Below are 72,089 nucleotides of genomic sequence, written 5' to 3'. Positions count from 1 at the left end.
ATGAATACTTTTCAAGGGTTCATTACTTGGTACATGGAACCACATTTCATCCTTACTTTCTTTATCTTGTCCCCTGTGGTTCTGTAGGTTTTACAGCAGCAAGAATGTAAACTCCTTTACCCCAGGAAAGAGGGGCAGAAACCAGAAAACAAAAACAAGAACAGATATAAGAACATACTACCATGTGAGTTACTCTCTTTTATGTACATTATTTTTCAGGTTTCTTAATGGACAGATCTGTTTCATTATTTAATGATAGAGCAACAGATATCTCCAGGGCTCTTGTTCCAGCTTTGATCATCATTTTCTCTGTTGCAGTTGACACCACTCGAGTGCAGATCAAGGAGGCGGATCCTGACGTGCCAGGCTCCGATTACATCAACGCTAACTATATCCGAGTAATCCCCCCGCTTCACTCATAACGCTTACATGTCAATCAAAATGTCAGGCTTTTGCTGGGTTACTGGAACTGTGATCAATAATTGTACACACTGTATGTTCTTTATAATCTGTATGTTCTGTATAGTCCTTATTGATTGTTTTTTCATTTAGAGCATGAATGAAGAAGGTCGTCATATGGGTGAAGGGAAAGTGTTCATCGCCACTCAGGGTTGCCTTCAGAACACTGTCGTAGACTTCTGGAAAATGGTGTACCAGGAAAACACTCATGTTATTGTCATGACAACCAAGGAGATGGAGAGAGGACGGGTGAGGTCCAGCCCTGGCTGAATCAATGTTGTTGTTTTTTTGTTTTTTTGTAGATTTGTTGGTTATGAAATTAAATTCACAAGATCTCACAATTTTCTCTGAAATGATCAAAAAATGCACAGCACATATAATTGCAAAATGTAAAAAATATAAATAAATAAAAATAATTTTATTGTCTTAATTTAACGTTTCATTTAACATTTTATTAGTTAATTTAACATTTTATTTTTATTAAATATAAAATAAAAAAACAGGTAAAAAATAAATGTAATTCAAAATTTGAAAACATTCTTAATGCTTCATTTGAGAAGTTTAGTACTCCGTTTTAAAAATATCTATAAAAGTATTTAAATTCAAAACATCACTATTTAACTAAATGTACAACACAAATCATTTTTTGTAACTGAAAACTAAAATTCTATCTATAGAATAAGTGTGTGCGGTACTGGCCGGACTTAAATTCAACAAAGGAGTTTGGGAAGGTGTGTGTGAAGAACATTGAGGAACACACAGCTCAGGACTACATACGGCGAGAGCTTGAAGTTACACGTCTAGACAGGGTAAGAGCACTCTGATGATGATACTGGAGGGCAGGCATGACCTTTGACCTTTTTGTTTACAGTAGCAGCTTGGAGAGAACCTTCTACATTACTTTAGTGACGTGTTATGTTACATTTTTGTACAAGTCCAGTTTAGATGCAGTCTTTTTTCTTAATTTTGTTTAATAATCTGATGAGGTTTTTTAGCACTCTGATGATGATACTGGAGGGCAGGCATGACCTTTGACCTTTTTGTTTACAGTAGCAGCTTGGAGAGAACCTTCTACATTACTTTAGTGACGTAGTAAAGTCCAGTTTAGATGCAGTCTTTTTTCTTAATTTTGTTTAATAATCTGATGAGGTTTTTATTTTCATCTGTAATAAAGAGAGAGCCTCCCAGGTGTATCTGGCACTATCAGTACCTGAGCTGGCCAGATCACGGTGTTCCCAATGAACCTGGAGGAGTCTTGAGCTTCCTGGAGCAAGTCAACAGAACCCAGAGTGCCATTCCAGAGAGTGGACCAATAGTGGTTCACTGCAGGTATAGCACACCTCACTTATCCCTTTGACTAATGTAGTTTTGAGAGGGCCATAACAAAAAAGAATTGCTGAACTGAGTTGATTATATCAGATGTCAACACAGTTGTTTAAAAATACAACATTTTCCCTCATTGTGTGCTCTATAATCTAAACTTCTATTTGTCATTCTAGTGCAGGGATTGGAAGAACAGGCACAATTATTGTAATTGACATCCTTATTGATATCATAAACAGACAAGGTAACTGTATTATACAAAATTATCTCTGTATTGAATTTTATGCCTCTGGATGATAAAAAAATAACACAACTGAACTGAATCTCTAAGGGTTGGATTGTGACATCGACATCCCAAAGACCATTCAGAGAGTGCGCCAGCAACGATCCGGTATGGTTCAGACCGAGGCCCAGTACAAGTTCATCTACATGGCTGTTCAGCAATACATTGACACCGCTCAGAAGAGACTGGAAGAGGAGCAGGTATTTACACACTTCATTTCACCTGATAATAATGCGACATATTCACTGATAGGACTGTCAAAGTTGATCAAAAATAATTATTTTATGAGTTTGATATTAAAACTTTTTTGCGCAACTGAGAAAAGTGAAGAGAACTTCTGCATAAATTTAGCTTTCTCCAGTGCCGTTTGTAGGATACAGTATGCATATACACTACCGTTTAACATTTTGGGGTCAGTAAAGGTTTTTCAGTGTTTTTGAATGTCTCTTATGCCCACCAAGCTGCATTTATTTGGTGAAGAATACAGTAAAAAACAACAACAATCTAAATCCAATCTGATTTTATTTTTTAAAAGACTGAATTGAATTGATTGAAATGGTTAACTGAATTGATTAACTTAAGTACAAAGGAATTTAAATATTTGACATCCCTTATTTATATAAATTAAAATGCATACGTTTGAGATTCCTTGTTTTTTTTTCTTTTTCAGAGGAATAAAACAAAGGAGAGAGAGTACTCTAACATCAAGTACCCACAGATGTCAAATGCCAGAGCCAAGCCAAACATGAGCTCGTCTCGCTCTTCATCTGTGTAAGTGCTGATTTCCTGTTGTGCACGCAAACACACACTTTGAAAAATGGCCCACACAGTGTTGTTACGGGAAAACAGTTAATGAGTTTCTTTTGGTAAACTGTACTATCTCCTACACTTCCTCAATTCTAAATGTATTTATTGCTAAGTGAATCATTTTCCATCAAAAGGGTTCTGATGCTGCTCTGAATCAGTTGCTCTAGAACAATAAACACAATATGCAACTTCATACAGTACATCAAGTCATACAATGTGTTTGTAACAGTGTCAGTTTCTATTTTGGAACATCCGTTTTGACCCCTATAATCGAATAGATGTCATTTCAGTCCTCTTTATTTCAGTAACGCTTCTTTTCAACTTCCACAGAATGAACGATGACTCTGGCGTTTATGAGAATTTGAACATCAAAAATCCAAAGGGCTCCACCAGCAGCAATACCAGGAGATAAGATACTGTATGTGGGATGTCGTCTCAGGAACTCTGCGAGTATGTTTTTCCACCCTCGCTCTCACAGTGCTTCACATTGCTGCAGCCATGCTAACATGCGCGCACACACACACACACACACACTTGCATCAAAGCTGTTGAAGTAGAGAGAAAGACAGTAAGGAACAGATGGGGGTAAGAGTTGTGTCTTTGTGGCAGCCCACCATCAGAAAAAGTATAATCTTACAGAACAGCACTGTATGCCAAATGGCCTTGAAAATAACACCATACTTCAAAGAATACTCACAACTACTGATGTTTTCAAAGGTTTAGTATGCTTTCTAAATACTTACTTTATAAACGAATAAATGCATAAAATACAATCTGTAAAATATAGCAAAATAATAGTAAAGCAGTGCATTTTATTATAAATAATAATCATTTCTTGTTTTTCTTTTTTTGTTTGTTTAAAAAGAATTCATAGATTTTCTGTTCTTTTGAACTTTCTATTCCTCAAACAAATCCTAATAATAATAAATGTTTCTTGAGCACTAAATCCGCATGTTAGAACGATTTCTGAAGCATCGTGTGACACTGAAGATTGGAATAATGGCTGCTGAAAATTTTGCATTGCCATCACAGGAATATGTGACATTTTAAAATATATATTTAAATAAAAATCAGTTCTTTTAAATTGTCATTTTTCACATTATTACTGTTTTCGCTGTATTTTTGATCAAATAAATGCAGCCATTACTTTTTAATGACTGATGATGACTATTATAAGTATTAATTTCATAGATTTTTACTTTGGTCTTTATAGTCCCATAATTCATAGGATTGGGAATTATGCATTATATTAAAGTTATCTGTGTAGGCATATCTGACTGAAATCTAGTTAGTTATTGGTAGACTGAATAGCAAAAACATTTCCAAATCATATCCATAGAGTATGTGGTTTGGATTTCAATTAAACCTTTTTTTTATTTTTCGGACCATAGTTAAAATATGCAATTTTGTCTTGCAGAATTTGTCGGAAGGCACGAAGGGATGTGTCCATAAAATGTAAATTTTTCCTCCTCTTTCTATACTGACAGCTTGATACTCAGCCTTTGTAAAAGAAAGTCATTTGGCATCTTGCTGACGCCTACATCATTACTATAGCAACAGTATAGTGTACAGTAGATACTCCAGATAATGACTCCACTGCCTGAACTAATGCATCAGATTTTACCATTTGCAAAAGAACCAAGAAGTATGTGTGAAAGTGGCACAATTGTTTAAAGAATGCATCCCTAAATGTTCTCTTCCTTTGCTTTGCAGTTCCAGAGGTGCTGTGTAGAAGCACCTGATCATGGAGCGACACTGGATTACAGCACTGGGGGGAGGGGGGCACCAGCAGCACCTACACTGAGGCGAAGCCGCCCAGCTGCTCGGCTTGAGATTCCACCGAAATCTCCAACAGCTCCTCTCTTCATTTCCTGACTGACTACGTCTAAGAAACTCACACTCCAAAACCAAGTGCCTAAGCAGCAGCTGAAATTGTTCCCGCAAAGGACGCGTGACTTGGTGCTTTCTCTCCCCACTTCTAGTCTAACAAGCCTCTCTACTCTGCACTAAGCTACATGATGGTTTGTATATGTGTGAAATATACATGAAATATGAATATTTACACTCAGTGACGTAACTTTGGATGAAGCTACGCTATTTCCATGCTGTCTACGGCTGTTTCCAGACCTTGCTTTGTCTACTGGATGTCATCTACTGTAACCAAAGACCTTTGATATATATCTCAGAAGCAGCGGTTATTTACGCTCCGCTGAGTGATGCTCATGGCACGGTGATATAAGAAGAGAAGTACAACGCCCAGCGTCAAGAATCCCCCCTTTTCTTTTCAGAGCATATGAGAGGTGATTGGTCAAAATAAAGTTCGACCAATGATTTGGATACCTTATGTAAGTAGGTGTTTTAAATGGGCTGATTTGGTACAGTGTGGTAGAATCTATACAGTATGTGCCAATTAGCAGCCTGTACATCATATTCATAAAAGCTTCTGCTTTGATGCCTTTTTATTGAGCATTACCTCCAGGCTAATGAACAGTCGGAGGGAGTCAAGTGCTACTGTCAATCAAAGGCTTATCAACCAATCAGGCTGCCTCTTCATCAACGTGCTCCTCCCTCTATGCGTCGGCTTTCTTGTTCTGAAAACATCAGGTGAGCCTTTATTAGGTAGGGTTTTGTTTGTTTGTTAATAGTAATTTTGTTTGCAACTATGATTCCTTTAGAGCAATTGTATCTTTTCTTGTGATATTTGTGAATGTGATTATGAAATCTAGGCCTGGCATTTTTTTATAAAATGCATTTCTCGTATTTTTGACTATTTTATTCCACATTTTCATCCTAAGAGACACATTAAGCTCCTTTATCACATATAAACAGGGTATGTGTGTATAAATGGCCCGATAAAGCTCTTTACGTAAATAGCGGGTTGTGATGATTGCACTGAGGAGGCCTTCAAATGAAAAAAAAAAACGTAAAATAAAAAAGTGGTGTTACTAAACCTCTACAAGGGAGGGGGTACGTCAGGATGCATTTCGGTGGAGACTTTAACTAAAAAGGAGGCAGGCCAGATGGCCTGCAGCTAAGATTAAAGAAATAGATTTGTGTAGGGCGAAAAAAGTAATTTAAAACATGGCCGTAAATTAATCCACACGTAGCTATTATTAGGAGAGGTCAGCAGTCATAAGATGTTATATATACATTACCAGGTCAGTAAGGGTTTGGGGTCAGTAAGATTTTTTATTTTTTTTTAAGAAACTAATACTTTTATTTAGCAAGGATCCATTCATTAAAATAAAGACTTTTATAATATTTAAAAAAAATTCTATTTTAAATAAATGCTTTTTTTTGGTATCCATCAAAGAACCTGGAAAAAAAGTATCATGTTTTCCACAAAAAAAATTAAGCAGCATAGCCTTTTTAACATTTGATGATAATAAAACAAAAATCATGTAATACTGAAAACTGGAGTAATGGCTGCTTTGCCTGCACATGAATAAATTATTAGAGACTTTATTAGAGACTTCTGTCAAAAACATTAAAAAATCTTACAGACAAAAAAAATTTGAATAATAGTGTACATCATGACTTGGATAAAGCGGGACATAATGTATGTGATTAATCAGCATGTGACTGTGAAAGACTGTGATGTCATGATCTGAAGGGCTACCGGACATGTTCAGAGGGAGGCCTGGGTCTGCTTCTTTTGCACTTAAATGGATTAAATGTTTGCGTTTTATACTAAAGTACCAGTTTGTTAGACGGTCCAGAAAGTAAAAGCAATGCCACTGCATATGATAATCATTATCCATGGAATGACTGACTGATTGAATTAATTTGTGATGTATGTACCTGATCGTGTGACAGCAATGTACTACTGGCATCTGAAAGCTGTCTGCTGTTTAAATTTTTATTTTAAACTCTGTGAAAATGGGTAAAGGGTCAAAAATGTAATGACATATTAAGACTTGAAATTCAGTTTGAACTGCTGCAAGGTAGCTGTCAGAATGTCCTTTTGTTCGGACTATTTTTTGTTCATATGCCATCAGTGTGGTGTTTTGCGTTACACATAATTCTTTTTATTTTTTTGGTCAGTTGATTTGTTGTAAATTGTACATTTTATTTGTTTGTTAATACAGTGATGGAAATATTCACAGCCGTTTTGCATATTATTTTAGGATGATGTTATTATTATTACTGCTATTATACAAAACATCAACAGTTACAAAGCTTTCTGCTTACATTATCACAATTTCAAAGACTTTGCTTTAAATTTACTTGAATACTATGTTGGTGGGGGTTTTTTTATCTCAGTTGGTGACCAGTAGGTTTGATCTGAATCGTGTCGTGCTGATTGTCCTTGTGTGATAAAGACTGTGTTCCCTCTTGCACTGGTTCAGCCTAAAATGCCTTCTGCCCTGAAAGATACAACTGATGTAAAGACTTGCATTTCAAATGACAGTACAGGACTAGTTATTGCATAATAAAGCATACACTGGGAACTTTCAACTAAATGTCTTTGACTCATTTCACCTTGCTCCAAACAAACAGTTGTTGACCCATATTTTATTTCCTTCCCGCTTCATAATTTCCTTCTCTCTTCAGGGTTTAATAATGAACATCTTAACATTAGTTTATTTTAATTAAAAAAAAAACACCTGGAAGTAGGAAACTGGTAATTCATCCCTACAAAACACACACACAGTGGATCAGTTTACGTGGGTGTGAGCGTATTCACAGGACCAGTCACCGCAGGGCTTATGTTTCAGACGGTTATTCTTTGAGGCGTGTTTGTTTAACCGTCCCAGAGCAGGAAGTGATCAATTAGGGCCATGTGAATCTGTTTATCACTATTGTACCTATTAAAACATTCCATGACACCATTCCTTGAACTTCCTTGTGTGGGTTACAGCAACAGTCCTTTATTTTTTGTAAACAAAATACACTTCATGGGATGTAATACGATCAAAAAAAATAAATATATACACACACACACGAATGTACAGGTAAAAAGAAAAACCCATTCTGCTTTCTTTGGATTAAGCTGCAGCCAAATGTACTGTGCTCAAGTCCAGTCATTTCAATAGAAATCTGTGCAATCATCTGGAAAAAGTTCTCAAAAACAGATTTCACTCATGTTCATGTTGGTAATACAGATTTGCCATGTTGACCAACAGAAAGCTGCTGTGACTTGCATTTCACATCATTACACTACTGACAATGGACCTTTTTTTGCCCGCAAAACTGCACCAAAAGTTTGTGACAATACTTTGTATTGTTTTTGCAAAAATTTTGTTTTGATCAAATGTAAGCAGACATTTAGCCATCAGTCAGTTTTGTCACACTTGTCCACGTGCTGTAAGGTGACAATGATTTTCATACAGCTCTTCAGTCTTTACCGCAGTCCTGCTGCTTGCCTTAACTCCTTGAGCACCCAGCAGGCTTTGCAAGGAGGTATGGATGTACTGTAAACTCACACCGGTCATCCTGATTTAGCAAGTCCAGTAACAATCTAGACATGTCTATCTTACTTATATGTTGACTGTGGTAGTAGAAGGTGTGGTAGTAGACATCTGCAAGTTCTGGGACGCACAACGCATTGAGCCCGTCGTGACGATACACTGCAGGGGCCACAGAACAATCCCCAACAGCAGCACCATGAGGAATATAAATAGCAGCAAACGCTTCCAATCCATCAGTCGTTCCAGAAGCCCAAGTCGCGGTCGAGTTTGAGAAGAAGATACAGCGCTTTGTCCACTGGCCCCAATATCGACACAGATGCAGAACGCTGGCACACCTGGAATGTCTATTTGCCGCTGGTAGCACAGCCTCTCCCCGTCCAGCCACACCTGCTCCTCTTGCTGCTGGTGGACGGGCAGACGACACAGCACCTCCTGGCTGGTGGTCAAAGCCGGAGGCCCCTTTTTTGGGATGGTAGTGGGCTGGCGGCAGAAGGGGCAGGAGATTTTAGAGTTTTGGGGGTCCATGGAGGTGGTCATAATGCGGGAAAGGCACTCGAGGCAGAAGGTGTGAGTGCAGTCCAACCGTTTTGGCGTTTTGAAGACGTTGTCATAGGTGTTGAAGCAGATGGAGCACTCGGGATGGGAGCTCACCCTCTCCAGGTCTGTTTCTAGCGGGACCACCTGGGTGTGCCACACCGCAGGGCTCGGCTCCATCTCACTGGAGTATGGTCTTCCACTCTCTTACTCGGGAGGATTCACTGGAACAAGCGAGACAAACCTCTCAAAATCACCTCTAGGTTCATTCCATATGCTCTAAACCAAAACTAGGGCACAGCTTAAATTTACCGCCATGCAGGTGATTTATGATGGTTTGCATGTGGACAGCACTGAGAATAAATACACATTTGTATGGACATTAAAGTGCAAACAGAAATGGTACACTGAACAAGAAACCCAAGCAAGAAGATGGATTCAAAGTAATCATCATGCCTTTGTATGATGCCCTTTAAACAAATTAACTGTGACTTTGAGTTGGTCATCAGTTCTACAAAGAACTTGTTTCTGTGCATTCGCTGTTACAAATTGTATTGCATTGTTTTATTTCAAACCATTTGCCCACCTGCGTTACCTTGCTTTAGATCAGGGGTGTCATACTCAGTTCCTGGAGGGCCGGAGCCCTGCAGAGTTTTGTTCCAAACCTGCTGCAACACATATGCCATGTCATATGTCAGCCTTCAAATAAAGCTGAAGGACTTGATTAGTTGGATCAGGTGTGTTTAATTAGGGTTGAATCTAAACTCTGCAGGGCTCCAGCCCTCCAGGAATTGAGTTTGACACCCCTGCTTTAGACCAGTGGTCCGCAACCCTGGTCCTGGAGGCACCCCAACACTGCACATTTTGCATGTCTCCTTTCTCTGACACACCCATTTCAGGTCTTGGAGTCTCTACTAATGAGCTGATGACCTGAATCAGGTGAGTTTGATTAAGGAGACATTCAAAACGTGCAGTGTTGGGTTGCCTCCAGGACCAGGGTTGGGAACCACTGCTTTAGACCATACACTATTAAAGTTTTTTTTTTTTTCAATGGTTCTTTGTAGCATTTAATTTTTTTTTTTTTTTTACTGCTTTGAAGATTACAGTTCTTTATAGTTTTTCAGATAAATATATTGGTTTCTGGGTTGATGCGCCAGTACATGGTGCTTTCTAAAGATGTATACAATAAAAAGTTCTTAAAAAGGTTTTTCAGTGGTTCTTTGCTCAACTTTAGGTTCAGCAAAGAACCATTTTTCTCTGCGTACACTAAAAATAAAGGTTCTTTACGTGCATCAGTGGTACTATGAAGAACCTTTGTTGTTGAACAAGGTTATTGTGGAAAGAGTTTCTTTAGGTTAATAAAATGTGCTTCACACAAAGAGAAATGGTGGGTTTTAAGAACTTCTTATTAAGAACCATGGGCCTCATTTATAAAACGTGCGTACGCACAGATTTGATCGTAGAGTGTGCCCACGCAAAAATCCACGGCAACGTTCAGATTTATAAAAACGGTCTTTGATCTGGAAAAGAGCTTAGCGCCACGTCAGGGTCTGAGCAGACATACGCACTTTTGTTTGCCCGAGTGCTGCAGGTTTTTGAAAATATAAGCCCTTCTTGCCGTTTGTAAAAGATTTGGACATTGTCAGGTGCTCTTTTATAAGTCAAGGACATGAAATAGACATTAGACACGTTTTCTGTGCGTACGTTCGTTCTATGAATCACACGTACGCACTTTGAGAAATTATCGTAAAATCAAATTTAGGATTCTTTCTACGCAGTATTTTATAAATGAGGCCCCATGTCTTCACTCATTTATAGTTTCCAGAAGTTCTTAGTTTTCAGAATAACTAGAGAATAAAAAGTTTATAAGGTTCTGTGGCATTAAGTTGTAAAAAGATTTTGGTTCTAATTATGATCTATTTTTAAGGATGTACAGAAGTTTAGTAAAGGACAAGAGCGCATGAAACACCCATGCTTACAATGTTGGTAAGACACAGACTGCTTTGTTGTCCTTGTTCTGCCAACGTCAGCACTACTGTCTTTCAGAAACCCTTTCAGCACAATGCGGCTCTCTAAAAGTCATCGCTCCACTGGTCCTGGCATTTGGAGCTGAGAAGAATTTTATCAACAAGGTGACTCTAAAGCTCACTACATTGTATAATACAGTGAAGTATTTTGCACAGCCCATCCTGAGCTAAATAATATGTGCATCTAATCCAGCCCTTCTTTTAAGTGGTTTTGTACCTGCACATGTTCAAGTGGGGGTTTGGTTGAGAGCAGATGGCCTGTTCACAAGCCCTGCGGGGCAGACCTATGTGTATGTGTGTGCATGTGTGTGTTTCTTTCTCCATCCTTGCACTGCACAATGCTCCTGTTTGTTCTCCATTATATTGGTCTGGCTTTGGCATTCCTGGAGAACAGGCTGGTGCCCAGGCAGCCAGTCTCTCAGCACTGTGTAAAACCCCCAGACTCAAAGCCACGGCCTCAAGAACACCTGCGGTCCGAGTCCTTTCTGTCTATCTCCTTTCATGACCTACACCTCAACGCAAAACTGTTTGACCACCATTAGTGCACGAGTTCTTTGTTATTCATTAACTCAACCGCCTCTGTTGTTCCCCAGGCAAACACACTAAGGGTTGACAATGTTCTTGACCTGATTCTCCTTCCCTGTGTGCAACGGGCCCTGATGCTTGAACTTTCACATGACGCTCTCAAATCTAGAGATCCCGTTTGATAACAAGAACCATTAGGGAAGGGTTTGAAAGTAGCTCCACTACTTTGATATAATGTCTAGGTTGAAGCCCAAGGACAAAACTGCAGTTAGCTAATGCACAGATTATGTGCTTTTATCTGGGAAAGGTCATAAACGGTTTAGGTGAAGCCCTGTTGACCCCTAGATTGTGGTCTCCCTAATTTAACTTGCATATAAATGGCTTCACCAGCATTCTGTCAGTTTATTTAGTGTGGGCATTTTGTGTGCATGTCTGTTTTGACATCAACAATGAAAATACCCTGAGAATTTCAAATTCTAAATGCATATTTTATCCATTGTTATGCGCATTGTATTTTGTCTTAAAATCCTTAAACTAAGTATGTACAATTTATTGCTACCTTATTAGTTATTAGTCTAATTTTAATATGTAATTTTTAAAATTGATCTTTGTTAGTCTATATTGGATATGTAATTGTTCATGCACTTTAAAAACGCTAATAATTTAATAAGAATTACACTGTTTTGAGCAAAAATCGAAATAAATATCCATCTTCCATAATGTACATTATAATGTTGAGATGCTTAAATTCCCTTGTAGTATTTAAAGCAATTTTACTTTTCTCATTTATTTTTCTTTTTTAGTGTTTTATTTTCTCAACCTATTTTTTTCTTTCTTTTTTTTTAGTCTTTAAGTTTTATCAGACCTCTGAGAACACTTTGTGTGCTCCACTTTGACTTGCAGTAACTTCACTTTACTCTCCAGTATTGTATATCTTACTCTATATTATTCTCCAGTCTTCTCAAACAAGATTAGAATCACACAATATAGGCAGTTAAAGTTAACGTCCCTTGGGGCATTGAGTAACCCATCCAGTTTTTCCTCACTTCAGTTCTATTTCCGAACGGCTGCCCTTCTGTATATCAGCTGAAGTACCGCCACATGTGGCAGACAATATTGCACATGTTCTTACCTGTTCTGATAACTTGAGCTCTAGTGTTATCCTTGTTCCAATGATTCCTCTTTTATCTTCTCATCACTTTGCCTCCCTAAGGACACAAATGCATTATCAGCTCTGGAGCTGTCAGCAATCCTTTTGATAATGTAATGTCCTCCTCTTAGGAGTCTGTTAAAAGTGGAGCTGAATGCAGGTGGGCTGCCGGTGCCTGTCGCGTTCCTTCTCAGTGTCTCGTGTCCACTCTTTGTGTCCACTCTCACCTGCCTCAATTTATCCACTCTCTTTCAGCACTCGCTATGGAAATGACACTGATAGGCAGAAACAATAACACGGCCTTGAGGGAGTGCCAGAGACAGGGGGAGGCGGAGGTTTGGGATGAAGGAAAGTATATTCATAGTATAACATTTCCATTCTCTTCATTTGCCCATTCTCTTTTTTTCTTTCTCTGTTGTTCAATCTTCCCCAATCGTTTCCCAGCATGTTGCATACTTTTATATAATCTGATTGGCTACACTCTAAAAAATTCTGGGTTAAATATAACCCAGCGCTGGGTTAAAAAGGGACAAACCCAGCTATTGGGTTGTTTTGACCCAGCGGTTGGGTTGTTTTGAACCCAACCGCTAGCTAACAACCCAATAGCTGAGTTTGTCCCTTTTTAACCCAGCGCTGGGTCAAAACAACCCAATAGCTGGGTTTGTCCCTTTTTAATCCAGCGCTGGGTTATATTTAACCCAGCATTTTTTAGAATGTAGTATTATTACTTCCTCGAATTTCAGAAAATACCAACACTTACTTACAATTGGGCATTTCACTAACATTTTATCTTCACACTTGAAACTACCATAGTCAGCACACATGCCTTCAGAAAGTTGTCTGAAGATGTCAATATCTTTTAAATGTCGGTACAGTCTTGTGCACATGATAAAGCTACAAAAGCAGTGCCAAAGTAAACATTATAGCCTTAGAGAAGGCTAACACTTGAATGGTTTTCTGTGTATAGCCTAATAATCAAAACCAATCACATAGAGATCATCTCTAAAAGAATATTCAATACATGAATACCCTTTATTTGTGAGTCAGCCTGTAGGAAGTAAACAGACAACGACAACAAAGTACTTAGAGTGAGTCAAACGGATGGTAATCTGTTCATCTAATATAACCTAATCCCCAATAGTCAATATCAAGTGCTCCACTTTCGGACTCTTGTCATTCCTCTGCATCTCATTCCACAGGAATGTGGAGAATGCATGACCGATACTTCTCTGATGGTCTCACATGATCACACAACAATGCTTGCCAAATTACCTGTGAAACACTGATGAGGCTAAATAAAGGCAGTTCTGACTCTAGAGCTGACTTTAAATCAGTGGTGAGTAACATCAACAACTTGTAATGCAAGAAAGTAATATTCTTTCTCAGAATTGTTTGCAGTAACATGCTGCTATTTAAATCTTTAGTCAACTGAAACCATCCCTCTAAACGTGTTTTAAATTCAGTTTGTGGATTATTGTGGATTTATGTGGATTGTGTTAAATAATTAATTATTAATCATTTCTGAATTTATTTGCCCCTGATTTACTATCATGATACTGAATGATGAGATAAAATGTAGTTACCTAGATGTGAATCTAAAAATAGTCTAAAAATAGCAATCTACAGCTAAATAGGTAATGATGGTCGTTAACATTTAGTGCACTTTTTCTTTTATGAGTAGAAAAACTGTTTGGGAAAACCCCTTCTTACTCTAATGAGGATAAATTTTCCTTTCCTCGTAGTAATTCATTTCACAATTAATTACCAAAATGAATTACACTTGTTAAATATTTCCCCTGGGGTCCAAAGTTAAGCCCTCTGTTCTCCAAATGTGCTTCAGTGACTCAGAGGTGCATGTTTGGCATGTCTTGTGATCCACTGACCCACAAGATAATATAGTAGGCCAATCTGATAATATGGAGAAAATGATTTATGGACCACATGTTCACCTTTGACAACTACACAAAAGAATACATTACTGCTGCAGAAGGTTGAGGTACTTGTTGCTTTGTCATGCATGTGACTATGCGTCCAACCAAAAACAGCATGTGGCTCGACAGCTTCAGAGTCGAGGGGGAGTGTGTGTGTGTGTGTGTGTGTGTGTTTGCATGATGTTTACTGAAACAGATTCTGACCAGTCTTTACTGGAGTAATAAAAACGAATGTCTGTCCCCCTGCCCTACAATACCACATAAACTCCACATACCCTAGTAAAAAAGTAATATATTCCAAATACATTAATTTCATACTAAGTATAGTGCAAATCTATCAACATATTTACTAACATATATATAGACTTACTGATATAAAAAAACAATAATTAAACCTTATTTGGAGTACAGCACATTTCTTAATATTAAGCCTAAAACATGTTCGAATGTTACTTTTGATGAGGATTGTATGATCTTTGAATAATATCGATCTTTAAATGCAAGATGTACCTGAAGTATACTTGCAATAGTTCCACTTTAGCACAATCAAATATGCTTCAGTATATCTTTAGTTGGACCACTTCCACACAATTAAAGTGCATTAATTACAAAATTAGTTGTTCCAGTTTAGCAGACTTTAAGTACACCAGTTTAGTATACTAAAAGTACAATTATTTGTATTAAGTACATACATATGTAAATGTATTTGGAGTGTACTTAGCATGAAATTAATGTATATACATTTTAGTATATGTATTTTCACTAGGTTAGTTATGGACACCAATCTAGATTTCCGTTAAGATGCCCTTGATATTCTGACAGCAGAGGACCAGCGCAGTGCCTCAGTGTAATATCTATGAACTAGAGATGTGTGAGGACAAGGACTGCTGTGACGCTTTTAGAGCTAATTTGATTGTATTGATGATTTGGATTGAATTGTACTTCACTGGAAAAAACTAAAACGAAATGTTTAATTGGATGTTATCAAAACACTTTCATAAAAAATAGTTCAGGGTCAAAGTTTTTTTTGTTAATAATACGCAAGCTGGAAATCATCACGTTTTGTCATATGCACTTTGGCCTAAGTCTAGTGTATCTCATGGCAAATTAAGCCATAAACTTCTTTTTACTTCTAGTCTATAAGTGTGTGTTGTTCACTAATTAATGTAATTTTTATTTAAAAATAAAATATTCTTGGTCTACAAACATCAACGTGGTTGTTTTGGTGTGTATAGAGGGGTGCAGGTATGACATCAGAACCCGGAAGACAAATTCGCCTCTGGTTCCTTCGAGATTTTGACGTTTTGTTTTACAATGCAAACTGCACACAGCTAAACCGAAAATATGAATTTTATGTTTATTTTTGAAAACGTATGTTTGTACTTAGTCATTTGGGGTGTGAGTGTGTGCAGTTTATGTTGTAGAACAAAACGTCAAAGTATTGTCAAGTTATGTTTACCACAGACTTTATTTTACTCATAAATAAACCCCATTACAAAACCCCATAGGAAAATCTCGAAGGAACCAGCAGCAAATTAATCTTCCGGCTTCTTAGGTCACCTGCACCACTCTGTAATGACACGCCATTTCCACATGTGCACCTGGAGTGTTTTCAGCATTATCCAGCTTTACACCCAAAGTTACTGTTCTGTAACTTTTCTGTATACTGTTCTGAGGTAAAAGGCCAAATTCAAGCAACACCCTGCCGCCAGGATGTTGCTTTCAAAGGAGGAAGTAGATGGTATCCATTTCTGGCACAGATCTAAGACAACAAAGAAGGAGTATTCATTATTTATAAATATTAAAACACTTTATTTCCATAGTCCACTTTAGACATTCTATTAACAATAAGTAACTTTTGCAACTACATGTCAACTAGCAGTTAGTAGAGTATTAGTAGACTGTCTGCTTAATATCTTCTAACACTTTCTTTGTCAACTTATTCTACTAACCCTAAACCTACCCTAACAGTCTACTCTGAGAGTTAGTAGACATGTAGTTGCAAATTAATGAGAATTAGTTGACATGTAGTTGACATGTTACAAAGTTACTTATAGTTAATAGAATGTCTAAAGTGGACTATCGAAATAAAGTGTAACCATAACTATTTATTATGTATTGTAGTTCTAACTGTAACAATCACAATCTTTTAATCTTTTAATCTATTTATCTATTTATTTGTTGTTTGTTTATTTTGGATAAGTGTTATCATGAAGCGACTTTATTATTGGTAAAGTATTAGTTGACTTCACTTTGGTCTGTCACAGTTAAAATTACAGTATTTAAGCAAACTATATAAACAAAAATGGTCATATATGCATTTCTGGTTCACTATTACCATGGCTCTAACGTAAACATGATGTTCAAAACATGCTAAAGCACTTTCTGAGTGTAGCATAATTCAAATAGTAAAATCATTATTTTTTTGCATGTTCAGTTGCACATGAATTCCAGCATTATCACATACAGGAACAGTTTTGACAGTTTTTGAAAAATTCCCCACAAACTGGTCTGGTAGTTATACCTGCACAGGGACAGACACCACAAATACAGGTATGGCTTGTTAAGGGGTGGTTTAACCTGAAATATCTGGCCTATAGTAACCAAACTGTTGTGGGTTTAAACCCTCCAATGGATGCTTCTTTACCTATTGTATCACAGAGGTATAATTGTGACTGTGTATATACTGTATGCATATATAGTTTTGTATGTTTTAGGCTCCCTATATACTCTCAACCTTCACAGTACATTTTAATTCAGTTGCACATTTGAAATACATGATGAATTTACAGAATGTCACTTTTTGTGTAATTTTTGCTCATAACCCTGGTTCATTTCTGACCTTGAGTCAGAAAGTCACTTAATAAAAATAAAAATTAAAACATTCTGGTTAATAATCAAGACTTTGGGGATGGGCTGTGCACACATCTTTCGCAATATTTAATTCATGTTAAATTACATAAATGTACCTCTAGTGCAGCTAAGCAGTGCTCACAATCCAGCTAACAGGGAACATTCACAGAACTTTGTCTAATTCTGGCATTCTGGCAAGGTTCTGTCAAAGTTATGAACAAAACATTCTTCCAGCAACATTATTGAACTTTCATTCAATGTTATTTGGCCTTTAATAGCTTTTCTTTCTTTTTTTACTGAAGTTACCAGTTACTTTTACCAGTTTAGTATACTAAAAGTACAATTATTTGTATTAAGTACATACATATGTAAATGTATTTGGAGTGTACTTAGCATGAAATTAATGTATATACATTTTAGTATATGTATTTTCACTAGGTTAGTTATGGACACCAATCTAGATTTCCGTTAAGATGCCCTTGATATTCTGACAGCAGAGGACCAGCGCAGTGCCTCAGTGTAATATCTATGAACTAGAGATGTGTGAGGACAAGGACTGCGGAAGGATTAAGATTTAGGAAAACTACTTGAGACCAATGAGTGATTGTTCCTAGACCAAATCATTTTGGCTCAAAATGCTTCATAACTCATCATGGTGAGATGGAAATATCTATCGTTTGAGCAGTGGCTCTACCACCAGTATTAGAGCATTATTTTCATGCTTTTTTTTCTTTCGTGTTCAGTTTTCACAAGATCTCTCAATGGCTGGTACTACATTCAAGCCAGGCTTATGAAAACCAGATGAACCGGTTTGAGTGCAGGTGACCTTCAATCATCTCTGAAAAAAGCAATCCAGGGCTCTGCAAATTAGTTTAGCATCGCTATCATACACTCACCTGCCATGTAAATATTTTATATTTATTAAAATTAGTATGTGACAAGAGGCCAAACATGTAAAGGATAAACAAATAGTACAAAAATTAATCATCGTCCACAGGTCAGCAGACAGATGGCCTTCTCACCTGTAGAAACACTAACACTCAGAGCGCCCTCTGTCGGTCATAGACCATTGATGAAGTCAAGTACTAATACAGCACTGTGCCATTGAAATGCATTAATAACTTTGATTTGGCTGTAGCGCTCGGGTTATTGTAATGAAGCAGTCTACTGGAAACTAATATTTCGTTTCTATAGGGCCCTAACCAGCGGTCATATTGTTATATTTTTGAGAGGTTGTATAACAATTCAGCTCAGCTCTCACGTTCGCCCACTTGTCCTGAAAGAGTATTTTTCTGATTACTTTATCGTTCAAATTATTAATATAAAGATTTACACGCTTTAACATATCAGGTGAAGTGTGACACATTCGTTTCATGATTGATTTCCATTTAAATATCAGAACATCAAATATATCAAAGGGTAAAAGTAAATATAAACGTATATGTTTCAACACCGTTTTTAAACAACATTTCTGTAAGCACAATCATATAACAGTAGGAATGTGCTACAGACACTCGCGAACAGAAGTACAGTAGGTTCCAGCCGAGCAGGTAACCATAGCAACAGAAGGCTACAGTGCTTTTCTAGTTCTAGGATCAGTATAGGATGGGACGTCGAGATAACATAAGTCCCGTCATTATTTATTACTTTATAAAGTTTACTTATCACAAAAACATGTCTTGTTTTACATGTGACCTGATGGAACTTGATCAAACCGATTAAGGCTGATAGACCACCTTACACAGTGTATATAATGTTTTAAAATAATAATAATAATTTACTAAAGAGTTTATGCTTTTATCATTTTACATACAAGAACACTGTTCTAAAATTTGTAGCATTTCAACTGCAGCAAAGACGATTAAAAACATTGTCCCTCTTTTGCGTCTTATTGCATCATAGCCCATTGATTTTAAATGATATGTGCTTTAATGTAAAGCAATTATATTTAGGAGTAAGGTTTTGGTATATGAACCCTAAGTGTGTTCACACACTCGTTTTTTTCCTCATTTTTTTTCTTAACAAAGTCAAAGAAATCAATTAATAATAGATTCCATAGCTTTCCTCTTTTTTCCTGCGTAAACATACTTGGCAATTTTACATTCATAAATATAAATAGCCTACATAAAAAGTAAACCCCACTTTAATGACTTCAAGCAAGAATGTGGGTAGCCTGTGTATGTACAATTGCATAGTCTATTAATAAGAAAGCAGTAAATCTGAAAACTTTGAATATATATATATATTTGTTATGTGGAATACGGAGTTTACTCAGTGACATGCAGAGACTAAAAGTCAATGCAAATGAAGTGCTTACAGTACGTGGCTCTATTAGCTGTTATGTCAATATATTCCGGAAGGAGGCGCTGTTGCTGAGTAATGACAAGGGCACGAGGAGCTGGAACAGGCTGATGGCGTTGTCGTGTCGTTCTCGCTGATTCACCCCTTTCTGAAAAAGTCATCGACACTCTGGTACAGTAAACCAAGATGTCATCTGATGCCTGTACCAGCCCTCGGTTATGTGAGTCACAGCATGCAAAGTGTTGATATGCATACACAAATCTTATTTGGCATTAGAGTAAAATAAACGAACAAACACGAACCCTGCAGCAGCACTTGATGAATGAGACAGAGATAAATGTCACCCAAGTAGTTCGACTGGCCATAAAGTTCCAGGATTGTTTTCAAATGTGATCTGCTTGTGAGTTAGGGTGATGTAAAACACTCTGTTGAGACAGATACTGTAGTTAATATAACCTCTATATAAGACTACCATTACCACTGTAACGATCTGAGGCAGAGAATTTGTATAATTCAGCAATAGGCTATGATTCTATTAGGTGCATAGCATTGAAAAGCTAAAGAACAAAAATGTGTGTGTGTGTGTGTGTGTGTGTGTGTGTGTGTGTGTGTGTGTAATAGGTATATATGAACTATTTATTTATGATTGTATGTTCAAATCTACATGTCCTATCTATAAGGGATATTAATAAACTTGACAGATCACCCTGCATTTTTATTGTATGGAAATTAGCCTTTTTGACATTTTGTTCCACTGAATAAAAGTCAAGAGTTTCAGGCCACATGAGGGTGGATGAATGACAGTATTTATAATGTAGAGCAAATTATCTGCAGAAGATGCGACTATAGCCTATTAAACTGGCCAAATGTAGACATGTGGATGAGTGATTTCTGCCATAGGCTTTATAACAAAAAAAATTCTAATCCGCCAAATTGATGACCAAGGATAGAATTTTGTTGTAAGTTGCATTAAAATCCAAATGCCTCCGAAACATTTGAATGAACATTTGCTTCTGGGATAATAGCTGTTGATTCTGTGATTTAGTTATTAAACTATGTTTGAATTTGTGTCACCTTTCTAATAACGTTTAAGCTGTTTTTGAAGTGATCTTATGTAGTCCTGCAGTGTAACCAAAAAGTTTCATAAGAAATGTACCGTATGTAGTCTCTTAATATGAGATTATTAGTTTATGCCTAGTAATTATAAAATAGTTTTAAACAAAGCTTAACATCTCACACTGCAGCTTAGTGTTGTCACTGCTGATATGTCATGTCAGCTCCCCTCTAATAATTCCAGTTTAACATGGTTTAATGGTGTTGTATATTAGTCTGTGGTTCCGTGCGAACACTTGTGTTTGTGTGTGTGCTTTGCTCAATAGAGCGAGCCAGAGAGGCCTGGTTTCCATAGCGCAGAACTGACTGATGCAATGACTCTCACTGTCTCAAAGCCCTTATGGGATTGACTCCTAGGACAGGTGCCTAGTATTTTATCGTCTGCTGGTCTCCCCTGATATGTCACTCTATTGTTTCCACGTACTGTGCTGAGTGCCATTTATGTCATGATGTTGAATGTTTTATTTGGCCTTTAATAGCTTTTCTTTCTTTTTTTACTGAAATGTTTTAGTTGGGCTTTGCCTAATGTTTTTTAAACGTTACTCACTATTTGTTTCAAGAGCGGTCAGAGAACATTCAGAAGTAACGTTTCCATCATGTTTGATAATGAAATGATAAAATAGAACATTCACAGCAAAAAACACAATAAAAACTGCATGTTGTGAACTTTCAGAGCACATTCAGAAATATCGTTTTCATAACTTAATGGGAACATTAGCGAATCATTCTTAGAATACCTTTTTTTTGTTAGTTGAGAACTGCTCTCTCTAAGAAACTTTTAGGCCTAATAGAGTGAAAATGCTTGTGTCCGCTGTTATTTGAACAATGAGGTCTTCTTTTGGCTCTGTATGGCAGGAGAGGCAGGTTTTGGTTGGCAGGAAGGATTAAGATTTAGGAAAACTACTTGAGACCAATGAGTGATTGTTCCTAGACCAAATCATTTTGGCTCAAAATGCTTCATAACTCATCATGGTGAGATGGAAATATCTATCGTTTGAGCAGTGGCTCTACCACCAGTATTAGAGCATTATTTTCATGCTTTTTTTTCTTTCGTGTTCAGTTTTCACAAGATCTCTCAATGGCTGGTACTACATTCAAGCCAGGCTTATGAAAACCAGATGAACCGGTTTGAGTGCAGGTGACCTTCAATCATCTCTGAAAAAAGCAATCCAGGGCTCTGCAAATTAGTTTAGCATCGCTATCATACACTCACCTGCCATGTAAATATTTTATATTTATTAAAATTAGTATGTGACAAGAGGCCAAACATGTAAAGGATAAACAAATAGTACAAAAATTAATCATCGTCCACAGGTCAGCAGACAGATGGCCTTCTCACCTGTAGAAACACTAACACTCAGAGCGCCCTCTGTCGGTCATAGACCATTGATGAAGTCAAGTACTAATACAGCACTGTGCCATTGAAATGCATTAATAACTTTGATTTGGCTGTAGCGCTCGGGTTATTGTAATGAAGCAGTCTACTGGAAACTAATATTTCGTTTCTATAGGGCCCTAACCAGCGGTCATATTGTTATATTTTTGAGAGGTTGTATAACAATTCAGCTCAGCTCTCACGTTCGCCCACTTGTCCTGAAAGAGTATTTTTCTGATTACTTTATCGTTCAAATTATTAATATAAAGATTTACACGCTTTAACATATCAGGTGAAGTGTGACACATTCGTTTCATGATTGATTTCCATTTAAATATCAGAACATCAAATATATCAAAGGGTAAAAGTAAATATAAACGTATATGTTTCAACACCGTTTTTAAACAACATTTCTGTAAGCACAATCATATAACAGTAGGAATGTGCTACAGACACTCGCGAACAGAAGTACAGTAGGTTCCAGCCGAGCAGGTAACCATAGCAACAGAAGGCTACAGTGCTTTTCTAGTTCTAGGATCAGTATAGGATGGGACGTCGAGATAACATAAGTCCCGTCATTATTTATTACTTTATAAAGTTTACTTATCACAAAAACATGTCTTGTTTTACATGTGACCTGATGGAACTTGATCAAACCGATTAAGGCTGATAGACCACCTTACACAGTGTATATAATGTTTTAAAATAATAATAATAATTTACTAAAGAGTTTATGCTTTTATCATTTTACATACAAGAACACTGTTCTAAAATTTGTAGCATTTCAACTGCAGCAAAGACGATTAAAAACATTGTCCCTCTTTTGCGTCTTATTGCATCATAGCCCATTGATTTTAAATGATATGTGCTTTAATGTAAAGCAATTATATTTAGGAGTAAGGTTTTGGTATATGAACCCTAAGTGTGTTCACACACTCGTTTTTTTCCTCATTTTTTTTCTTAACAAAGTCAAAGAAATCAATTAATAATAGATTCCATAGCTTTCCTCTTTTTTCCTGCGTAAACATACTTGGCAATTTTACATTCATAAATATAAATAGCCTACATAAAAAGTAAACCCCACTTTAATGACTTCAAGCAAGAATGTGGGTAGCCTGTGTATGTACAATTGCATAGTCTATTAATAAGAAAGCAGTAAATCTGAAAACTTTGAATATATATATATATTTGTTATGTGGAATACGGAGTTTACTCAGTGACATGCAGAGACTAAAAGTCAATGCAAATGAAGTGCTTACAGTACGTGGCTCTATTAGCTGTTATGTCAATATATTCCGGAAGGAGGCGCTGTTGCTGAGTAATGACAAGGGCACGAGGAGCTGGAACAGGCTGATGGCGTTGTCGTGTCGTTCTCGCTGATTCACCCCTTTCTGAAAAAGTCATCGACACTCTGGTACAGTAAACCAAGATGTCATCTGATGCCTGTACCAGCCCTCGGTTATGTGAGTCACAGCATGCAAAGTGTTGATATGCATACACAAATCTTATTTGGCATTAGAGTAAAATAAACGAACAAACACGAACCCTGCAGCAGCACTTGATGAATGAGACAGAGATAAATGTCACCCAAGTAGTTCGACTGGCCATAAAGTTCCAGGATTGTTTTCAAATGTGATCTGCTTGTGAGTTAGGGTGATGTAAAACACTCTGTTGAGACAGATACTGTAGTTAATATAACCTCTATATAAGACTACCATTACCACTGTAACGATCTGAGGCAGAGAATTTGTATAATTCAGCAATAGGCTATGATTCTATTAGGTGCATAGCATTGAAAAGCTAAAGAACAAAAATGTGTGTGTGTGTGTGTGTGTGTGTGTGTGTGTGTGTGTGTGTATAATAGGTATATATGAACTATTTATTTATGATTGTATGTTCAAATCTACATGTCCTATCTATAAGGGATATTAATAAACTTGACAGATCACCCTGCATTTTTATTGTATGGAAATTAGCCTTTTTGACATTTTGTTCCACTGAATAAAAGTCAAGAGTTTCAGGCCACATGAGGGTGGATGAATGACAGTATTTATAATGTAGAGCAAATTATCTGCAGAAGATGCGACTATAGCCTATTAAACTGGCCAAATGTAGACATGTGGATGAGTGATTTCTGCCATAGGCTTTATAACAAAAAAAATTCTAATCCGCCAAATTGATGACCAAGGATAGAATTTTGTTGTAAGTTGCATTAAAATCCAAATGCCTCCGAAACATTTGAATGAACATTTGCTTCTGGGATAATAGCTGTTGATTCTGTGATTTAGTTATTAAACTATGTTTGAATTTGTGTCACCTTTCTAATAACGTTTAAGCTGTTTTTGAAGTGATCTTATGTAGTCCTGCAGTGTAACCAAAAAGTTTCATAAGAAATGTACCGTATGTAGTCTCTTAATATGAGATTATTAGTTTATGCCTAGTAATTATAAAATAGTTTTAAACAAAGCTTAACATCTCACACTGCAGGTTAGTGTTGTCACTGCTGATATGTCATGTCAGCTCCCCTCTAATAATTCCAGTTTAACATGGTTTAATGGTGTTGTATATTAGTCTGTGGTTCCATGCGAACACTTGTGTTTGTGTGTGTGCTTTGCTCAATAGAGCGAGCCAGAGAGGCCTGGTTTCCATAGCGCAGAACTGACTGATGCAATGACTCTCACTGTCTCAAAGCCCTTATGGGATTGACTCCTAGGGCAGGTGCCTAGTATTTTATCGTCTGCTGGTCTCCCCTGATATGTCACTCTATTGTTTCCACGTACTGTGCTGAGTGCCATTTATGTCATGATGTTGAATGTAAAAAAAAAAAAACGAATTTGTGGGGGATGCGTTTTATCCCTGAGGTAACGTGGGACTGAAGCTTATTGCCGTTCACATAAGGCAGAAAGTTCCCTCGACTGCACAAACACCTGTTCAATGTCATATGGATTTTGTGGTAAATCTGGGGTAGGTGTTTTCTTTACCTTAGTGTACACTATAATTGAGATGTGCTCCTATGGACCATCTGTCCCGTTGTACTGATGCAGATGGGCCTCGTTAAATCGGTCCACTAATAATCACGCTCTAAATGAGTCTGTAGATTAGGAGCCATTCGGGGAAACAAGCAGAAGTGCAGAGCAATCTGTGGTCGGCTTTGCCTTTAATTTCTATTGTTGTCTGCCTCACAGACCCTGTACATATTGGCAGTGTGAGTAGAATGAATATATAACTCTATATTGAACATATAGCTCAATACCAGGGATTCTCAATTAGTTGTAGGTCTGTTCACAAAGGTAATTCATGCATGCAGTAAGAATACCCCTCTTCCATGGTGTTTTAAATTTCTGAATGAAAAGTCATTTTGAACCTAGAAACATAGTTATATGTACTGTGTGAAAAGACAACTAATAAGTAAACTATGTATATATATAAGATATATAAGATAAACATTCATATTTATTCAAGGTCTAAGGACATATGTTATTACTTTTTTACTTTATGGTTGATGAAATGGCATACAAATTTTTCAGAAACATGTAACTAATATAAATACATATTCCAAAAACTCATGTCTACAAAGTATCATGTTTTAAACTATTTTTTTCTTTTTTTATCATGGACCCTCTTACTGTAATAATACAAATATATTTAATTATTTTTAATTCATAGTATTAATATTACTATTCATAGTAATATTATTTTCCATTTTATTTAATTTTTATTTTCTCTCTTATGATAAATCATGATGGTACTATACTGCAAACTGCTCTACCATCTGATAGTCAGGGTTGTAGTAATGGCAGGATAGCCAAACGGTCATGAGCAGGTGGTACAAATAATATGGCCTTGGTTATTAGTGCAAGTACACTCCTGTACATGGAGCTATAGTGCTCTGTTCTGTTGGAGCGAGCTTTGCATGTTGGTTTGGTTACACACAGGGTGTCAGAAAAGCACCAGCCAGGCACAGAGCGCTTAGACCATACACCATGCGCTTAGACAACCCATGCAAATGTTTTTGAATAGGAAAATAAAAGTGCAAGCTCTACTACTTGTAAAGTTTGCCTAAGCCTTTCACTTTCGGACCTCATTTCCTGTCTAACCTTGAGTACTGATGTGCATTTTTGGGAGGTACTGAAAGTCACATACTTAGAAAGAAAAAAATAAATAACTAGACATTTAAACTTATTCTCCATTTTTTTAGCCCACAGCATGTGTTTGACTTTGACTACACTAATGGTTTTATGCAGATTATTGGTGAAATAAAGGCATTTCTCTCTATACTAAATGACCACACAGTAGTGATTTGCTTGTGATGCAAATGGTAACTGAAGCTTTGTGGGGGCTTATGCATCAGGAAGACACACACACATACACGTCCGAGGGCATATTTGAATTTTAACAAGCGAATGGGAAATGCAGTTGGGGGATGGGCGGCTGCATCTGGGCGGGAGTCTTGCATGTCACCTGTTGACATATGACCCCAGTGTTTACTTTGTCATTGATTTCTCGACGTTTCTCCTTTTTTTAAAGACATACAGTATATTGGGATCAATGACTATTTCCAGTGATGAAAAATTTATTTATAGTGAGATATTTAAATCAAAATAGGTTTTACTTCAGATTCATAAGGATACTCAGCCTGATAAATGCTGATTATTACAGACTTTGGGCGAGCTCAGGGCTTCTCTGAGCCTTGTGTGTTAAGCTAATGACAGAGTTATGGCGCAGAGTCTACCACACCGCAGCAGTGTATGTCTCTATAGACTTTGAAGTGTGTATTTGTGTGTGATGTGTGTGTGTGTGTGTGTGTGTGTGTGTGTGTTTGTGCCTCAGGATACTGCGTCTGTCTCACCCTACAGATGAATAGGACCTAAGCCCTGTGCAGTCAGCAGCTGCTTCCTTTGAACACACGGAAACAAAAAGGCTTTAAATCTGCTCTGCCTCTTTCATCTGAGTATTTGATACCTGTCTTCCTCACCTTACCGCCATTGAGTGTAACCCCCCCCCGACACAGAGGTGTTCAGAGTCATTGCATGTACTTCATTGTGTAATTCTGTTTTTTTACATTTCTTGTATGTCTGTGTGCAAGAAAAGAAAACCGTTTTCTTTTGACTAAATGTCTGGAAAGTTTCTTCCAAAAGTTTTGGTTGTAGGAGCAACAGATTTTTACGTTGTTTCTGCAGGTTTGACCTGAAATATTTCAAATATTTTTCATATTTTTCAGTGAAACTAAAAAAAAAACAAATTCCACTTTCTTTCTTTTTTTAAGACACTGCCTCCTGCATCCTTTTTATGTCCTTTAATCCCTTCCCTCAGACCAGTGACCTCAGACTCAGGGAGGGAATTAGTTCAAAACTAAAAATAGTAAAAAAAAAATGATAACCTAAGTGGTGCATCCTGGGTGAGCCTGACAGATTCCTGCTCAGCAAGGGCAATTAGAAATTTTCAGGGCAGGATTCCTTGGCCGCGTGCAGCAGGGGCCCAGCACTGTACCAGGCAAAGGTTTCCACCAAACTATTCTTGCATAACCTCCGGTGATAACACTAGTGCATTCTTCAAACCAGCCATCCTAGACGCCCAACATGATTTCCCCCCCGCTTGAGTCCGCGCGCACATGCAGTACACCCTCTTGTACAGATAGTAGATAGGTTAGCTGACTGGAAAACGGTTGCTAAGAGGTTCAGGAAGTTCAGAGCAGTCACCATATTGGTTTCTGAATTTTGATGTATGTATTTTAGTAGTACGTTGTGGTCAAATATCATGAGGCTAACGATCCGAGCTTGAAAGGCCTTGTGTCAGAGGACTGCTTCTGAGGTAGGTCACCTGGGGTTAAGATTAAGGAAATTCTCAAGGTGCTTAATTTGTTAGTGCTTCCTCCTTTGGCTGTCAATATTGCTGTCCATGGTCATCTTCTTTATTGTGCTGCTTTTTGTTTTGCATTTTTGTTTAATGAGGACTATTAACGTATTAGCAACCTTTTTATAAACTATATGTAAATGAGTGTGAATCTTAAATGATTAAATGCATACAATTTTGATCTCTAATATTATCTCATTATTTATGTATATGTTTGAAAAATGTTAAAAAACATTTGATCCTGAAGTAGGATGGAAATTTAATGGAGAAAATTTGTTTAAATATCATTTTAAAGGTTTTAAATTTAAATTTGAATTTGCATTGTAATATTTATTAGTTTTAATAAAATATAATTAATAAAAGCTAGTGGAACAGCAAAAATATTGTATATATGTATATGTAAAAATTAATTCTACTGCTTTACGGAAATTCATGTAGTTCTTTTCTGTAGAATTTTACGATACTGTTTCAATATCCTTACACCTTGAGAACTTGCACCTGCTTGTGCTTTGCATCTGAACAGGTCATGTTGTTTTCGCTCACATGTGTTGATGAAACTGATCCAGAATGGCCTTTCAGTCTCTTGTCTACATCATATCTCTCTGCATTTAGGATGCTTTCCCTTATTGTTCATAAAAAATATTTATTTCATTGCACAGACATCTAGTCATCTCTCTCTTTTATTGCAGATGCCCTTGTTTGTTTCTTTTCTGTAATGCCACAGTCCGTGCAATCCCAGCATGCCAGAGCCATGCCATAAGTGTTACATTCAGCAAATGAAACTTGATCAAATGTGATAGTAGCACTTCTTTGATCTGATCACTTCTTTGGTAGTGTGGGGGAATCATTGCCAGCAAACTTTTTCTCTCGTAGGGATGTTGCTGGTTCTGCACATTGTGGGGTGTGAGACATCCACATACAGCTGCTTGTTCATATGGAGAGCTTAAAAGCTATGTCAACAGCACGTAGGCACACCTTGAATAGTTGGTCATGGCAGGGTTGTTCAACAGGAATTTGCTGTGTTGTTAGTGAAGAATGAAGATTACATTTGATTAGTGTTATATATGTTATAGTGTTATATATTAGTGTAATATAACCATGTCATTAAGAACACAGTCTCAACCCTTGTGGTTTGGTTTGGTTCCATTACATTCAGCCATAAAATTGTATGCAAAAAATTCCAATGAAACACTGATTAACCAATAACTTCATTGTGGATTGTTTCGGTCATACTGCATTACTTGGAGATTAGATTGTTCATTTATAAATCACAAAAAACTCCAGATATTTATAAATCAAGAGATTTAGTTTTCTAAAATGTCTAAGCTTTAAAGGTTCGGAAGAAGCTTGAATTTCTCTCTCTTTTGCTTTTTGTTGCATAAGCAGACTCTTTATTGACAGACTGGCCTACTGGGCTGTATTTGTGCAGCAATAAAAGTACCCAGCCCTCTGATAGTGCTGTGTTATTAACATCGACAAATGCGCTGCAGTGTCGCTCTCCCGTAGAGACAGTATTTGGAGAATAGTGTCAGATAGTGCTTTGAGCATTGGACTTTGATTCCTCACCATTCACAAAAAATGATTTGCATGATGTGAAGCAGGCTAACATGGATAAAGTCTGCCGTTTGGAAAATATACTCAAGAACAGCATGAGAAGCACTCAGAATATTTGCTTGTTGTTTTCTGTGTATTTGTAATATTTATATTTTATATATAAGTGTGTGTATGTATGTATGAACGTGTGTGTGTGTATGTGTGTGTGTGTGTGTGTGTATACTGTGTGTGTGTATACTGTGTGTGTGTGTGTGCTAAATCTATATATGTTCAGTATATATTAAAAAAAGGGCAGTCATGGCCTAATGGTTAGAGAGTCTGACTTGTAACCCGAAGGTTGCAGGTTCGAGTCTCAGGTCCTGTGGGGGGAGTGAATAACCAGCGCTCTCTTCCACCCTCAATACCACGACTGAGGTCAAACCCTTGAGCAGGCACTGAACCCCCAACTGCTTCGGGTGTGTGCAAGTTCACTTGTATGGGTTAAATGAAGAGCACAAATTCCGAGTATGTGTCACTATACTTCGCCTCACTTCACTATATACAGTGGGTACGGAAAGTATTCAGACCCCCTTAATGCCATGATTAATTAATATAAATAATCTCATATTATTCGCACATTAAATTTGGCTGAGAAATGACCCACAAAAGATCATTTAAAGCCATTATTGTTACATGAGAAAAGCATGAAATGGATATTACAAAAAGTAGCTTTAGAATTTTTTTTCATTTTGAATTTTTTTGAGTGAACTATCCATTTAATTTATTAATATTATTTTCAGATTTTTTTATTAATATGTAAATATATGAAATATTTTTTAATGAAATAAGAAACTGAAACTGCCAGTTGGTGGCAGAAAATTGATTTGATTCGTTCAAACAGCTGATTCATTCAGGAATTAAGTAATTTCTTCATGAATTTGCACATTTGCACTTGTGCTATTCAAGACAAAAATAGCACTCGTGATACTGCACTCGTTGCTCGTGTGATATAGCTTATATTTTAGGATGTAAATATGAGTTGTTGCCCTGCATCCTGTTTGTCACCAATAAACTGTAGCCTATAGGTGTGTTTGGCTTGAAATGGCGCTGCGCAGACCGACCAGTGTATGAAGAAATGATCAGACAGCTCTGCCTGCTTTCAAATCGCTCTTGCGGTACTTTGACGTCAAACACTGATAGATCTGCACAGCGCCGCTTCAAGCTGAACACAACTTATCAAATGTAAGATGACGTACGTGGGGCGGTGTGGGGCAGGTACGTTAATTGTGTTGAAATTTGAACGTGTTGTTTTTTTTTCCATAACTAATTTATTAGATTTAACTCGTTAAATCAACAGCCCAAATATATATAGAGAGAGAGGGGAGAGAGAAATTCATAAATTACAACTTACTGCTGGACAAAAGTACACTGCACTTATTCCATCTCGTTTTCAGTTAATTAGTAAAACAAGCACTGCAGCAGCGTTCATCTTTCATTTGCTAAAGCTATTTCTGTGTGGACTGCTCAAGTTCAGAGACATCCATGCTAATTGGTAGCTCACCCATTTCCTCTAAATTTTCAACGTTTCTTTCTATAAATCACTTTTAATTGGGCCCATCGGTACCCTGCTCTTTGAACTGTCTTAATCACAGGCGATAAAGGGCTGGTTGAGCTGTATAAATTTCCTACACATGAAAATGACTCATCCGGTATTCTTTTTGAGGCATGCTTCAGCTATGCAGTTGTTATATGTAAATCAAGTTTGCCTTGGATTGATTTTGTATGTTACATTCATCACATACACATGAGTCAAAGACACTACCCTGCCATGTTATTTGATTCATAAATGACTCCTTGATGAATTCATGCCGAGATTCATTGTAACAGTCACTTATACAACAGATTTGGAGGCTGATCTAAATGACATCAGAAAATTGTGGGAATATTTGATTCACCATCTGTCTATAATGAGAATCCATGTGTCAGGAGTTGTCTCTCACTTGCTGCTTTGAATATTGATATGAGCCAGAGGAAAGCAGCATCACCTCTTGGGATTTCCTTCCACGCTCTGAGATCCGGCCCTGATTAAAGAGATCACCTTTTGTGATGCCATATGGATTCTGTTCACAAAGTGCCAGTCAGAAAAATGATAAAGGCATTTCACATACTCCTGAAAATATATAAGGGGTTTTGAGAACAAGATATTCATCACGTTCATTTGGAAACTGTCTCAGACACCTGCCTTACTGTGGATTAATGATGTCCTCTTAGGTTTCCACAATTTCTTGTACTTGATATCCTTCTATATCAACTTTTCATTGTAATTGCCATTTTATTCCACAACTTTGATATGTCTGTGAGCCTCTTTTGATCTGGATAGGATTGATAAAACATAACTGTGGCCTGTACATCAGCGTCCTCCATGGTAACAGGTCCAGAGGGGCCTGTGGATGAGTCTGTCTTCCCATGATCACAGCTCCCTGTGGGCAGACGGTCTCACAAACAGATCTTGCATCATTATCAGCCCTTCTGTTGCTCTTCCATCTGTGCCCGCACAGATTTCACAAGCTCTTTTCAAGTTGAAATAAAGCATAAAGGAGAATGGGCGTTTGTGACATTGACATTAACTTAGCATGAACCCTGAAGTTCGATTTATCCCTTATCATTATAAATGACACACTTGCAGAATGGGCTCTAATGTTGTCCACTAAGTTCTGTAATAATGTAATAAGCAAACACTGCCTTAAAATGATTGTGCCAGCAGGTGTGTAATAGTCGGAGTTGTTGTAATGGCTGTTTGTAGCATCGTCTCCTGAAAAGCACACATAGCCTGACAATGCAGTGTGTGCATATAAGCTGAGCAGACGAGGCTTTTAGCCGAAACAATGGAAGAAGAGACCTGTGGGACAACAGCCAGCCTCGTTTTCCAAACAAACTCCTTCGCTCTTGTTTTTCCCTCATTATGTTAGTTGACATAAAACAGGCCCAGCACAGGTGTGTTTGATGGTCTGTTGAGGGTCATACCGGGAAAGAGAGGCTTTTTGTTGGATTTGTGCACAGAGTCAATATAATATGGAATAGGGTTGCTTTGAATCTAAATAGATTTTTTTTTTATTTGGTCATGGCTGAAGTCTCTGATATTAAAGTATATTTGATTAGGCATTAACCAGTGCATTGCAGTTCACGGGAAGATATAGATATGACTGAAAGAGCTATTATTATAATACAAACGGTTTGTTTTGATCTTGTGTGTTTGAATCTAAAGACAAATTCTGCATTATTATTCAGGCATCTTTTAGTAAATAAACTACCATTCAAGAATTTGGGGTTTGTAAGGTTTTGAAAGAAGTGTCATATATTTACCAAAGCTACAATTATTTGATCTAAAATACAGTAAAAACAGTAATATTGTGAAATATTATTACAATTTAAAGTGACTGTTTTTTTATTTTAGTATATTTTAAAATCTGATGTATTCCTGTGATAACATAGCATCATTACTCCAGTCTTCAGTGTCACATGATCCTTTAGAAATCATTCTAATCTGCTGATTTGCTGCTCAAGAAACTTTTCTTATTATTATCAGTGTTGAAAACAGTTGAGCTGCTTAATGTTTTTGTGGAAACCCTACTGTGACGCATTTTTTTTTCTTTCGTTGATGAATAAAAGGTTCAAAAGCACAGCATTTATGAAACAGAAATCCTTTGTAACATTATAAATATAGTTATTATCACTTTTGATCACTTTAATGCATTGGTGCTGAATAAAATTAATTTCTTAAAAAAACATTTTTAAAAAAACCTACTGACCCCAAACTTTTAAACAGTAATGTGTATGTATGTGTTTGACAGATTTGTGTGTTTTATCCTTCTTGCTACCATTTACACATCAAGACCGAAATGGAAACTGTTAAACAGTTGTGCTGGAAGTCTGCTAATCTATCTGTTTCAGTAATCTGTCAACTCAGATTTTGACGAACATCCATCTGGATGGAGTGAAGCGCTTCCGTTTGGGTTTCATCTGTCCAATGTGACAACATTTCTTTCCTAACTAACGCTGATCACAGACTTACAACGAAATAAAGCAGAATAATTGCATCAGTTCCTTCAGAACTTTGCTTTTGCCTCAAACACTTTGACTGCAGTCTTCTTGTGTCAGTGCATCATAACCTTGTACATGCTCCAACATAAAGGCTGGTTGTGTGTGAGAGTTGTACTGGTTGAATAAACTAATGCTGACATTAATGATCAAATTTCATGCTCTTTTTTTTTTCCCTGAAATATTTGTTGTCCATTTGTCATTTTGGGAGTGAGTGGTCAACCAGCAGCCTGTTTGGTGCGTTAACTAGCGTGTTGTGGTGAAATGGTGCACCCTTAATTGGTAGGTCTGACTCTTTTCCCTTCACCTATGGCAGCTTCTCCTTGGGGACACACAGACAGACTCAGTGACACACACGCACTTCACCACCAATCCCCGGAGGCCAATTACCCAATGAAGGTAATGCGTGACAAGTCAGAGCAAGACTGTGGTTGCTTATTCGTTTTTGTCTCCCCTCAAACCTCTATCCCTTGCGAATTTCCACAGGTGAAGAAGCTTTTCAAGATGCAGGAAGGGAAGTTACACTCAAATCGTAGACAACGATTTGTGACATTTTGGTAGGTTTTATTTTAATAGCAGGTTTACATTATGTACTGTGTTTCAAATGTAAGAAAAAAATAGATTTAGTGATCAAGTTTTTGCTTTGACCCATCTGGGCTAAGCTCTCATATACTGCTAAGACAACACACACAACTCTATAATTACACAGGAGTCGGCCTGACCAAAAAACAAAAGCAAAGCAAATAGAGTGAAAGACACAAAGAGATGAAAACATACAACAGGTGTTGATCGATACGGACTGGTAAAATAAACAATCACTGTACAGCACTGTGCTTTTTCATCAGTATTATTCATGCCACCTTGTTTTATTTTTGCCTTTTATTATTTATTTAAAAAAAAGTAATGAAGTGCAATGAGAAGGATAGGCAGGATATACAAATGACGCAAACCACAGCATGATCACCATAGGTTAATGTACTCCAAATCATAACGGTAACCTCAGGTTCCTTTGCACAAAATAATTTATATAATGTTGAGGAAAATTCATGTAAAGACTGGTATTTTGCTGAAATTTCAGTGAGATGCTTTAAACAGGTCCTATCTGTTAACATTAAAATACTCACTGTTTTGAAAATATAGCCACACAAGACATTAACAGTATGCATGCTAACATGATTTAAGTGTGAAAAAAATATTTACTAACCTTTTCTGTGTGAAGTTATATAAAATTTTACATCTTGCCATCATGATAGTTTGCACTTAAACCCCTAAAATGACTGTAAACATGTCAAAAAGAACTTTACAGTTCAATTTTAACAGAAAATAATTGTTAGTGTTTTCATATATTGTTATAAAATGTTTGCTTTTACATTAAATCATCCAAAAAAACGGCCCCCATTTACATTCATTGTAAGTGCCTCACCATAACCTACAGTTTTGTGTGGTTTTTTTTTTTTAATTATTATTAGTATTTATTTATTTTTCCCTAGAAAATTATGGACGTCAATTTTTTTGTTGGTAATCAACATTATTCCACAAACGTTGTTGAATGAGTTTTAGTAATTTTGTGTGTGTGTGTGTATATAATTTTAATTTTTTTTGCTTTATATCAGTTTTAGTAATTTTAATGAAACATCTTCAAATATATTTATTTCAGTTACCAAGGCAAGAAGCAAGCATACATTTACTTAAAATAAACTTACTGGCACTGTTTGATTGGTATTACTGTGAGACATTCAAGTAATATAAAGTGAACGAAAGAAGTTAAACCAAGTGACTTGTGGAGTCATTTGTTTTCTCCAGTGAGGAGTGACTCATGCCCGGTGTTCGTTCTGGGTCCTGAATGCAAACCAGTATGGAAAACAGCACATCACATACATTTACATTGTTTATGTTCATCTGCTGCCTATCAGGCACAGAACATGTGTAAGTAAATAAGTGCGTGCGCTTCTGCCACACTTACATTTTACTATTTGTCATTGTCATGTCTAAGGGAAATGACTGACATGCAGTAGAACAAACTATGAAAAGGAGCACAAATGAACATATCGTTGTGATTGCTCTTCTTGTCGAGGGGCCGTGCCTGCAGTCTATGAGCTGATGTCTGTCCCCTCCGCTAGCCTTGCGTGACAGCCATGGCTGATATCTATCTCTACCCAAATGAGTTTTGGTTGTGCCTGGCCAGTTCACTCTCAAACCTCATTTGGAATGCAAATGAAAGAATGCTAAACAAAGCAAACCTTTTAGACAGTCCAATTTCCTTCCAGTCACACCGGGGGGCCTCTCACTGGACAGCCAGGGGAGAGAAGCACTGAGCTGTGGGCCACTTAATGGATACGGCCCTTTGTCCCCATTTACCTTAGTGCAGCACTTCTCTGCTCTGCTGATCAAGAAATACTGTATCAGAGGCAACATCGTATGCGAGTCAATGAGTAACTTACTTTCACCTTTTTTTTTTCTTTCAATGAATTACGGGTAACAATACCTTGCATTTGTAGTTGCATCTTAAAATGTATGAAATAAAAAAATATGATTAGTAATTTATATTTTGCATGTAGCATGGCATGTTTATTTTAGTTTTTAATTTACAGTAAAATCTAAAAGTCTGGTACCACTATTGTAAATGCTTCTATTTAACATTATTTTAATTGAATAGTTTTTAATTATAAATCTTGTAGCAATTTGAGTAAAAATTTTACTTTTAATGTAAGAATATTTAGTTTTGTTTTTTTACTTGTGCAGAACCTGATGACCATGTTCTCCAGCATGATTTAAGAATGATCTAAAGAGCATCTTTTACCTGTGCAATAGTGCAGAATCTTAAATATGTCATAAAATTAACCACATTGTGTTTCTCACAAGTAAAGGTATTATGTTTTTAGTTCAGATTAGTGCAAAGAGACTAATGTGCCCTTGATGGCAAAGTAAGGCAGGTCAACATGGTCCACACCTTAAAGTATCAGGTTATCATGGGAAAAACCTCAGTCTTTTGTTCTGGCATGATGCTCACAGACAATCAGTGATGGCTGAGGAGTCACTTGCCCATTAAAAACCCCCTTAACAACATCATTAAGATGTGCTTCTTTGTGCCCCTGACAGTTCCTATGGCGGTAATGCTCTCATTATCCATTATATGATTATCTGAAAGACAATCATTTATAGTCATATAAATGATTGTATAGGCCATTATATTATATTATATTGGGTTTTTAGCTTTGCAAACTATTTGCTTGTGTGTTTTTATATGTATATTATGTAAATATACTAGGTAAATAAATGATTTTTTAGCCTTAAATCCCCACATATTTCTTGTAGAGAAAATGCTGAATGCTATGAATTCTCACAACAATGGGACAATTTTTGCCCATTAGAATATCTTCTCCTGAATTTCATTGACATTTGTCAGACATAGGATTAGTATCAAGTCAGTCTGCATTGTTTAAACGAATCCAGCTATTACACTGGGCCCCAGCGTGTATCGTCGGGCCCACAAGCCTGCAGCAGACAGTGGATTAGAGCAGATGCCTCAAGGCCTGATGATACATAGCCACAACCCTGACTGTACCTGTGTCCCCTCGGCTCATAATGTCTAACTCACTGTTAGTGTGTTTAATATGATTGAGGTTACAGTTCAGATGGGTGTGGGAATACGAAAAAGGGCAAAGGGCAGTTGCTTCTTAGTTTTACTTCTGTGGTTGTACAGGCCGTGTTTTCTTAAATGTAATTTCTCCTGTATTCTGATAACAGGTGAGTGTTTTAGAATAGACATGAATGGACTATTTCTGTTGAAATAGGAAAAGAAGGTGCAATCACGCAAAGCTGGAGATGACATCATAAACACAAAGCAGGTTGGGCGGGGGCAGGTGGTTGGAGAAGGCTCTCCTGGGCGGGACTGACCTATCATGGAGTTTGGGACACACCTGCAAGCGCTAGAGGCTAAGGAGATTGGCTGAGGCATGAAAATCACACCTGTGGGGGTGGAGGGGGCCTGTTACATGTAAAGCAAGCTCTTTACAAATTCTGTCTCTTCTCAAAGAGGTTAAACAGGTAGCATCACCTCGAGCTCCCGGCGAAGAGTGCCTTTGTGGAGACAAAGACTCACCTGCTCTACGCCCAGTGTCGTGTTGGGAATCCGATTTCCCTTCTAAAGATGGTCACCTTCCTGGCTTACGGGTTGCAAAAATCTTAAGGGCGTCGTTCAGCCGAAGAGAGAAGAGAAGGATGTGCTTGTCAAGCGGCGTAACTGACGCAGTGTGGTGTGTCTGGTATCTAGTGGATCAGTTGGAGGATGGAACGGGTAACTCTTTTTCAACTAAAACTTTTCATATCTTTTTGTATTGCGTGGTTTGCTTGAGTTTGCGCTCGTTGTCCCCACTCTTAGTTATGTTCCTGTTTGCTAACAGACCATGTCATGGTAGCCACACAGTGGTATTTACAATTTGTACAGTTCAAAGTAAAGAACTCATAAGTGACATAGAACATGGATGTTTTTTGAAGTTGGTTAGGGCTCTGATAATCTGTATCAAATTCCAATCCATTTAAACGGAAAGAAAAAGAGAACACAATGGACACAAACCGTCATTCCTTGACTGGATAGACCAGTTTGGGCAGGTAGAGGCAAACCGCCAGACTTGTCAAAGAGGATAAAGAGGGGGCTTAGGAGACCTCTCTACTTTTGCTGAAAATAGAGCTTTAGAAGGACGCTCGCTAATATCTAATGACTGACAGAAAAGGCCTTTGTTGATAAAGAATGGGGTTGTGAGTTATTTCTAATTATTAAACATTTTCATATTTTGAAAGCTTTTTATAGTGTTAAAATACTGAAAAACAGCAGCATTTAGTTTGCATTTTCCTTATTCTATAAGCATATAAAGATTAATTGCATTTGCTTTCCTGATTGCTTGTAGTAAGACTTGTCTTCGCGTGTCTTTTTGGCATGATTTCAGAGGAAGCAAGACGATGATTGCTGTTTTGTCGGCTTCTGATGCGGAACACAAACAAGTGTCTATTAGCTTATATGCACTAAGCTGTCGTCTGCTCTTTTATCCTTCTTTTTTGATAGTCACGATCGCTGCTTTAGATTAATACTAACTCCTCTCTTGTAGTGACACCGTCTTGATATCGCTTCGAAAGGCAGGCTTATGTCATCCAGTCATTTCATTATTGCTGATAAATGCATTGTAAAAGAGCTTGTCTGCAGTGGAAAGAAAATGTCGGCTAGGCAGCACAATGGATGCACAGTGAGGTGGAGGGTTTTGATTGGTGGGTGGAGGAAAATGAGTCTGTTTCATTCCCTCATCTGAATGAGTCATTTGTCAGTTCTATAACCCAGCTGAAGCATTATGAGAGTTCAGCTCTCCCCGGGACAATGTGGAAAGGTAACAGATCTCCACGTTTGGAGGCCGATGAAGCCTTTATCACAGAGCCGTTAGTGCTGGAAGCGACCAGTGGTTCATGCAGTAGTGTTTGTTCCTTCGTGTGAGGGAAGAAAATGGTGTATTAATTACTGTGTATGGGTGAGAGGTCACGGAAGTCCGGCACATTGAACTTGTGTACTTAAGAGCAGCAATCTGCCTCGGTGCACATTAAGCATGTTCATGGGACGCCATCTATAAGCAGGTGTGCATTTTTAGACATTTTTGAAAATGTCAGATGAGATTTTTTTAGACTTTTTAGAAGATTATTAAGAAAAGATGTTTAGCATCATTTAAAAAATAAAGATGTTTTGCATAATTATGCTGAAAGATTGAAAGTAGTTCTCTGGAAATTATGGAAAAATACCACATATGCAAATAACCCGTATCCACTTCCTATTCCCATCAGGAAAAATTATTTTGAGCAAGGAAATATACTAGTTTTGCATGATCTCAGGGAGTTTTTAAACTCAGAAACCTTGGAATATATCAAATTATTTATCTCTTTGCATGCATATAGTAGGAAACAACACATCCATTTAAACCTGAAGCGCAATTAGAGTCGTCGGAGCGAGGCCCGCCTTTAAGTAAGGTTTAGGGTTTCCTTGTCTTTGTTCTTCACAAACTATTGATTAAACCCAAGCCTAGTTTACCCCTCAGGTTGTCCATTTCAGCATGGAGTCACATTCCAACCAGGAGGGCAGGGTTACCTGATCACACCTCACTCTCAACTCTGAGACCCGTGCAGACAGCCAGGAAAGGTTAAACCTGCACCTGACGACAGCTGAAATGTGAGGGAAAGAGAGAGGAAAAACAGAACAGGGGAGACCTATTCTCACAGATGGACTTTGACCATAGACGAGAACCCTCAAGTATGTGCTTAAAAAGTTTTCTTCTTCTGACTTATTCTTTTTTCCCTCTCTCTCTCTCTTCTTCTCTTCCTCTCTTTCTCAGAAGGCCTGCTGCACTGGTTTATAATGCTGATGATTAACCAAATAGAGGCTGCGGTCTGGGAGAGCAGGTCTGCTTGAGCTTTTCATTTCATGGGTCCTGACTGAGCAAGAGGAAGCTGAAGCCTTTTCAGGCACTTGCTGGAAATTTGAGATTTTTTTTTCTTTCTTTCTTTTCCCCCTTACTTGCTTTTTTTTTTGTTACTTTACCAGGGTCCCTTTCATGACGGTAAGGTTACAGGCACGCTCTCTCTCTCTCTCTCTCTACCCTTACGTTTCCCTCCCATTCTCTCTACTTCTGCTCCCTTTAACGCTCTCCTCCTTTCTCATTTTCTCACAAGATCTATAAATTCATTTCTTTGTCACGCTTTTTTGCTTTGTAGAAAAAGTTTTGAAGAATTTGCTTGATTTTGAGTTTGTTTTCCCCATTTTAACTGTTACAATTGGGCATTTGAAAAGTTAATCACAACAACGACTACTATGCAGTACTTTGTAGGTCTAATCTAGCAATAAAATCTGATCAGTAGTTCATTTTACCACCTCTCCACTCTCTTTACACTCTCTCCAATATTTAGCCGTTATGCTAACATTTGTGAAGAAACATTCAACTATCAGTATGCTAAAGATGGAGTTTATACAGACGTTACTCAGTAAACAGGAAGTATCTAGATCGACCTTCTCAATGGCGAATCCAGTGGCAGGTCAGTCCAGAACAACATTCCTGCACGCTGTTATCACTACATAGTGCGTCAACTAACATTAGCATCCGTCAACCATTCCCACACTCACAGTAATACCGTTTCTCTCACGTTTAATAAGACAACCGGGGTTTTTGGTATGTATCATGCACTGTGAGGATGAGTGAATCTTTCAGCGCCACCCAGCAAGGCCTTTGTTGCTTTCAGTGCCAAAGGGTTGGGTTTGGGGACCACTGTTTAGCAGAAATGCGTATTTTGTTCCCTCAACATTATATTGTTAAAGCGAACAGCCATCCCAGCCTAGCCAAGATATCAAATCAGACCAGTCAGAACAGGTTTGGGCAATTATTAACTGTCTCAGTGGCCCACTCTGCGCCTCAGCTGCAGTTTTCAGATGAACAAAGCCATGTGCAGTACTAGCTCTACCTGTTTTTAAGCAAAGCAGGATATTTTGCTGGCATACCCTTTGTCTGGGACAGTTGAGTCAGAGCTGTTATCAAGAACTGGTGTGGTTTCTATGGTTGACTCCCCAAATAGTGCCATCCAACTTTAAACAAAGGAACTGGTAGCTTATAGTTCTTTTAGTAGTATGTTTCAGCAATGTTTTGGTGCTGATTTGGTGTGGCATTTGATATATTTCACCAGACTGAGATTTTTTTTCTGCTTATTAAGATTGATTTGGGTAGTCTTCTCCATCTTACGAGGCAGCATTGGATTTCATTATTTTCTCTAATACTGCCTGGTAATGATGATGATGGCTGTCCGCTAACGTCAGATCCAGATCTTTCTGTATCAGTGTCCTGGAAATATTAACCCTCTCCGCTGGCACTTAGCAGTCATCTTACCGGACAGTGCTGGACTGTGTATCTGTTTTCTAACACTGTCTGGTAACGATGTTTGTTGGGTGACCTCATTGCTTCAAGGGTAAGTCCTCATGTTAGTTCACTCCAGTCACTCAAGTACAAATATTATAATGCTAGTCTACTTGCAACTTATTTGACATGTCCTCATATGTGACCCTGGACCACAAAAAGTCTTAAGTCGCTTGGATATATTTTTAGCAATAGCCAAAAAACATTGTATGGGTCAAAATTATCTTTTTTTCTTTTATGACACAAATCATTAGGATATTAAGTAAAGATCATGTTCCATGAAGATATTTTGTAAATTTCCTACCGTAAATGTATCAAAACTTAATTTTGGATTAGTAATATGCATTGCTAAGAACTTCATTTGGACAACTTTAAAGGCGATTTTTTTTCAGTATTTGGATTTTTTTGCACCCTCAGATTCCAGATTTTCAAATAGTAGCTCGGCCAAATATGATCCTATCCTAACAAGCCATACATCAATGGAAAGCTTATTTATTCAGCTTTCAGATGTTGTATAAATCTCAATTTCAAAAAAATTGACCCTTATGACTGGTTTTGTGGTCCAGGGTCACATATGTGATATGATATGGGAATGACTCTACTGTTGTCATGGCAGCAATTCTTATCGCTACTTCGATGTTTGACAGCATTTGTTTTGGCTTTGTTTCCACCGTTGGGATGAGAAAGCCACATCAGAGCATGTGTTTGTTTGACAATAGGTAAATACTGTATGCGTAAGCCATGTTTCCACAGAAACCATAACGGCCTCTCTGCACTTCCTGGTGTAGTCTTGATCTACACTAGCCTAGGATATACTTTTTGTACTGTGTGTTTTTACTCATGGGAAACAATTTGCATGTTGAAATTTAGAAAGCAATGTGGTAAAGTATCAGCAGTTAGAAAGTTCACAATCCTGAAATGTTGCTTTGGAAGAAAGCCTTTAGAAATTATCTAAGAAGAGACTCGAGGGACTTTGTTTCATTCATGTCCGTGTTCCATTTTGTGTTTGAAACTTCTGAACCCCACCCAGCCTTAGTTAAAGAATACCAGTCGGTTGACTGTTAAACCAGACCTGCTGAAAATTTCCTCGTCCCCTCCCCCTCTTATGTTCATTGTGGCTTTTGTGATAGCAGGTGAGCCGTGATTGGTCCAGCTTGTTTTACCTGCGTGGCACATCCTGCAACCGACACATGAGCTCAGCATAACCCTCCTGATAAAAATAGACATAATGACATCCTCAACTTCTCCTCTTCCCATTTTCCCTCTCCGTCTTTTATCCCTGACTATATATTTTCCCACAGAAAATAGACGAGAACCATCAAGTATGTGCTTAAAACGTTTTCTGCTTCTGACTTATTCTTTTTTCCCTCTCTCTCTCTCTTCTTCTCTTCCTCTCTTTCTCAGAAGGCCTGCTGCACTGGTTTATAATGCTGATGATTAACCAAATAGAGGCTGCAGTCTGGGAGAGCAGGTCTGCTTGGGCTTTTCATTTCATGGGTCCTGACTGAGCAAGGGGAAGCTGAAGCCTTTTCAAGCACTTGCTGGAAATTTGAGATTTATTTTGTCTTTCTTTTCCCCCTTACTTGCTTTTTTTTGTTACTTTACCAGGGTCCCTTTCATGACGGTAAGGTTACAGGCGCGCGCTCTCTCTCTCTCTACCCTTAGGTTTGCACTCTCTTTCTCTCTTTCCCTCCCATTCTCTCTTCTTCTGCTCCCTCTAACACTCTCCTCATTTCTCATTTTCTCACGAGATCTATAAATTGAGTTCTTTGTCACTTTTTTGCTTTGTGGGAATAGTTTTAAATAATTTGCATGATTTTGAGTTTGTTTTTACCATTTTAGGCATTTGAAAAGTATAATCGTAACAACTACTACTACACGTTCATACAAAAAGTACTTTTAAGGCCTAATCTGCTTTTATTTTATCATTAAAATTAGGTCATTCAGTAATTTTACCAGTTCTCTCCAATATTTAGCCATTATGTTCAAATTTGTGAAAAACCATTCGACTATCAGTATGCCAAAGATGGATTTTCTCACTTTGTGCACTACAGACGTTACTCAGTAAACAGGAAGTATCTAGATCGACCTTCTCAATGGCGAATCCAGTGGCAGGTCAGTCCAGAACAACATTCCTGCACGCTGTTATCACTACATAGTGCGTCAACTAACATTAGCATCCGTCAACCATTCCCACACTCACAGTAATACCGTTTCTCTCACGTTTAATAAGACAACCGGGGTTTTTGGTATGTATCATGCACTGTGAGGATGAGTGAATCTTTCAGCGCCACCCAGCAAGGCCTTTGTTGCTTTCAGTGCCAAGGGGTTGGGTTTGGGGGGCGCCGTTTAGCAGAAATGCATATTTTGTTGTCTCAACATTATATTGTTAAAGAGAGCAGCCCTCCCAACCTGGCCATGATGTCAAATCAGACCAGTCAGAACAGGTTTGGGCAATTATTAACTGTCTCAGTGGCCCACTCTGCGCCTCAGCTGCAGTTTTCAGATGAACAAAGCCATGTGCAGTACTAGCTCTACCTGTTTTTAAGCAAAGCAGGATATTTTGCTGGCATACCCTTTGTCTGGGACAGTTGAGTCAGAGCTGTTATCAAGAACTGGTGTGGTTTCTATGGTTGACTCCCCAAATAGTGCCATCCAACTTTAAACAAAGGAACTGGTAGCTTATAGTTCTTTTAGTAGTATGTTTCAGCAATGTTTTGGTGCTGATTTGGTGTGGCATTTGATATATTTCACCAGACTGAGATTTTTTTTCTGCTTATTAAGATTGATTTGGGTAGTCTTCTCCATCTTACGAGGCAGCATTGGATTTCATTATTTTCTCTAATACTGCCTGGTAATGATGATGATGGCTGTCCGCTAACGTCAGATCCAGATCTTTCTGTATCAGTGTCCTGGAAATATTAACCCTCTCCGCTGGCACTTAGCAGTCATCTTACCGGACAGTGCTGGACTGTGTATCTGTTTTCTAACACTGTCTGGTAACGATGTTTGTTGGGTGACCTCATTGCTTCAAGGGTAAGTCCTCATGTTAGTTCACTCCAGTCACTCAAGTACAAATATTATAATGCTAGTCTACTTGCAACTTATTTGACATGTCCTCATATGTGACCCTGGACCACAAAAAGTCTTAAGTCGCTTGGATATATTTTTAGCAATAGCCAAAAAACATTGTATGGGTCAAAATTATCTTTTTTTCTTTTATGACACAAATCATTAGGATATTAAGTAAAGATCATGTTCCATGAAGATATTTTGTAAATTTCCTACCGTAAATGTATCAAAACTTAATTTTGGATTAGTAATATGCATTGCTAAGAACTTCATTTGGACAACTTTAAAGGCGATTTTTTTTCAGTATTTGGATTTTTTTGCACCCTCAGATTCCAGATTTTCAAATAGTAGCTCAGCCAAATATGATCCTATCCTAACAAGCCATACATCAATGGAAAGCTTATTTATTCAGCTTTCAGATGTTGTATAAATCTCAATTTCAAAAAAATTGACCCTTATGACTGGTTTTGTGGTCCAGGGTCACATATGTGATATGATATGGGAATGACTCTACTGTTGTCATGGCAGCAATTCTTATCGCTACTTCGATGTTTGACAGCATTTGTTTTGGCTTTGTTTCCACCGTTGGGATGAGAAAGCCACATCAGAGCATGTGTTTGTTTGACAATAGGTAAATACTGTATGCATAAGCCATGTTTCCACAGAAACCATAACGGCCTCTCTGCACTTCCTGGTGTAGTCTTGTTCTACACTAGCCTAGGATATACTTTTTGTACTGTGTGTTTTTACTCATGGGAAACAATTTGCATGTTGAAATTTAGAAAGCAATGTGGTAAAGTATCAGCAGTTAGAAAGTTCACAATCCTGAAATGTTGCTTTGGAAGAAAGCCTTTAGAAATTATCTAAGAAGAGACTCGAGGGACTTTGTTTCATTCATGTCCGTGTTCCATTTTGTGTTTGAAACTTCTGAACCCCACCCAGCCTTAGTTAAAGAATACCAGTCGGTTGACTGTTAAACCAGACCTGCTGAAAGTTTCCTTGTCCCCTCCCCCTCTTATGTTCAGTGTGGCTTTTGTGATAGCAGGTGAGCAGTGATTGGTCCAGCTCGTTTTACCTGCGTGGCACATCCTGCAACCGACACATGAGCTCAGCATAACCCTCCTGATAAAAATAGACATAATGACATCCTCAACTTCTCCTCTTCCCATTTTTCCCTCTCCATCTTTTATCCCTGACTATATATTTTCCCACAGAAAATCATCTTGGCGAATGTCCATGTTAAACATGTCGTTCAGCGGTAGATAACAGGTCTTTGACAGCATTTTTTAGGAGCTTTACCTTGAGTAATTTATGTTACAGGAAATGGGAATTTGAACTATGATGTCCCTTGCCACTTTTAAATTTATGAAGGGAACAGAAAGTCCTGTTTTTCCTTCCCTTAAAACATGATGTGTGGGCAGAAGCAATGGTCGTAAAGTCATTGAGGCACTGAATGTTTGTTTAACCCTCTCCGTCTTTTATCCCTGACTATATATTTTCCCACAGAAAATCATCTTGGCGAATGTCCATGTTAAACATGTCGTTCAGCGGTAGATAACAGGTCTTTGACAGCATTTTTAGGAGCTTTACCTTGAGTAATTTATGTTACAGGAAATGGGAATTTAAACTATGATGTCCCTTGCCACTTTTAAATTTATGAAGGGAACAGAAAGTCCTGTTTTTCCTTCCCTTAAAACATGATGTGTGGGCAGAAGCAATGGTCGTAAAGTCATTGAGGCACTGAATGTTTGTTTAAGGTGGGTGAATTGACTCGCAAATACTGGACCACACCCATATTTGCTTGTCTGGGGTACTTTTTTTATTCTTCTCTTATGTATTAAATGGACTCGTTTGTCAATCACCATCCCCCTTTTTTGTGTTTTTATTGCCCGTATTTACATGACCACGCAATCTAGGCCTTTTGAAATCCTAGCAGGTCCATTTTCTGGCTGTGATCAAACCTCAGCAATTGTTTGTTCTGAACAAAATTGTTTTATGGCATAAACCAAACTGAGCACTTTATCGCATGATTTTTAATTTGTGAGTTAACATCATTTCCTCTTTATCAGGTGTGAGGTCACAAAGCCAGGCCTGTTGATGGGCGTCTTACCAGGCATGGTTAGATCTAATAATTTGTGTCTAATACTGTCTGGTAATGCCGTCCATTACAAGCTAATGTCATCTTTTCACATCTCAACCCACTGAATGGTCCTCTTGAAAGAATAACTTCAGTGTGCTTGATAGAAGGATGTAGTAAATGTTATTTTCCTATCAATATATGCAAATTAAGCTCCTGTCATGGTAACTTTTATCAAGAAACGTGTCGTTAGGATGCAAACCTGAGCTATAACTCCCAACAGGCTTCACATATGTTGTTAATGGGCAATATATGTATATGTATACAAGTAATTTTATAAGAAACTGTGAATCCTGCACTGGAAGACTGATATTTTGCAATTCTCTTCCATGTGTTATGAGTCAAAGTTTCTGCAATAAACCTGCAAGAAAAGTAATTTGGCCTTGGCAAGAAAAATCATCTGGGACATGCACTTGTGTGTATATTTTATGTTTTTGCTCACTGCATTTTGTTTCAAGGAATTACATCATAATTCTTCTGATATATACTGCAAACTGAGTCTGTTGATGTAGGCTACTACAACTAATACACAGAATGTAAAAAGCTAGATCAGAAATGGGCATGATAAAATTATTTTTGTCACTTGCTGATTACCCAACACAACCATCCTCCAGTGTTACCATGGTAACTAAATTCCACATGGGGAAAAAAAGCCCACAGTGTTCACTCTGTAACATTATGTTGACTAGTTTCTTTCCAACTAACTGCTGATTTGCAAATATGTGGACTGGAGCAACGAAAGTGAATATAACATCAATTGTAGTGTGTTGAAAGGTACAGAAATAATGCAAACACTTGAGACTTTAATTGAGTGTGTCCGAGACATTTCTTTTGATTGTATCAGGTCAGTCAGGCATGTTTTCAGCGATCAGGTAAGGTGTATGTTAATGGCTGTCAGTAAATCTGGGTCTGGCTCTGCTGCTGGCCTGGTCATTGTGTTAATGTGACTCCTCAGTGGGTCGACCGGAATGCCTGGCCTCAGAGCAAAGCAAGATCCAGTTACATGTGAACAGAGCTCCTTTTTAACTACCTCAATTTGCCCTGTTCTGCCAGGACCTCATTGTGTTGCTGTGGAAAGCACACTGCCAATGAGGCCCCTGTCGTAGTGAGGTGCAAGGACAGCAGGACAATGATACGTAAAAGAGCTTTTTACCTTTATGCACCTATGTACTCAAACACAAACTGCTGTGAATAGTCATATGAATGAATCATTTGAAGTTTGAATGTAAAATGACACAATGGCTCAATAAAGTTCTGATACAAAACCAACACAATGGCCCTTTATTTGCCATTTCTGTCATCTCTGAAATAGTCTGTCACAGAGTGTTTTGTCTGCTGCTATAATGCAGCATTTAGCACCCAACTTTAAACTATGACATGGAAGGACCTTTAAATCTCTTTTGTTATCGGTTAGAGTAGTAGTACAGCAACTAAAAATAACCATGTTCAGAATTACAAAGGACCTTTTGTTCATTATCTGAATGTACATTTCTAATGTTTTGGAAAGAAGTCTCTAATGCTCGCCATTTATTTGATAAAAAATAGTTAAAACAGTGATACAGTGAAATAATATTACAATTTACCATAGAAAAAACATTTTGTATCTGTGTATATATTTTAAAATGTACTTTATTCCTATAATGGCAAAGCTGGATTTTCAGCAGCCGTTAGTACAGTCTTCAGTTTCATATGATCTTTCTAATATTCTGATTTGATGCTCAAGAAACTTTTCTTAATATTATCAATGTTGAATAAATAATTTAAGTGAAGATACTGTCACTTTTGATCAAGTCAATGCATCTGTTGTGTGTATGTGTGTGTGTATATATATATTTTTTTACGAATTAACAAAATGGTATGTAAAACAAAAAACAGCAGAATCTTAGGTATTCTGATGTAAATGCTCATTTCTAGAGTAATCACATTTTTGTGAAAAGTCACATGGCTTCAGGGTGAGATCCTATTTTAAATCCATAATTATAATTTAATGTTAATAGTTGAGATACACCCAGACAGAATCTTAAATGCTGCCAAGCACTCAGGTGACTCATTCAATTAGAAACATTTCTTAGCAGTAGCAAAGGTGTTTCCCAGGTGTTTTCCTATCATGCTAGTGTAAACTACACTTACAATACCATTACTTCTATAATCCAGTACATCAGCATTATAATAGAAACTATTTATCTAGTTAATGGTAATTGGATAATCAAGCGAAGAATTGTGAATCGATCTAAGTTTGTTTGCCATTAAAATAAAAATTAGGTAAATTATAAAACTAAATGTTTATGAGCATTAGATTGAGTTAAACAAGTATGCAGAAGTTCAAGTGAAGACAGCAGGAGAGCCTGCCATCGCGTGACATCACAAAAGAATTCCGCATTGCTAGAAGCACAGTGGAGAATTCCAGCACCGGTCTGTGCTTGCTCAGATGTTGTCAAACTAGATTCCAACCAACAAGGGTGAGGTTAACCTAGGATTGCTAATTAAGTGGAACGGGGCTGTCAGGATGAACACGTGTTTAAACGGCTGTGACATAGCTTTAAGGTGATAAGTAGTCATACTGATAGGGAACTCCCAGATTAGTTTGCAAAGGGTTCTTATCACAACTCCTAACCACATATTCTCGATTATTAAGAACGTTCTGTGTTCAGCGATAGCAAACACTTTAAAGAAAAGCCTTAGTGATAATTATACTTTTTTGTTTTTAATCTGTATTTGAATTTTGTTCCTGTGCATTTTAAGATTACATTTTTAAAGGGCCTTGTGTTCCTTCTTTCATTAATGCTCCTCATTGTAGAAACTAACCATGTCACCCCTCATTTACTTCAGTAATACACCAGTTAATCAAGTTCTGGTGACTGAGAAACAAGTAATTGTTGGCATAGCATGATGACAATAAGATGACATCACTCTTTCCCCAACTGTTCAGGGCATACAAACGCATTGCTTTTCCTGTCCACTCCTCCACACTCCATTGTGTCTCAAAGTTATGGTGAGTTTTAGAAATCAAAAAAAATCTTTAAAAAGTGCTCATTGGTTTACTGTATACGTAAATTATTCAGTATTTCTTGGTTGGTTGCAATGATGAGGAATGGGTCAGTCCTCCAAAAACAAATATAGTGTCTGTGTCTCTGTCTCTCTCTCTCACTCACTCACTCACACACACACACACACATAAGCAGATGGTGCGCCAGGGGAGTTACATGGCTGTAAAACAAACCTGTTTTTTTGTCCACCTACACAGCACTCTGTACACAGCGTCGATCAGATTGCAGTCTACTGGCAAGGTGTGGCTGAAACCAGCAATGTAGGCTACTAACATACTTAACCACAAGCCATATCTGACGACATGAAGCTACTGCATTAGCCTAGGGTGACCATACGTGCCATTTTCCCAGGACGTGTCCTGGCCAGGATATTTTAGGCAATATAGAAATCCTGGCCAGGACGCGTCCTGGGAAAATCGCACGTATGATCACCCTACATTAGCCGCTTTTCCACTGTCGAGCCAGTGCTTTAAACGGGCCGGACGGGGCTAATAGCCTCGGACCGTAGCACCGAGGCCAAAATCACGCTGTGTTTCCACCGTCGGGCCAGAAGCTCCGCTGCGCTTCACTAAACCCCGCCCTTTACAAGCCTCTCAGGGACAACGTCGCGCAACCCCATCATTTCACCAGCAAAAAAGAGAACTTGTCAGAAACCTAATAAGAAATAAGTCACTGGAACTAGCGCGATCACAAAACGAACATGATAAAAGCGGCCGTTTGTTTGTATGCTTTGTTAAAGATTTAAATCCAAAAGCATTGATGTTTCACAATAATAAGTGATACATTGATCACAATGAATTAATTTATCAGGATTGAATTAGTCACACAGAAATAGCGCGGTATGAACATAGCCTAGGCCTACTTATTCAGTCGAGTCTGTATCTGTTTAGCCTGTTTGTAGTCACAGTACATTCATCACATTTAGAAAGAATTATCATTTCTATATTTTTATAAAAGCTCCCGAACAAAAAAACATTCTTATATTTTTTATGACATACGCGGAGCTAAACTCTCGAGACAAGACTGACAGATAAAACATGTTACTAAATAAATACACGATTGTGATAGTGAATAAGATGTTGACGTCTGATTTCTTCAAGCGGTCGTATTTACCATGTTTACTATGGTAACGTTAGCGTGCATAGTCTTTTGCATCGCTTATAAAAAAATCTGCCTTGTATGTTGATCATAATATACATCGGATCAAGTTATTTCAAACACTCGCTGCTGTCTGAAAGTGAGATTTGAACTAAACGTATTTTAAAACTCTTTAATGCTGGTGTTATAGCTGTTAACTTTCTGAAATGATCCGCGGCGCTGACGCTCTCCAGACGCGGAGAAACTCCGCCTTTGTTCATAACCACTCCTCTAGCCCCCGCTGGCCCGCTCTGGCCCGCTCTGGCCCGGGGCCGTTGAGGCACGATCAAGCCCCGGAAGTGACCGTGGAAACGCGACCGGCCCTGGCACGCACTAGCACGCCCGCTTTTGGCCCGACAGTGGAAACGCGGCTAAGAGCTTCGCTGGCCCCCGCTGGCCCCCGCTGGCCCGCTCTGGCCCGCTCTGGCCCGGGGCCGTTGAGGCACGATCAAGCCCCGGAAGTGACCGTGGAAACGCGACCGGCCCTGGCACGCACTAGCACGCCCGCTTTTGGCCCGACAGTGGAAACGCGGCTAAGAGCTTGTGACCTCAAGCAAAAGACAATCCACAAACATATTCACGTGATGCAAGACGTAATGTTTTTTCTTTCTTTACTTTATACAATTAAATCGTTTGTAGAAGTTTATAAACATTAGGAAATTAACGGAAATTAAAAAGAAATTTTTTTTATTCATTGACTCTCATAATATAGTTTAGAAAGGCTTGCACAGGCAAACACCACTCACATTTTCAGGCGATGCAAATATGTATTTATCATCAGCTTTTTATGAGTGAGTACGTATTCTGCTAATAAGTATAACTATATTTCTTGAAATGGGTGGTGTAAAATCAGTTCTTTTGCTCCATGAATTCCTAATCACACTGGATTAATTCTACCCATTGAGCAAGACCTAGATGAAACTATTGGGATTGTGGGGGGAGTGTCAGGAGTGGGATTACAGTTAACTGCCACTGGTGTCTGGGTGTGTCTTCCAGAGTCAGTTGTTATAAAGAGCAGTAATTTTCACACCCTGAAATTTAGAATATGTGGGAAATGACTAGCGCCTCTGGATATAAAACATATATAGAATAAATCTCGATCTGCGTTTGCAGGACCTGAATGTATACAGGTTCACATCTCTGTCCTCACTGCAAAATGTGGAAATCTAACTTTAACCTGGAAGCATACCGACATTTTTAGAATTCTGAAACAAAGTAATATTTCATATTCTTCACATTTTCCAGGTCAGTGTAAATTTGTGAAGTTGATCGTGACATTCTAACACTCATTTATTATGCCGATAATATGTTTCTAATGTAAAAACTGTATTAAATTAGAAAAAAAGTTCATAGAATCATTACATCACCATGTGGAAATACAGATTGAATCCTTGTTTTTAGGAGTCTCATGCAACACAATATTGTTAACACAATTAGAATGCGAATATGAAGATCTGTTTAGTGTCTATCTTTCTTATTAGAGTAATTGCATAGAGACAGGTGTGTTTGGGTTTGATATTTATTACGGGTTTGTTCTTTGTTTGATGTTTTACCTTTGTGCTTTGCTCACGATGACACAAACCTAAAAAAAATAAAGAGAGATAAATAGGCAAGAAATTAAACCCATTAAATTAAATAGGGCATTCATCCATTTTGAAATTAGGATATTTAATGCTATAGAACAAAATAAGAAAAGAAGAACCAGTAAGGATGAGTGTGTTTTGTTTGAACCAACAATAGATCTAGTTTCCCCATGGCTAGTATGTTCTGCACCTGATTGAACACAATAGCTTAAGAGGGATAAAACAAACAGTATCAGTGCAGACAATTCATTGTGCTTGAAAATGCATTCTCATATTACTATAATGCCAAAACAGTGATCTAGGACCATTAATAATGGATGGTGTTATGTTGGAAACACTGGGAATCATTTCCTGGAGTGATTCTTTTGTTCTGAGATTCTAGCCTGTAGTAGCTGTTGCTAAGACACCCATTTCCTAGGTAACAAGTAATTGTTTACATTGGCCTGGCTAGTTTGGTCGGCACTGAGTTAGCATGCTCCAAAAGTCTTTTAAGTACATGGACTGAACAAACAACGTTAGACTGATATATCATACAAACACGAACAGTATAGTTGTTCCCAGAGGAGACAGCAACTTGTAAAAAGTGGAAAGGAAGAAAAAAAACATTTTGTGATCTCCAAAATCAGTGTAAGTTCATTAAAAATTGTATTTACTACATTCAAAGTAGTTGCTAAGCTAATATATAATTGCTGAAATATATAAACACTTTCTTGGTTAAATAGTATCTAATGTGTCTTAAAAGTATATGATGTCTTTAATTATGCATTTTAAAGATGTATTAATGATTAAAAAAACATTTTACCATGATATCAATGTATTGTTTTGGTAAATTAAGCTCAAAGCATTTTTTGATTCCGCAGTTTCAAGGTTATTTTCTCAAGCAACTCCTCTGTTTTATTCCAGGGACCACATTAAATAACTCACCAAGCTGAAACGTAGCCATGCATATCTGATGTTGCTTTTTTTCTGGATCACTGGCTCTCCAGAGGTCAGTCGGGCGGTGCTGGTGGAAAATCCTTTTTTTTTGCTCCGTAGATCTGGACCGGTTGGAGGGGTGTGACTGTGATGTCATGTGAGATCTGGGTTGAGCCCCGTCAGCACGGAGAAGAGCCAGGTGCTGGACAGAGACAGGACACACAGCATGTCCTTGGAGACTCACAGCAGACGATGGACGACCAGGGCCAATCAGACGAGGAGGAGAAGGGCAGCCCGCTGAATGCTGGGGTCGAGTTTGTGGTGCTGCAACCTGGGAATGAAGCTGAAATGCAGATGGAGAAGAACAAGGAGACACGAAGGAGAAGGCTGGTCACTCAGAAGATACACAGAGTAAAACATACAGATGGAGCCCTGCCAGGTGTGTAAGAGTATTTGTGCTGTTGTAGATGAGGAGACACTCGTGGATTCTGTACTGTTCTTTACTAGTCAATGCACTGTTAGCATAGAGATGAGAACACGAGAAATGCAAAGCAATGAGAAAATGCTGTCTATTTATTAGGGGATACAGTGAGTAGTATGTGACTGATCTCAACATGGCTGCCCCCATGAGGCAAAAAGCTCCATGTAAAAGTTTGTATTAGGCTACTGATTTGACAATGAATATTTTAAGTATTATTTATTTCTTTATATCTACAACTTGTGTAATAAGGGAAAGATTACTGAGTGCACCCATAAAACAATGTAGCCTGTAACTTGGAATAGTATATATGGTCTTATAATTAATATAAAGATTAAATTCATACTTTATAAATACAAAGAAACAACAACCGCAATAATAATAAATAAAATAAATTCTGCTTGTAAAATTGATTTTATGTTTACAATTATTTTAGTTTTGAAATTATTATTATTATTATTATGTTTGTAAAATATCTTATGTTTAAGAAAAATTTTAAAAAGCAATGATGCTTCTGGTTAATAATTTACATAAAAACAATTGTCACTAATTTTAATATACTGTAGTATTGGTAGTACTGATATGTTTTAAAACTAAAATGCCACAGTAATTGTCATATGACTTATTTAATCAGTATTGACTGTATTGGCTCAGTGTCGGCGAACAAACTAGTCAACATGATAAAGGGTTAAGTGTAGTCATGGGTCAGGAAGAGGAGGTGAGATGAATTAAACACCTTCTCGGATCAGGTGTCTCCCACTACTGCAACTTTGATCGCCCCAGCCGACACACATTACAGTATTCGCGTTACAGTATACAATTTTCCATCCAATATTTGTCTCAATATATAATGAAAAATACAGTCCCTGTATTATTTTAGGTGATTATTTTTAAGTGAAGTTTACTTTGTATTTCTTGTGTGTACAGGATCAGTGAGTGTCTCATTTGTTGAGAGGGACAGAGACAAGCGGCCTGAAGATCCAAGGGGCCCTGGACCCTTCTTCTACTTTGGGGGGAGAAATGGAGCCTCCATGTGAGTGAAGAAAAAAAACTTTGACCAAGGTGTTTGGGGTGGGATATAGTTGATAGATATTTGTTTTTAACAGTGATTTTTCTATGTTGTTTTAAAGTATATGATTAAAGTATATGACACTGCAGTTTTGGTGTTGGTCTTGGTCTTTAGTCTGCAAGAGGTCCATGAGAGGAGCATGAGATGAATAAAGAAATATTACAAAAAAGATTAGCTACTTTTTGATAATTTATCAAACCATTTTTTGAAACCTTTCAAACATGACAGATATCTTGGTCTGATCTGATATTTAGAGTTGTGTCATATTGTGAGAGTCGAGGCTGGCAGCGCATATGTGACAAGACCAGGACGGACTACAAGCTGAAGTGGTGTGAAACTAAATCACCTGCTGCCTACTACAGCTTCAAAGCAGGTGATGTGTTTCGTTATGTCAAGTTCACAGCAATCATGAAAAAAATATATATAATAATTCTACACTTTGTCTGTTTATTTTCATACAGGTGGCCAGTTGATTTACCAGATACCCAATAATAAGGTCCTGACCACTAAGATAGGTCTTCTGAACAGCCTAAGGGAGTATGACAGAGTCAGCAGCAAGGTCAACTATGGACGTGGAAACAGGTTATAAATGGAAAAACTTTTTGATAGTACCAGAATAACATAAAATATATCGGCACTGCAATATTCTTCTCCTTCTTATTTTTATTTAATTACTGCATCTACATACACAATTTGTTTACATGCTGCAGGAGGATGAGGCTGGAGGACTTTTTTCCTGTCACTTTTCGTATGGATATGAAAGATGAGAGAGAGGCTTTCTTTAATGGTACGACTATATGGATAGATACAGATACCATTCAAAAGTTTGGGGTCCCTAAGATTTTTTAAAGATTTTGACTGTGGTCTCTTACTCACTGTTGTTAGATTTTGTTTGGCTGAACAGTGGTTTGGTAGGCTCGCCAATGTACTAGATATCTCTAATACATAAAATAGAGTTCTTGTGGGGAAAAGAATTTACTGAAGGTAGCAGTGTAACAGTTTTTCAGCCATGATGTTAGCGTGTCATCCTTCAAACAATCTTAACCCAAGGTACTGTCTGTGAGACCAGACCTTTATACCTGGTAACAAATGTGCTACAAACAATACGATAACACCACACGGAGAGCCAATGATAGTGTAACCTCATGATGACCTGATAGGACCTCTCCCATGGAGAACCCATGATACACTGACCTGATGCTGACCTAAGAGGCTAATTATATGGGCCATATGGGTCACACTTTTGTAAACAAAAATACAGTCGACACAGTTGATTGCAAATACTCTGAGGCATTGTCACAATGTAAATGCATCTGACTAAAGATCACTGAAGTGCAATTACAATTTTACGACTCGGTTTACAATTTAAAGTAACTGTTTTCTATTTTCATTCATTTTATATTTTAATAATTTATCGCTATGATGACAAAGCTGAATTTTCAGCAGCCATTACCCCATTCTTCAATGTCACATGATATTGTTAATATTTTTTAATATTTTTGTTAAAACTGATACATTGTTGTTGTTGTTTTTTTCCAGGATTCATTAATGAATATAAAGTTTAAAAGAACAGTATTTATTTAAATAGGAGTATTTTATGAATGTAAGTATGAATTTCTTTATAACGTTAGCGTGCATAGTCATAGATCAGTAAGATTTTTAAAGAAGTGTCTTATGTTCACAATTGTGCATTTATTCAAAATAGAAATCTTTTGTAACAATAAACACTGCCATTCAAAGGTTTGGGGTCAGTAGGTTTTTGTTGTTGTTTAATAAATTAACTTTTATTTAGAAAGGATATGTTAAATTGATCAACTTTATTCATAAAATCCCGAAAAAGTATCACTGGTTCCAAAAAAAATTTGGTAGCACAACTGAATATTTTTTAATATTTTTGTTAAAACTGATTCATTGTTGTTGTTGTTTTTTTCCAGGATTCATTAATGAATATAAAGTTTAAAAGAACAGTATTTATTTAAATAGGAGTATTTTATGAATGTAAGTATGAATTTCTTTATAACGTTAGCGTGCATAGTCATAGATCAGTAAGATTTTTAAAGAAGTGTCTTATGTTCACAATTGTGCATTTATTCAAAATAGAAATCTTTTGTAACAATAAACACTGCCATTCAAAGGTTTGGGGTCAGTAGGTTTTTGTTGTTGTTTAATAAATTAACTTTTATTTAGAAAGGATATGTTAAATTGATCAACTTTATTCATAAAATCCCGAAAAAGTATCACTGGTTCCAAAAAAAATTTGGTAGCACAACTGTTTTTTAGCATTGATAATAAATCATCATGTTAGAATGATTTCTGAGGAATCATGGGACACTGAAGACTGGAGTAATGGCTACTGAAAATTCAGCTTTACCACCACAGGAATAAATTATATTTTAAAGTATATTAATTTTAATTTGTAATAATATTTCACAATATTACTGTTTGTACTGTATTTTTAATCAAATAAACACAGCCTTGAGAGACTTCTTAAAAAAAAACTCTTGCTGATCCCAAACTTTTGTACTGTAGTGTATATATATAAATTCCTAACTTTGGAAATAAACACAGTACTGCATCTAATGAATACAAAATTGGTGTGGCCTTTAGGAATATGCGATGTTACATCCAGTATGTGGATCTGCAAACCCACAGGCCTTAACCAAGGCCGTGGTATTTTTCTACTGCGGACACCAGAAGACATCACAGCATTCAGAGAACGACTGCAGAACACAATAGAGCAGCAGTCCAACAGGAAGTCACTTTTCAATTTGCCACAAGCTCGGATTGTTCAACAGTGAGTAAAGCTGACCATTTCAAAAGGTCACATGCTCTAATTATATGTAATCATTCTGTGAATCATGGCTGCAGTGTCCTATAATCCTGCCGAATCCATGGCCAACGACACAGGCATCAATCAAAAAGATCTTGATGTCCACATTTGAAACTTTTCATTCAGAAATCAGTCAGCATTACAAAATACAGTGGCTGTACCAGAGTAAGTTAACAAGCTTCTGGTCTGCAGGGAGGCAGCGATCAGGTCATGGGTCCGTTTCTGTCATGCTAGCAAGGCAAAACTGCAAAGATTTCTCTTTTATTATTGAGGATGTTAGAACAGCATGGCAACCAATTCACTGAAATCTGCAGCAATATTAAAGTGTACAAAATTAACGCAACAATTTGTAAATAAATATTTAAAAATACTAGTTAAATGAATACTAATTAAATAACTTAACATTATACAGTGGGGAAAAAAAGTATTTAGTCAGCCACCAATTGTGCAAGTTCTCCCACTTAAAAAGATGAGAGAGGCCTGTAATTTTCATCATAGGTATACCTCAACTATGAGAGACAAAATGAGAAAAAAAATCCAGAAAATCACATTGTAGGATTTTTAAAGAATTTATTTGCAAATTAAGGTGGAAAATAAGTATTTGGATATATTAATGAAGAATAACATATTAAATGTTATTTATTAAATAATAATAAAAAATGCCTGATACATCTTCACATTAATTTAATTAAAAAAAAATATTTAATATTTAATCAGTACTAATGCTTTTTTGTATTCTCTTCTGATTCTTTTAAGGTACATCCAGAACCCTTTGCTACTAAAAGGACGGAAATTTGATGTGCGGTCATACTTTCTAATTGCTTCCACTTCGCCATACATGGTGTTTTTTCGCCATGGTTACATCCGATTGACATGTAACCTTTATGACCCAAACTCTGACAATATAACAGCCCACCTGACCAATCAAGTAAGATGTGTATTTTAAACCTTCATTAATATTATTATGTATATTGCTTGTATTCAGGTTGTAAGATACTACAATTTCGACTTTGTTTCAGTACATGCAGAAGAAAAATCCTCTCTACAGCCTGCTAAAAGAGGAAACCGTTTGGTCCATGGAGCGCTTCAATATATACATTAATGAGACTTACATGCTGCCAAAGGGTCTGCCTAAAGATTGGGCTCTGGGTCCTTTTGCAGTGAGTTTGATAATTATTCACAAATCAACGGAGCAATATGCTCAAATCAGTTTGATAGTTTTATATAATAAGTTGTTATAAGAATAATTAACTGATAATATATGTTAATCTTAATGTATCTTTAAAGTAATCATGTGTCTTTTAAAGTAATGCCTGCATGTAGATGTATTCAAATTGCTTGAAAGGATGCAGATTTACCGTTGTCATGGTAACAACGTTTTTGGGAGTATATGAAATATTAAAAGAGAATCAGATACATTGAGAAAGATGAAACCAAATAGTAAAATAAAAATGTGTAAAATTAAGGCCAGTATAATCTTGGAGCTCAAAACACAATAAATAATTTTGTCAGTCGAATATGAATTCTAAAACAGAGGAACAACATTTAATTTCAGTATTCAATCATTAAACTGCATCCTACCTGAATGTTTTGTTATTCTGCAGAAAAGGATGCAACATATTATCATGCAGTGCTTTCAAGCTGTCAAAGCCAAGCTGGACTGCAAACTTGGTTACTTTGATCTAATTGGTTGTGACTTCTTGATTGATGAGGATTTCAAGGTGAGACACAAAAGAGTGTTTATAGGGACTTCAGGGGGAATGGAAATGTGTGTGTGTGTGTGTGTGTGTGTTGTATTGATGGCTATTTAGTAATATGACAGAGTATGATAGAGCGTAGTTCATCAGAGTACTGAATTTCCATGGTCAAACTGGACAAAACATAACTTTTATAAATTGATATAATAATTTAGAAATTAATTATTTTAGTTATAACAATTTAGAAATTAATTATAAAATGTAAAGCATTAGATATATTTTTAAATACATTTTAAATATATTTATTGTCACTTTAACAAAAGAGCTCCTTTTATCTTCATCTTCATAGTTTGAGAAGTCACTTAAATTGTAATGTGATGTGTTTGTTTTGGGCAGGTCTGGTTGCTCGAGATGAATTGTAACCCTGCCCTGCATACTAACTGTGAAGTACTGAAAGATGTGATACCACAGACAGTCACCGAGGCACTCGGTGAGTTAAAGTAAATAATAGTTCTGAATGCATTGAATATGTTTAACAGATACATAAATATTCAGTTAAACCACACTTTGATCAATTATGTACAAACAAATGTGTTTTAAATGTGATGCATCAACAGTGTGAAATGTGCCATTATAAATGAGATAAAAACTTCTAGTTTGTTTGAATAATGCATATATGAAAGCTGTGAAAATGTGTTGCTTGTGATGGCACTTGATAAGATGAGGTGTGACAACACTTGTAGATGTGACATCCTTTCATTTCAGACCTTACTTTGGAAATCTTCCAAAAGTCTTGCTGTGGACTGAAACTGTTGCCGCTAAACAGTCAAAGAGATTTTCTATTGCTGTATAGTGGTGAGACTGTGACCATAACCAAACAGAGACACAAAACCACCAGGCCTTTCTCCACCCTCCACCCAAAGAGCAGCTCCACCCACATTAACACCAACAAAACCGTTGCCATTGCAACACAAACAGGGAAATCAACCAATAGGGCCAGCAAATATTCGGAAACTCAAGCCAAATGTCTTGTCCCTTCCACCGCCGTCCTCTCTTCCTCTGCTTTGTCCAATACCATCCCACCTTCACAGCAGCCTGTGGAGTTACCAATGAAACAACCTTCACCTATATCCCAGAAGCCTCTGACATCCAAAGCTCAAGAAACAAATCAGCTTCGACCACACCAGCCCAAACCCTTGCGTTCTCGTGTTGTGCTTCAGCTGAGCAAGTGCACCTGGCAACATCCTGCAGTGATGTCCAACCTCAACGTGCCTCCGCAGCCAGTGAGAAGTGCAATCAGGTCATTGTCTACACCAGCCCTGAGCAAAGGCTCAAACTCCACACAAAGACTTGGAGCTCAAGGCCACCAAACAGACAAAATGGAGCACATGAGCTGCAACCTAAAAACATCCAAGATTAATTTGGCTGAGCCATACTCCCTCCACACTGTGGTGACAGAAATGAAAGTGGCCAAAGTAAAGGAACAGGAAGATGATGGATGACAAATGAGCTATAGTGTAATTGCTATTATAAGTGCTTTTCTCAGAATAATGAGAATTTGCTTCTGCTTATGACTAATGATGTTGCTCATCACCAGAAGCATAATGTCCAATCAAATGGATGCTCCTTCAAAGGTTTAACTTTTTAACGTTTTAACTTTTAACATTTTTTATTTTTTGCATGTCACCCACTTATATATCTAATTAATGTTCAATTTATTCACACCTTTTTCATCTATTTTATCCTTAGTTGCTCAAAACTTTTGACCAAATGAGTTATGCTTGGTTGCTCACCAAGGCTGCATTTTTTCCCACAAAAATACAGTACAACAGTAATATTGAGGAAAATGTTTTACAATTCAAAGTAACGTCATATATACTGTTATATATACAAAGTAACGTTATATATAACTTGTTTTTTTCCAGGATTCTCTGATGAATATAAAGTTCAAAAGAACATTTTGACACAAAAACATTTATTTGAAATATATATATATATATATATATATACTATTACAAATATACGATTTGAACCTGAGTTTTGTGGCACACTAAATTAAATTACAAATTTTAAGCTTTGAAGAGAACTGCTAAGCTGCTTTTTAAAAAAATTTTCCCATCAAATTACCATAAGAAATGAGTAGGTCAGTTGTTCATAATCATGTGGATGTTAAAATAGAAGCAGCTGTGCACTGGCATTGTCAATGTCTGTTGGATTTTTTGTTGGATATATTTTAAGAGTAATGGTCTTTATAGTGAAAACCCATGTGACAGTTTCAGTTTCAGCCAAGCCATTTCTACCTGCCAATTCTTACATCAAACGGTTCTGCTTCAATTCTGTTTGTCTGAAATGTATCTGATGTAACAGTGTGAAACATCTTGAGTTTGAGTTGTTTTATACCACTCACAATGGTGGTGTTTACTGTGGATGGACAGCAGACGTGCAGCTACAGATCTCATTAGAGCCTCTCATTCACCAAATGAGGCAGAACTAATGCAACTAGTATAGCTAATTAAAGGAGCCAAGTGTGTTTAAGCAGTCTGGTGTCTTACTCCAAGCTGGAAGCCTCAATCCTCTCATTAGGTGACTGTAGGGATTAGAGTGGGAGTTAAACAGAGCTCATAAGCTTTATGTGGCCAAACTAGCAGAAAAACGGGGATCAGACAACGGCCAATCTGCGGAAATACACACGGGTTATTAATATGCAAATACTGCATCAGGGGTGAAAACATTGTCTGTTTAGAGTAATAATAAAGTTAAATCACTCATCATGTGGACAACGCTCTTGCAATATACCTGTTTTGTGGGTGTATTTTAAAGAGTCGGACACAATGAGGGTCTGATGGAGGGTGTCTGCTTGTCATTCACCGCCCACAGTAAGCTGCTTATGTCTGGGCATTTCCCCAGCAAGCAGCATGGGTAAAGCAGCGGGAACAGAGGGTCTGGGGATGAAATAAGTGATATTTAGGGAACAAACCTCACACAAAGTGTCTGTTAATGTGCGATGATAAAGTAATAAAAACTGTCTTCAGGCTGACAATAGGGTGATAACTTGTCATATGTGGTGTCCAAATGGAAATGGATGTAATGGTTTCCCAGACTAGATTTAGGATGATCTTCATGGTTTTACTAATGAAAAACTATACACATGCTAAAATATAGATAAGTGAGGCTGTTACATTAAGGAGATTTTTCTACCTGATCTGAACCTTAAAAATGACTTTTACTGGTATAACCCTGTCTTGATATTAGTAATGTTAACTAATATTTTTACATTTTACCACATGAAGCAAATATGTAAAGTTAATAATAAAATAAATGTAAATAAATAACGATAAATCATTGTTCCATGTTTTTTCCATGTTACATTTTTTTTCTAGCAAGCTTAACCTTAAAGTGCCTTAGCATTCACTTGCAAAACAGTCAAACATGATTCTTGTATAGAACAGCCATGACCAAAACTGTCCCATTAAATCTATCACACAGGGCAGAACACAACAATTTGCATTCCATTTCTTAAATCCTCATCTGTTAAAGTGATTTGACAGTGTTTAGCCATCTGCTGTTTTAGGATCTGGAATCTTGCTGAAAGCAGGCTCCAGATTTCCACAAGGAATGGCACAGATGAAGGTCGTCATCGCTGTCCCTCTGTGAGGCACCTGAAGCAGAAGGTAAGCCAGTAAACAGGAAGCGGCAAAGGGCGTAGCTATGTTTCCACAAAAGACATTAACAAAGAGAGATAGAAAACAAAAGAAAGCATATGTATATGTACACAGTGGCCACACACATACACAAAAACACGTTTTGACACTTAAAAATCTAGGAATGTTTCTGAATTGCATCAAATTATCAAACCTACTGGTAATTATTTGAAAGAAAATAGCATCATTGGTGTGCAGATGCCACTTGGTTTTATATTTTATATAATGCAGTAACATTCTGACAGGTTTGGCTTAAATGCATTAAAGTATCTAAACTTTTTGGGGCCACTGTGTTCACATACATCTACAGTAGATTAAACTCAATGTCTGCACTGAATAAGAGTTTTATCAACTTTATCTACATTTGTGTCTTGTGTAAGAACCATGAACCTGTCTCTGTGACTGTGAAGGACACAACAAAACACAACAATTCACAAGTATGTCTTCATCAGCTTAAAAAATAAATGAACAATGATAATAATAATAAAAAAATACAATCATCAATTGTGCATTTATCAACATTATATGCTCTTCATATACTGTAACATAAAGTAGAGTGATATTTGTATATTTGTATTCCTGTTTGTCAGCTGGTGCTTTGGGGCTTGACAAAAAATGAACTCCATCATAGGCTATACACTCAACCTATCAGAGAATGGGAAGGACAGGCACCACACACCTATGGAGACATTATCCACTCATCTTCAGTGTATTTACACAGTGGAGACACAAAGGTAACAATTCAGCTAAATTGTTTCATACACCGTTCATGTGCCAAACTGACACAAACTGCTGAAAAAGATTCCTCTTGATTTTACTCAATGTTTGGAGTCAAATTGTTATTTCTTTTAATGCATATGTCCAACTTATTGAGTAACTGTAATTTGTATTCATTATGATTCCTGTCTGCAGGCTATGAGTGAAAGATTTCTGGTTTTATTTTCCTTCCATTTGTTAATCCTCGCATTGGACAGTTCTAATCATGATTTTATTTATGAGGTAAGACTCTTATAAGTATTAGCAAATATTTAATGGCATGGGCTTCACTCTAAACTGTCATCTGTGTTTCATCACAGGGCATTCTTCCTCTCTCAGCCATCGAGGTGCGTCTGATCTCACAGCAGGACCATAGTTCTCCAGATATGTTTGAGATTAGCGGTAAGAGCCCCAAATATGAAAATTTTGAGGTCACAGAATTTTGTGATTATAGTTCACCTAGATTTATGACACTCTAGGCCCTATGGTGGACTCAAAGATCTTCCTTTGTGCTACTGCTGCTGAAACAAAAACCTGGATGGAGAATATCGAGGACAGGAGATACAAATCCCTTATGCAACAGCTGAGCCCGTCCCATAGCGCGCTCTCATACCTGGTAGATCTTATTCAGTCTTGTAACTGAAATAGATATCCTATATAGAACGCATAAAACATTGACAAAGTAAAATAAATTAACAAACAAACAAGCATTGGTTATTTTTGCCCAAAGAAGGATCTTTATTATTGCTTATACATATTATTTTCACTGTTCCAGGTGCCATGTCATGAAAACTGGAAGAGGGATGAGCTTAAAAGGTACTTACTGCAGTCTCCCATCTTGCAATGGGAGGGGAAGCCCATTCAGCACATGGGCTATCCAAGATACATTTCACTGGTGCACATCAGCAACATATACACACAGGTAAGAGTATAGACTATAAATAGAGAGATGTGTCCATGTAATTCGTGATGGTAACAGACCTCTTTCAAACAACAGGACCGGCGTTTGCAGGAACCTCAGGAGCGTTTGCTTGTGCTCTTCCCATGTGACCTCCTCATTCTGTCTCTCGACTGTCATCATGTACGTGTGAAATATGAGGTAAGCTGATTTTGCTGACTAAACAATGAGCTCTGCAGAACACTGCATTGTCAGCAGTATGTCTGCTACTGTGAACCATTCAAATGAATTTGGCAGCCTCAAATGGTGAACCCTATTTGATTGAAAAGTCAACTTCGTTAAAAAGTCACTGACAAAGTGCTGACACTGAGAGTTGGCAATGTTCATTTATCAAGTGCATTTTAAGACATCTTCATGAAAGACCTTCTGGCCAGAATCCTTATTATTTAACCTCAATTTAAGTGAAATTAAACTACATTTTAATTCAAAATATAATACTATTCACATGTTTATACAGCATGACAGCACTAAATGAGTTGTATGGTTTTATACTAAAGGGTCGTCTGCCACTTAAGAGCATTAAAGCCATGGAAAGATCTGCACTACCTGGCAGACTGGAGTTTGAACTCACGGGTAAGTATCTTTCTGAACAGGTGTATTACTTACATTATTCCTTATATAATTCCAAAACAACCCTCGTTAAAGTGTGCTTAATTGTATTAAATGTGCACTTGTAATATACCTCAAATCTTAAAAGTAGCCAATATTTTTTTTTAACTGTACTTGAAGATAATATAATTTCATAACACACAAATTAAACATTTACCTTTAAAGTATATTTTAAATAATTATGTTTTGTACTGTTTTGTCCTGCTTTAAAGACGTTTGATGTGATGACTAACTACACTCTAAAAAATGCTGGGTTGTTTCAACCCAATGTTGGGTCAAATATGGACTAACCCAACTGTTGGGTTAAAAAGCTAATTTAAAAATGTAACCAAAATTTAACCCAACAGTTGGGTTAGTCCATATTTGACCCAACATTGAGTTGAAACAACCCAGCAATTTTTAGTGTAACATTCGGCAGTAACCATATTTCGGAGACAATGGAATTATGAAGTTTCATAAAAAGACGTTGTTTCATCACCAAAAAACACTTTAAACTTCAGCTAATTGCATTTAATAAAAAATTTAACTATAATACATTTTCATTTAATTGCATTTAACATCTCAGCTTTTATTGCATTAAGTGTCCAAAAACATTATGCAGTTTGCACTTATATTTGTGGTTACACTTTATTTTGATAGTCCACTTTAGACGTTCTACTAACTGTAAGTAACTTTGCAACTACATGTCAACTAACTCTCATTAGAGTGTTTGTAGGCTGTTAGGTTAGGGTTAGTAGAATAAGTTGCCGTGCTTGCAAAGTTACTTATAGTCAGTAGAACGTCTGTTGAGCGACCATCAAAATAAAGTGTTAACAGTTATTAAGCAAACAGTCTACGAATACTCCAATGACTGCTAGTTGACATGTAGTTACAGTGGGGAAAAAAAGTATTTAGTCAGCCACCAATTGTGCAAGTTCTCCCACTTAAAAAGATGAGGGTAGTTGAATGTCTAAAGTGGACTATCAAAAGAAAGTGTTACCTCTGTTTGGGCCAGCACATATAGCTATATATACTGTCACACTGTGCTAGCGTTCTTACACAACACACTGCACTTCAGTGGAGGATGTGGTAATGGTCTTTACTTTCTTTAGGCACATATCTGTGCAATGTTTATCTGTCATATATCAGTCATTTCATTATATGAATTGCCATGAGAATCCAAGAAATAACTCTCGCATAACACCAAACCACTGGTCTTACTTGTTTGTTGGAGGTATATTAGTATATATTGATCTTTTATATATCCCAAGAAAGCCAAAGTTGGATACATTTCATTAGGATGTGGTAATGGTCTTTACTTTCTTTAGGCACATATCTGTGCAATGTTTATCTGTCATATATCAGTCATTTCATTATATGAATTGCCATGAGAATCCAAGAAATAACTCTCGCATAACACCAAACCACTGGTCTTACTCGTTAGTTTGTTGGAGGTATATTAGTATATATTGATCTTTTATATATCCCAAGAAAGCCAAAGTTGGATACATTTCATATTTTGAGATAAGAGTCAGAAATCAAGTGATCTGTGGTAGTCATAGATGCTTGTGACTCCGCTTCAGAATATAGCCATGTGATGATAAGCACATTTAGACTGGCTTCTTAGTGTGTTCCTCTTCTCACTTGAATTTTGTTGAAACTGTTAAAGAGGCAATTCATTTGAAATGGCACCAAGTTATAGACATATCTTGTAAAAGACCTTTAAATGCCCTTTTTAAATAAAAAATATGTGAACTATGATTCATGTCGCTTCATAGCTATTCTGTGCACCTTTCTGACAGATTTCAAGCCATATACAGTACCAACTTCACGCAACGTCGAGTGTGTTTTCTAAACTGTTGTAATCTTTATGCTGATCTGGAGTGATGTATTTTCCAGGTGAACTGATGGAGCCTCTGCTCGTCTCCTGTACATACCCTGAGGACTATCAAAGCTGGATCTTCCAGTTACAACAGGCAAGACTGCAGTTGTTGTATTTTAGCTAATGATCATTATAGCAAAACAAATAACTTCGGTGTTTACCAGTTTACAAGATGTAAATAGTCATGCATCCTAAACATACTGATACAATACAGTTAAAGATGTTTTTCTCCATCTGCCACAGCCTGATAAAGTGGCAGATTCATTGCCACATCATACCCCTCCACCTCTGATACCGAAGAAGCGCAGAAGCTGAGGATGATGTGACGAATGGAAATTAAAATGGCTGTGAACTCCATATATTGTGCCCAATGAAAGCTGCTGATTACAAATGAACATTTTACTGTTGCATTTCACTCCTAAGTAACAAATCTCTTCACTGCTTGTGAGGAAGGATCTTCAATAGCTAGGAAATTTGCAGGTTTAGATAGTAATTATTACAGTCTGCTCCATAAATATCTGTTTTGAGGTAGGGAACAGGCCTCACATGCATACATACAGTAAGTACAATGTATAAAATGAATACAAATGTTTAAATGTGATGTAATAAATTGTTTTAATTAGTACTTAATTCCAGGGTATCATATATCTGAGCTAAGGAATCTTTTTTCTTCTTCTTCTTCAAAGACATCAAACAACGTTCAAGTGATTCTTGAGTAATTTGTAATGACTTAGTTTCAGACAATGGGACAGAACAGCGAGAAGATGGCATCCACAGTGAAATCATATTGGTGTAAGTTTTTTTTTATTCATTGTTAAATCGTTTAATTACGTTCCATGACAGATTTCAAGATAGATCGTTTTGTTACTACCGAAGACAACCAGGTAAGCACTGTGAGAACTGTTGGTGGACTAAAGTAAGGAATAGTGGCTTGGTTACAGCCATACTCAATGTCTGTCAACCTCTCACCCTGTTTGGTCAGCCAACAGGACAAGACTTAAAATATTGACAACCTACTGGTATCTGTGTAAATTTCACAAAACATGCTGCATATATGTAAACATCTCTTGAAAACAAAAGATGAGAATTGTCAGAACAAGCCATTCGCATGAATTAAGACCTAGGAGAGCATTTTGTGGATGGCCCGCACAATTATATGAAGAAAACGATATGCTATATGCTTTGTTTACCAGACTTACAGATTTATATGCGGATACTCGAATGTCTCCATCTTCCTCAAGATATATGATTTATATACTACGACGATCATAGTATGATGAGAGAGTTGAAAAATAGTTAAATAGAATGGGTTATCAACCCTGAGATATATTATTTGTCAAGCCAAGCGAGCGTTGTTACTTTGACCTGGGAGACTCTCTGTGTAGTTGCAGGTTACAGTCAGCAGAGGGCAGTGGTGTTAAGTGTATTTACAAACAGACAAGAAGGGAGAGAAAAGGATACAAAATATAAAAACCATTAAAAGGGCATCATAGCACATGACATGCATCCCAGCAGGGTACAATAGAGATGTAAATCATTGTCAGTTCTGCTTGTTAAGGATTCTGTATTTTTCTGGCAACTTGTGGTGTCTGATATTATTCAGTATTAGAAGGTAAGGAAAGAATATAATATACCTGCATGTAACAATTACTTGGCAACAGTAAACCTTTTCATCTATAAACACTCAGTGAGATGCAGAGGTACAACTTCAGGATCACCCCAGGCAGGACTTGAACTTTCAACCTTCTGACTACCAGCCAAAATTTCTACCCACTCCAGACACATCTTTGGTGTGTTGCCAGAAAGACATACTGCTGTTGTAATTCAAAAAGACAGATTCAAATGAAAAATGGTGGACATGCAATATGCCAGACTCTGGAAATATGGTTATCATGCAAAGAATTTAAAGACAGCAGAGTTATGAATTTAGGCCTTTTATGATCAGCTCTAAAGTAGGTGTCCTTAGGACACAGTAGCAGTGCAAATTATAAAATTTCATTTCGATACACAGATACATTGAGAAGATTCAGCCTTATTTTCTTTTAGCCACTGGCACTGATAGTGTGTTATTGCTAAAAATGTCCCTTAAGATGCAAAAATCCATTCAATAACTTTCGTGTGGTATTTGTCTGAAGATCATATAGAGACTTTGCTGAAGACTGGACATTGGACTCATCAGAGTAGCAGTGGGGGGAAAAAGACGACTGCTCTGCCTTTGCACTTTTCCATATTTTTTTTTAGGAAGTGCTGATTTCCAGGCAAGATGGCCTGAGGGATATTTATTTGCCATTTTAAAATCTGCCGGTAAAAAAGCACTCACAAGGCGTTGGCTGCTTCCTGGGCCCCCCACAATACAAGGGTGGATGAATTTAGTAAATTATATTTGTTATGGAAAACATTACTTTTCCCTTCGTCTTCAGAAAAATGTGTTCATTAAACTCTGGACTAAGTGGGTTGAATATGTAAGGCCACTACAGACAGACCTTGTGGAGGTTTAAAAAAAAAAAAAAGACCCTTCCCTCCTGAATGAAAAATGTCATTGTAATCTCCCTAGCACACCTTTTCCCTACTACACATTGGAAACTAGTAGGTTTTTTTTTTCGTTTTTGATCTTCAGTTTCACTCAAAGGTATGTCACAATATGGAAGAAAAGTTGTTACTACTTCTGTTTCAATTGCTAAAAAAGCTTGATAGATACAGTAGCTAATAATTGCTGCAAACCTGTAGCAGAAGTAACTTTAACCTGCAAGAGTGCATTTTGCTACTACAATACTACAATTTTAAGTACAGTGCATTATATAAAATTTATATGAAATGCTTCACTGTGATAAATGGCTTTAATTAGAAATGCATTCCTGGGCCTCTGCAGCCCGTCTCTTATCTGTCTCTAACTGCAGCTCCTTTTCAGCAGTCTTTCACCTCTGATTTACTGCAGTTGGAAACCATTCAAGGTTCTTAGAACAGCTGTAACAAAGAAACTATTCTATTTACCTGCTACCCGGCTGCTTTATTGCTCCATGGGATATGAGGTGAGCCTGGAATGAAACTGATGTTTATGAGGCACGCTTTGTTGTAGCTGTGTGCATACGTGGCTGGGAATCCTGATTACAGTAAGGCTAACTTTACACACCCTGAAAGCTCAACTTTTTTTTGTATTAGTCTCAGACAGACATGTGAGACACTTTCAGCTAGAATATATGCATTTATTTATTTACAAAGTCACCATTAAGGATTATATTTCAAATGTGATTTAACATGCTCAGGATATCAGTACTCCACACAGAAACTGCCTAAAAAATCTGCTTCGCCAAAACAACAAATACACAAACATCAGTATCACTGACATAAATAATGGTCATAATTTGAAAGAACACTTCCTGTTATTATGCCAGCACTATTAAGTAAATGATTATCTACAGAAGACTAGTGGCATAAACTAATATTTACGTTGCAACAGCAACTCAAAAAGTTCAAAATTTTGGTCCAATTTTTCACTAGTAAAAGCGAGCATTGAGCTTTACTGTGTGACTGGTTAGTGAATCTGCTAACGACAAGACATCTCACTTTAAGTCCTCATAAAAACACTTGAGAGTGAAATAGCTGCTATGCCACCTAAAACTAAGCCATTTAAATTGGATCTTGTTATTTTTCTAAACATTTTAACAGCTGACATATCCAAATTTCATCCACCCACATGGTGAACCTGCATGGGACCGCTGTATTTTGAGTAGTGTGCGTCTGTGGACTGTCAGAAAGTGCAGCACCATATGCTACATGCAGTAACAACACATGCATTTCTTTGCAAGCGAGCAGTAGAAAAGAACCAAGGTAATACCGCTTGGAGAGCTACCGATACTTAAAAACTGAAGTGCAAAACTCTTAATTGATTGAGGAGGACTAGTAGCATCACATAAAGAGGAAATCAATAATTAATTCATTAAAATGAAAATAGATACACTGCTGTTCAAAAGTTTGGGATCAGTAAGATTTTTAACGTGTTTTAAAGAAGTCTCTTCTGTTCATCAAGGCTGCAGTCATTTCACCAAAAATACAGAAAAACAGTAATATTGTAAATTATTATTAACATTTAAAAGAATGGTTTTCTATTTTAATATACTTTAAAATTTCTGTGATGCAAAGCTGAATTTTCATCATCATTACTCCAGTCTTCAGTGTCATGATCTTTCAGAAACCATCCCAATATGCTGATTTATTATCAATGTTGGAAACAGTTGTTGGCGTTTTTTGGAACCTGTGATACTTTTTTCAGGATTCTTTGATGAATAATATTAAAAAGAACAGCATTTATTTAAAATCCTTTCCAACAATGTCTTAATTATCACTTTTTATCAATTTAGCACATCCTTGCTGAATAAAAATAAAATTTCTTTCAAAAAAAAAAAGAAAAGAAAAAAATACCATTGAAAACTTTTGAATGGTAGTGTATATTGTAACAAAAGATTTATATTTTGAATAAATTGTTCCTTTTAACTTTTTATTCATCAAAGAATCCTGAAAAAAGTATCACAGGTTCCAAAAAAAAACATTAAGCAGCAAAACTGTAATAAATCAGCATTTAAGAATGATTTCTGAAGGATCACGTGACACTGAAGACTGGAGTAATGATGCTGATGAACATTCAGCTTTGCATCACAGGAATAAATTACATTTGAAAGTATATTAAAATAGAAAACCATTATTTTAAATTGCAATAATATTTCACAATATT

At 37.1% G+C, this 72,089-nt stretch overlaps 4 protein-coding genes across 8 annotated transcripts in view; 3 read left to right on the top strand and 1 right to left on the bottom strand.

Moving 5' to 3' along the window:
• LOC107593936 (tyrosine-protein phosphatase non-receptor type 11-like) overlaps positions 1-6,062 on the top strand; it is a 27,895-nt gene extending 21,833 nt beyond the window's left edge. For 3 of the 4 annotated variants that reach the window (XM_016283837.1, XM_016283836.1, XM_016283838.1), the window contains exons 7-16: positions 88-184; positions 319-398; positions 553-708; positions 1,137-1,268; positions 1,634-1,788; positions 1,959-2,026; positions 2,114-2,265; positions 2,736-2,836; positions 3,203-3,322; positions 4,586-6,062. In XM_016283837.1, coding sequence (XP_016139323.1) covers positions 88-184; positions 319-398; positions 553-708; positions 1,137-1,268; positions 1,634-1,788; positions 1,959-2,026; positions 2,114-2,265; positions 2,736-2,836; positions 3,203-3,284 — 1,023 coding nt within the window. In that variant the 3' untranslated portion in view covers positions 3,285-3,322; positions 4,586-6,062. Of the gene's footprint in view, positions 1-87; positions 185-318; positions 399-552; positions 709-1,136; positions 1,269-1,633; positions 1,789-1,958; positions 2,027-2,113; positions 2,266-2,735; positions 2,837-3,202; positions 3,323-4,289; positions 4,328-4,585 lie in introns of all 4 variants that reach the window. The other variant, XR_001610125.1, reaches the window with a different exon arrangement.
• A 1,623-nt stretch (positions 6,063-7,685) lies between these two features.
• LOC107593948 (RING finger protein 223-like) lies at positions 7,686-9,448 on the bottom strand. 2 transcript variants are annotated; one of them, XM_016283850.1, is made up of 2 exons: positions 9,413-9,448; positions 7,686-9,041 (listed from the first exon to the last, which is right to left on the bottom strand). In XM_016283850.1, the coding sequence occupies exon 2, from the start codon at positions 8,995-8,997 to the stop codon at positions 8,353-8,355; it is 645 nt and encodes a 214-aa protein (XP_016139336.1). In that variant the 5' UTR covers positions 8,998-9,041; positions 9,413-9,448; the 3' UTR covers positions 7,686-8,352. The 2 variants fall into 2 exon arrangements, with proteins under 2 accessions (XP_016139336.1, XP_016139335.1); XM_016283849.1 differs by having other exon boundaries at positions 9,404-9,437.
• A 28,390-nt stretch (positions 9,449-37,838) lies between these two features.
• LOC107593935 (protein polyglycylase TTLL10-like) lies at positions 37,839-61,125 on the top strand. Its single transcript, XM_016283835.1, has 12 exons — positions 37,839-37,873; positions 53,522-53,840; positions 54,807-54,912; positions 55,203-55,321; positions 55,410-55,530; positions 55,659-55,735; positions 57,556-57,742; positions 58,535-58,706; positions 58,798-58,938; positions 59,383-59,499; positions 59,872-59,965; positions 60,241-61,125. Exons 1-12 carry the CDS (start codon positions 37,865-37,867, stop codon positions 60,975-60,977), a joined length of 2,199 nt encoding a protein of 732 aa, XP_016139321.1. The 5' UTR covers positions 37,839-37,864; the 3' UTR covers positions 60,978-61,125.
• A 1,181-nt stretch (positions 61,126-62,306) lies between these two features.
• On the top strand, positions 62,307-67,904 carry LOC107593944 (rho guanine nucleotide exchange factor 7-like). The gene is made up of 12 exons (XM_016283846.1): positions 62,307-62,312; positions 63,024-63,146; positions 63,557-63,613; positions 63,767-63,910; positions 64,089-64,175; positions 64,253-64,334; positions 64,412-64,548; positions 64,708-64,854; positions 64,930-65,031; positions 65,388-65,463; positions 67,378-67,454; positions 67,604-67,904. Exons 1-12 carry the CDS (start codon positions 62,307-62,309, stop codon positions 67,673-67,675), a joined length of 1,110 nt encoding a protein of 369 aa, XP_016139332.1. The 3' UTR covers positions 67,676-67,904.
• The last annotated feature ends 4,185 nt before the right edge of the window (positions 67,905-72,089 follow it).

The sequence above is a fragment of the Sinocyclocheilus grahami genome, unplaced genomic scaffold (genome assembly GCF_001515645.1).
Source record: "Sinocyclocheilus grahami isolate Dianchi unplaced genomic scaffold, SAMN03320097.WGS_v1.1 scaffold177.1, whole genome shotgun sequence".
NCBI lineage: Eukaryota > Metazoa > Chordata > Actinopteri > Cypriniformes > Cyprinidae > Sinocyclocheilus > Sinocyclocheilus grahami.
This window is presented reverse-complemented; position numbering and strand designations above follow the sequence as displayed.

What these genes read in the sequence shown, in the direction of transcription:
- LOC107593948 (XM_016283850.1), bottom strand. Translation starts at nt 8,997, where the DNA reads ATGGAGCCGAGCCCTGCGGTGTGGCACACCCAGGTGGTCCCGCTAGAA.
- LOC107593935 (XM_016283835.1), top strand. An exon ending in TACAGATGGAGCCCTGCCAG is followed by an intron (nt 53,841 to 54,806) that starts GTGTGTAAGAGT and finishes TTGTGTGTACAG; the next exon opens with GATCAGTGAGTGTCTCATTT. An exon ending in AACTATGGACGTGGAAACAG is followed by an intron (nt 55,531 to 55,658) that starts GTTATAAATGGA and finishes TACATGCTGCAG; the next exon opens with GAGGATGAGGCTGGAGGACT.
- LOC107593944 (XM_016283846.1), top strand. An exon ending in ATAGCGCGCTCTCATACCTG is followed by an intron (nt 64,549 to 64,707) that starts GTAGATCTTATT and finishes TCACTGTTCCAG; the next exon opens with GTGCCATGTCATGAAAACTG. An exon ending in TCAGCAACATATACACACAG is followed by an intron (nt 64,855 to 64,929) that starts GTAAGAGTATAG and finishes TTCAAACAACAG; the next exon opens with GACCGGCGTTTGCAGGAACC.